The 72,089-nt window shown below is 40.3% G+C and overlaps 1 protein-coding gene across 1 annotated transcript; it reads right to left on the bottom strand.

Moving 5' to 3' along the window:
• Window positions 1-32,055: 32,055 nt before the first annotated feature.
• On the bottom strand, window positions 32,056-52,604 carry LOC132768944 (zinc-binding protein A33-like). Its single transcript, XM_060765421.2, has 7 exons — window positions 52,413-52,604; window positions 49,986-50,260; window positions 47,697-47,792; window positions 39,519-39,752; window positions 35,900-35,919; window positions 33,768-33,880; window positions 32,056-33,667 (listed from the first exon to the last, which is right to left on the bottom strand). Exons 2-7 carry the CDS (start codon window positions 50,256-50,258, stop codon window positions 33,123-33,125), a joined length of 1,281 nt encoding a protein of 426 aa, XP_060621404.2. The 5' UTR covers window positions 50,259-50,260; window positions 52,413-52,604; the 3' UTR covers window positions 32,056-33,122.
• Between the last annotated feature and the right edge of the window lie 19,485 nt (window positions 52,605-72,089).

Below are 72,089 nucleotides of genomic sequence, written 5' to 3'. Positions count from 1 at the left end.
TTTTTCATAATATAAGGTGACTGTGCCACTTGGGTCATTTTGGGAGAATGGCGGGGTAGAAATAAAATATTAATGAATTCAATAAATAGGTGGAAGGACTGGGAAGAGTGATTTGTGTTACTAAAAATATCAATTAAACAGCCTTGTAAACATCAAAAAGGTGGTCTGGAATGTGCTTAGTTTTTCCATGAACAGCATAGATACTCAATCCATTTTAAAATGTCCCATTCTCTGTTTCTAGTTTGAAACAAAGCTAGAAATATTACTAGAAATTCCCACTCTGTGCAATTATTGCAGCTTGATCCCGCTTTAACTATCATGTCTGCATTGTACAGAATCCAGGTGTTCATCATCTGGTGAGGCGTGTGGGTTCTTTGGCACAGAAGTCTCAGTGGCCTTTCCTCAACTGTAGGATGGAAGCATGGAATGGGCCTGGAAAACAATTCTGAACTTTTTTCAGTGCTAAAAGTATTTATGTATGACATAATTTAGTTTTGCAACATTTGGTAGATTAACAAATTCAGTTATCAAATTCAGATATTGTGCAATGAGAAGGGATGGGATGGATGCATAAGTAAATAAATAATATTAAAATATTAAAAGCTGTGGAAGTCATAGGGAGGAGGGAGCAAACTTCTTTTCTGCTGCCCTGGAGACTAGGATGTGGAACAATGGCTTTAAACTACAAGAAAGGACTTCCTGACTGTGAGAGTAGTTCAGCAGTGGAACTCTCTGCCCTGGAGTGTGGTGGAGGCTCCTTCTTTGGAGGCTTTTAAGCAGAGGCTGGATGGCCCTCTGTCAGGGGTGCTTTGAATGTGACTTTCCTGCTTCTTGTCAGGGGGTTGTACTGGATGGCCCATGAGGTCTCTTCCAACTCAGTGATTCTATGAAACTTTGAAATTGGATTAAAATAATAGTTTATCCCAATTAACTGTTTATTTATACATTTATGTAGTACTTCAGAAAAATTATTAGATGACACCATCTGAAGAACTACTCTTTATTCTAACTCAGAAAGGAAACAGAATTGCATTGCCTTGAAAGGAACGCAAATGCATTATCTCAACACAATACTAATGCTTTATGGTCATTTGGAACCATTTCTTTACTCCTACAAAATTATACATACTTTCCTTGATTAAAAAATATTAAAGATTAATCAATGAGTATTTTTTGAAGATGAGGATCAGTTCAAAACTAACCACTTACTGACATTTTAAAAAGAAAACAAGATAATGGTAGTTGCCAACCTTGCAGCACTTTGTTTAGGAATGAGCCCCATTGAACTCACTGTGACTTGGAGGATAGACACGTATAGGACTAAAATGTAATTTAGAGTTTCCTGTGTTTCCAGAATGCTTGCTTCAAGGATTGAACTTCTGTGAACTCTACTCTTCATATTTATACCTCTGTGTGTGCACGGACATGCATGTGTGTCTGTCCATACAGAGACATAGACACACATTTCTTCTTGTGTTTCCTTTCAGTTTGGAATCCCCCTATTTATGCAGTGACTTTGTACAGCTCTCCAGTCCAAAAGAAGCAGGCTAGGCTAATGAGTTCTGTTATTCTGAATTTATCACCTTTTTTACTGTAGTGATAGAGGATAGTGTAGTGAGAAGAGCAGATTTTAGCAGTGGAAGCAGTAACACACTGGTGTTTATGATCCCTGAGCCTCACCATAACTTGTTGTCTAGCTGAACCGCTAATTTAGCCATCTTTAGAGTTTGACTGAGTGCTCTGTCTTTTGGGGATAATTGAACGTAGGCAGTGATGGATAGGGATTGTGACTTATTTTATTTCTACCCAAATCTGGGAGTTTTGTCTACACCTTTCTGTATGATGGATGGCCAAAAGAAGACTCCCTGTTTTCCTCTGTGTAGGCAGTTTTCATAGAGATGAAGAATTCCCTTGAAGAATTTGTAAATGAAAAGCAGACAGCAGTAATGCAGTAATCAAGACATCCGATTTCTCTCCGTGTTTTTGCAATTCTTAAACTCTTTGACAAACAATTCAACTATTGGTTCACATTTGTTTTCAGGGATAGGGCTTACATTGTTCTTTAATTGGTCTTAAATGTGCATGTAAAGCTTGAACCTTTGAAATCACGGATTTCTCTTTTTCTATTCCACATGCATAGTTAGTGAGTCTCTTTTTTAGGTACAGGTTGAGCATCCCTTCTCTGGAGATCCACATTTTTCCAAAATCCAAAATTGTCCATATGGGTGACTAAGAGAGTGACACACTTTTGCTTTCTGATAGTTCAATGTACACATTTCCCCCCATATTTCAGACATTATGTAGAAAATTACCTGCAGACTATGTGGGCCCCATTGCCAAGGTATCTCATTATGCATATGCAAATATTTCAAACTCTGAAAACTCCAAAATAGTGCTAAGCCCAAACATTGCAGGTAAGGCAGCCATAGCCAAACTTCACCACTCCAGGTGTTTTGGACTTCAGATCCCACAACTCCTAACAGCTGGTAGGCCATTAGGAATTGTGGGAGTTGAAGGTGAAAGTTTGCCCATTCCTGCAATAAGGGATACTCAGTCTGTACCATTTTTACATATATAATATTGTTGAACCAGTGCACAACAAAGCAAGGCACAGAACTCCGAAGACAAAAGAAGTCCCATCCCACAACTTGTATTTTAAAATTCACATCTGGGACAAATTAAATAAGAGAGTCTGAAATGTTATAGAAGCAATAAGAGCAAACTGTACGATAACAAGCACTTTCCTATGTCCACAGCCCAGAAGGAGCAATGTCACATTTCAAAAGTCACACAACAGGGACAACACTAAAATTATTTGCTGATGCTTGGTAAACTGGAAGAAAATATGAAGGGATGGGGACTGTGCTGTAGGTGGATTTATCCAGTCACGGAAGCCGCATCCCTGGTTTGCAAGAACTGAAGAGCAGTTGATGGCCAGAGATGAAGACCTCCCATTCATAGGGTCACTGTGGGTGCACCTGCACTGTAGAATTAATGCAGTTTGGTACCAGTTTAATTTCAATGGCTCAATGCTATGGAAAAATGGGAGTTTTAATTTTGCAAGTAATTTTACTCTCTGTCAAGGAGTGCTGATATTTCACCAAACTGCTAGTACTGCAGCTGCAAAACCAACATTCGAAACCAAATTCCTTAATCTGGGCTCAGACTGGAATACATTTCTTCAGCAATTTGAAGAAATGTATTTGAATGTGCTTTGAATGTGATTTTCCTGCTTTATGGCAGGGGGTGGACTGGATAGCCCACGAGGTCTCTTCCAACTCTGTGATTCTATGTTTCTATGAATTTATACTTAATTCACTGTTCAACCATTAACCCAGTGAGTCCAGCCTACTTGGAACTGCCAGTAGCACTCAGAGGATGCTTTATGAAACCTTATCTGAACATGTGTACTCGCATGTATACTCTGGATGTGCATACTGATTGAATTTATTAGCAGCCAGTCATAAAACTAGATAAATAAGTAGATCTGCTTACAGGGCGTATCATGGTAAAGTCACTTGATATCAAGTAGTATAATCAAAACAACATATAAAATATTCAGATTAGATGTAGCTGTATTTACATGAAATTCCCCTCTGGAAAGTTGTGTCAGTTTCAGAAACAAATGTGGACACACCAATTAATTTTATTGTTGGCTTTTCCAAGTAAATGGGAAGTGATACAGAAGCATTGCAAAATCCCATCTTCTCACTAATGTTTCTCATCTTGGTGCCTGATTTATTTTCATGCACTGGAACATCTAGTGAGACACACCACACACATATTTTATGCCTGGTTATTAGGCCTGGGTAACAACGGAAAAATTTGTTTCTAAAATCGATTTGTATTTGGGGGGTTTTTTTGTTTCGATATTTAAAATAATTACAAAATTTTCCTTTTAAAAAGTTCGATATTTACGAAATTTCGTAAATGGTAAAAAATTAACGAATCGATTTCCGAAACAATAACGAATCGATTCGTTAATGGCGGACGCGACCGCGAAATACGCTAAAAAACCTCCAAAACCTTCTGAAGCTTCCCTCTCCCTCTGTTGTTGACTGTTGGTGTGATATTATAATTTTTTTTCACTAATTAAACCATAAAACTGGCCCAGACATGCGGAAATAATAACGAAACGACCTCAAAACAATAACGAAACGAATACAATATCGAAATACGAAGCATTTACAAAACGTTTTTGAAAATTCGTTTTTTTAAATAATTGATCCAGAATGGTTCGTTATCGTTTTGTAATTGAAAAAATTAACGAATTATTAACGAATTACGAATTAACGAAATGAAACCGCCCAGCCCTACTGGTTATCTTTTGGGTAGGAAGCAATTGTCCTCAGGGTTATCCCTTTTTTGTCCTCGGCATTCTTTATTCCGCATAAACTCCAGTTTCTACAGTATAATACTCAAATTTTGTATTATTTATTTTATTTACTCATTTTTACCTCTCCCTTCTCACCCCAGAGGGGACTCACGGTGGCCTTACAATAGGCAACAATTCGATGCCTTATCAAACAACAACAATAAAATAAACATATACATTAAAACATAAAATTAAAAACCATATAAACATAAAAACCAATTATTAAAACCACACCATTTGTAATTGTAGTCAAGGCCATTCCAGTCATGACTGCACATATTCCCTCTTCTCTTATTGCACTGCATTTGTACCCAAAGGCTTGGTCCCAGAACCATGTCTTCAATTTCTTTCTAAAGGTCAGTAAACAGAAATATGGTCTCAATTATTTTTTTAAAAAATCCTGTTCATAATTTAAAATTTGGTTCAAGTACATATCAATTTAATTGGGTGTCCTGTAGTGCTAGTACTTTCTGAAATAGTAAAGCATTTCCCTCTTTGTTGTTTTCAACTCTTTGAAATATTACACACCCCAACATGTCTGAGTTTAAAGCTCCAAGAGTTTTTATTGCATTTTATTGTACTTTACCAGTATCTGTCTTCCTGGCTTCTTTTCAGATGTTTGGAATACTGTATAGTATTTAAAATAGGCAAGATGTGGTGTAGTGGTTTGAATGTTGTATGTCAATCCCTGCTCAACCACAGAAACCTTCTGTGTGACCTTGATAACTCACATTCTCTTGGCCTCAGAGAAAGACAAAGTCAAACCCTTTCTGAAAAAAAAAACATGTCAAGAAAATACCAATATTGGTTCACCTCAAGATCTCCATAAACCACAAACAACTTGAAAGGCACACATCAACAAGAGTGTGGAATGTAAGGTTTTAACAATATAAGAGTGTGGAAAACTTAATTACATTATCACTGAATAACTTGGTATTTAAGATGGTAGTTTGAAGCCTGGCTGTGAGATGTACAGAGTAAGCCACGGAGGCTGTCAATTGTCCCAATGATCAATGATTTTTTTTCATTGTCTCTAACTAAAGAGAATATCTAGATTAGCCTTGGCTTCTACCTCAAGGTCATGGATTGCATAAGATGCTAGTTTGATGCAATTTGTCAAAAAGAGAGATAAATGGCTTTCTACAGTATATAGACCAAACAATATTAGAAATCTGTATTTAATCATTTATGCTCTTTGAAACCTTCAATCGCATAGTAAGTCTATGATGTTATGTTACAAATGGGCTTGAGAAAAGAGGGGTAGTAAAGGAATGGTGGCATAAAGCTACAATATTCTTTGTGGAATGTTTACATTGTTAGAGGAATAGTAAAAAGAAAGAATAATACGGAGGAAAGATCCACGTTGCTAGATGTGTTTAAAACAAACATGTGAACATTGGAAAGAGGAAATAGCCATAGACATACTGAACAATCACAAAGTCAAAAAACAAGCTGGTCTGAATATAAACTCATCAGACACAAAAGCTGTCACCTCATGAAAGCGTGAAAGCATAGTAATTTCCTGCCTTTGGTCCATGGCTTCAAAATACATTTGTTCACTTTTATTTTAATTTAACAATTCCCGGCTGTTTGCTTGATTCTTTTAGACATGTACCTGATGCCTTTCAAACAGAAATCTTCCTAAGTCTAGCATAATTAATGTAAACTCACTTTAAACCAATACCTAAAACTTAGGAGAGCCATGCAAAACATCCCAATCAGAACTATCAGGGAATATATTATAATTTAAAACAGAAAATGGTGAGAGTTTAAACTCTTCCAGAAAAATCACATTCAAAATATGCTCAAAAGCAAACAGAAAAGAAGTACAGGTTGGACATCCCTTATCCATAATTCCAAAATCCTTAATTATCCACATGGATGGCTGAGATAGGGACACCTTTGTTTTCTGGTGGCTAAATGTATACAAACCTTGTTTCATGCTCAAAATTATTAAATATATTGTGTATAACATTATCTTCAGGGAGTATATGAATGTGTATATGAAACATATATGAATGTGGAGTTTTTAATTTGGGTTCCATCTCCAAAATATATCATTATGTATATGCAAATGTACTAAAATAAAAAAAATAATCCAAAATCCAAAAATAATTTTGATCCCAAGCATTTTAGATAAGAGATGCTCAACCTATGCAACCCTTGAAAGTTTCATAAATTTGAGATCACCATTGAAAATACCTCCTCTCCCCCACCTTTCAACCTAACCCATCAGCATAGGCTATCACTCGTGGCTGAGTATGATGATCTTCCAAGGGTAAAATCTTGGTGGTGGATCCATAAGTGACTGTGGAGCTCTATTTTGGATCCTAATGTTCTTCCACAGTGAGGACATTGATTTCCAGGTAGAAAGTGGTCCTGACAGAGTTTGGCTTGATTTACCTTCATCCTTACATGTTTCTCCCTTTTACCCTCCATTCATGTCTCTTCAAAATCCACAGCACTGTTGGTAACAGCTGCCCTCCAGTTAGAACACTCGCGGACCAGGACATCCCAGTTCTCTGTGCTTATGCTACATTTTAAAGGTTAGACTTAAGTTCATCTTTAAATCTCTTTTGTTGTCCACTGACATTCCATTTTCAGTTTTTGAGCTGAGAGTAAAGTAACAAATGCCCAATGTCGTGATTGGGCATTTGGACAACATGGCCAGTCCAGCGAAGTTGATGGTGGAGAGTAATTGCTTCAGTGCTGGTGGTCTTTGCTTCTTACAGAACACTGACATTTATCTGCCTGTCTTCTCAAGTATTTTGAAAGATTTTTGAAGGCAACACTGATGGAATAGTTATAGGGGTCGAGAATGACATTTATAGATGGTCCATTGGTGTTTAGAGCAGCTGACACAACATAGATGTGATATGTTATAAATGTTTGAGATCTATAAGCACACAGAATTTTGAATTTGCATTATCCAAAAGCTTATGAAACCTCACTAAGTGCACTGGATCTGGATGTAACTAGGCTATCTTAAACTGTAGCAAGATCCATCACTTCTTAGTAGGGTTGTGGCTGACTTATGGCCATGCCCACATTGGAAGAAGAGGACCCTAAGCCTCAAACAAATTCAGCAGTCCTTTACAGAAACTGGTGGAGACTGGGAGCAGCTTATACCCACAGGAGCAATGTCTAGGGACTCCCCACTCCCACCTAATAAGTTCCTGAAATTCTTAGATTCCTATCATTCTTTTTGGTCTTCTGGCATTTGACACTTACCTGATTGGATCCCCCACAGTTGGTTTCCTCTTTGTTTATTGTGTTATTGGCTCTGCTACTGCCCAGGCTTTGGGTTCTCCTTGCTTGATATGCCTGCTGGCTGTAAAAGTTTGGACTGCTTTGATTTGGTCCTGAGATTTGTCTACCCAAAGTAAAGACACCTACCATGTTGGTGAAAGGCAATTTTAGCTAATAGCTGCCACTGTCCTCTGTGTTTCCATAGAGGACACTGACTAAAGGAGGAGATTATGCTACAAAGTTGGTATTTCAGAGGGAATGCCTATATAGAACTGCTAGTATCTTTTCATACGGTGGAGCCCCCGGTGGCGCAGTGGGTTAAAACCCTGTGCCGGCAGGACTGAAGACCGACAGGTCGCAGGTTCGAATCTGGTGAGAGGCGGATGAGCTCCCTCTATCAGCTCCAGCTCCTCATGCGGGGACATGAGAGAAGCCTCCCACAAGGATGATAAAAACATCAATTCATCCGGGCGTCCCCTAGGCAATGTCCTTGCAGACGGCCAATTCTCTCACACCAGAAGCGACTTGCAGTTTCACAAGTCGCTCCTGACACAACAAAAAATCTTTTCATACAGACTTGTTGATCTTACCACACATAGTTCTTCATCCATGTCTAGTTTTTTACACAAACTTCAGCTTCTTTAATTCCTTGGATGGCTCCAAACATCTATTGAACAGTTCTAAAGTATCTCTGGATTTGGTGGATAGACAATCTGCATAGCGGTGACACATTCATTCATATCTCTGGACGAGTGTCATTCAAGCCTGAGTAGCATCACCCCCTTTAGTATCTCAGACAAAAATGAAGCAGTGGTGAGTCATCACCCAGGATCAGAAGACTCAAGTCTGATTTATTGAATAGCGGTCTTGCAGTTGCCATCATAAGGCAGGAACAAATGAGGCCCAGTCAACCATATCTAGGCAGAAACCAATATCAAGTTGAGATGAAAGATAGATAAACTTAGGTAAATACCAGGAGCTCTCAAAGGGTTTATGATATTGTGGGGCAGAGTGATGTTGGGCCTCCGCTTGCACTCCCAAAATGTGGAAAGCTCAGATGGCCAGTTAGGACAGGAAATGATAAGGTAAATTGCTTCAGTTAGTCTACTCCTCTAGAAATCTTGTTAGGTCTCACTAGTGAATACCTATGGCTAGCTAATAAAAGACAATTTGAACACTCCTTCTAACAGGAATGGCAGAAAGAGCAGCACTGATGCCTCTGCATACCAGGTAAGCAAAGAACTGTCTTCAGTGGGCTGTGAATTTTATTATTTCTTTTAGGCCATAAAAATGATTGTAAGTGATACCTGTATGTCAACAGTGTAGATTGCAATAGGGAACAATGTGTTACCTACAAGTACCTACAGATAGAATTTTAAAATCATAGAGTTGGAAGAAACCACACAGGCCATCCAATCCAACCCCTTGTCATGCAGCAAAAGCACAATCAAAGCACCCCCAACAGATGGCCATCCAGCCTCTATTTAAAAGATTCCAAAGAAGAGGTCTCCACTAGACTCCGAGATAGTGTCAATAACTGAATTAATGTTCCCTATCCATCCCTTAGCCATTTCTTTGGTTTGGTGTTTATCACTATATCTATGCTTACCATGCTTACCAGCTTATTTCCACTCCTTAAAATGATAGCTGGTAATCTATATAAATAAAAATGTAATGTTAGTTTGTGGGATTAACATAAATCAAAAACCACTGGACAAATTGACATCAAATTTGGACACAATACACCTATCAGGCTAACAAGTGACCATCACTCATAAAAACACTGGAAAACACAGGAAGAGACTTAAAAAACAAAAAAAAATACATTACAATGCATGCGTAAAACCACATATTTACACACATATACACACAAAACACATATACACAGACTGGGCCACAGCAACACATGGCAGGGGATGGCTAGTATCTGTATATATATATATAGCCAGTATATGTAGTGGTTTGAAAAATGGACTATGACACTGGGGATCAGGGTTCAAATCTCCATTTAGGCTTGGACACTCATTAGACAACTTTGGGTAAATCACTCTCTCTCAGCTTCAGAGGAAGCCAAAGGCAAACCACCTCCAAACAACTATTGCCAAGAAAACCTTATGACAATCTTTGTTGTATGGTCATTGTAAGCCAGAAGTGACTTGAAGGCACATGACAAAAGCAATAAACAGACCCTTCCCGAGTTACAAACATATGACTTACAAATGACTCTTAGTTAAGAACAGGGGTGAGACAACAGGAAGCGAGATAAATCTCTCCCTTGGAAGGGAAATTACCTCCTGAAAGAGTTATCATGGGGAAAAGGTGTCCCCACTGAAGCTTTATCACTAATCCTTGTTTCCACAGCAAGACACATTTTTTTTAAAAAAATCCAGTTGTCATTGAGACAGCAAGTGAGGTAAAATCTTCTGAATGGGCACAGACAGCAAAACAACCATCACAGGGGTGTTAATCTTTCCTATGCTATTATATATATATAGTCTCAAAGTTATACAAATTCAACTTTAGAACTAACCTACAGAACATATCTTGTTCGTAACTTGGAGATGGCCTGTACTTGTACACCTGAATGGCAAATTTAACATAGAGTTAGCTAGTGATCAAGCTGGGTTTAGAAAAGGTAGAGGAACGAGAGACCAAATTGCCAATATCCGCTGGATAATGGAGAAAGGCAGGGAGTTTCAGAAAAACATCTACTTCTGCTTCATTGACTATTCTAAAGCCTTTGACTGTGTGGATCATAATAAATTGTGGCAAGTTCTTAGTGGGATGGGCATCCCAAGCCACCTTGTCTCTCTCCTGAGGAATCTGTACAAGGACCAAGTAGCAACAGTAAGAACTGACCACGGAACAACAGACTGGTTCAAGATTGGGAAAGGCGTACGGCAAGGCTGCATCCTCTCACCCAACCTTTTTAACTTGTATGCAGAACACATCATGCGATGTGCGGGGCTGGATGAATGCAAAGCTGGGGTGAAAATTGCTGGAAGAAACATTAGCAACCTCAGATATGCAGATGACACCACTCTGATGGCCGAAAGCGAGGAGGAGTTGAGGAGCCTTCTAATCAAGGTGAAAGAAGAAAGCGCAAAAGCCGGGTTGCAGCTAAACGTCAAAAAAACCAAGATTATGGCAACAAGAATGATTGACAACTGGAAAATAGAGGGAGAAACCGTGGAGGCCGTGACAGACTTTGTATTTCTAGGTGCAAAGATTACTGCAGATGCAGACTGTGGCCAGGAAATCAGAAGACGCTTACTTCTTGGGAGGAGAGCAATGTCCAGTCTCGATAAAATAGTAAAGAGTAGAGACATCAGACTGGCAACAAAGATCCGCCTAGTCAAAGCCATGGTCTTCCCTGTAGTAACCTACGGATGTGAGAGCTGGACCTTAGGGAAGGCTGAGCGAAGGAAGATCGATGCTTTTGAGCTGTGGTGTTGGAGGAAAGTTCTGAGAGTGCCTTGGACTGCAAGAAGATCCAACCAGTCCATCCTCCAGGAAATAAAGCCTGACTGCTCACTGGAGGGAAAGATACTAGAGACAAAGTTGAAGTACTTTGGCCACATCATGAGGAGACAGGAAAGCCTAGAGAAGACAATTATGCTGGGGAAAGTGGAAGGCAAAAGGAAGAGGGGCCGACCAAGGGCAAGATGGATGGATGGCATCCTTGAAGTGACTGGACTGACCTTGAGGGAGCTGGGGGTGGTAACAGCCGACAGGGAGCTCTGGCGTGGGCTGGTCCATGAGGTCACGAAGAGTCGGAGACGACTGAACGAATGAACAACAACAAGCTAGTGATCACAAACTGAGATACAAAGCATTACCTTCTGACTGAGAAGATGGGGCTTGGAAGAGCCAGCCAATCACATCCTTTTGAATGTTGTTGGGAACACCTGCGGAAGAAAGGATATTAATCTCCCTTTCTTTAAAAAAGCCAGATTGCCAGGAGGTGTTTGATGCCCTATCAACAATTAGTCTGATGCTACTGTGAAGATATGTTAATAGAGTGCTAAGTAAGACAGGGGCAGTCAAAGTATTGCTATGGGCATTTGTCTTTGCTAAGAGATGTAGCTGAAGTGTGGCAGAAAGATAGAATCATAGAATCATAGAATCATAGAATCAAAGAGTTGGAAGAGACCTCATGGGCCATCCAGTCCAACCCCCTGCCAAGAAGCAGGAATATTGCATTCAAATCACCCCTGACAAATGGCCATCCAGCCTCTGCTTAAAAGCTTCCAAAGAAGGAGCCTCCACCACACTCCGGGGCAGAGAGTTCCACTGCTGAACGCCTCTCACAGTCAGGAAGTTCTTCCTAATGTTCAGATGGAATCTCCTCTCTTGTAGTTTGAAGCCATTGTTCCGCGTCCTAGTCTCCAAGGAAGCAGAAAACAAGCTTGCTCCCTCCTCCCTGTGGCTTCCTCTCACATATTTATACATGGCTATCATATCTCCTCTCAGCCTTCTCTTCTTCAGGCTAAACATGCCCAGTTCCCTAAGCCGCTCCTCATAGGGCTTGTTCTCCAGACCCTTGATCATTCTGTATCTTTGCATTTCATTTTTTCTGCCAAAGTGGAGTATCTTGCATTTGTCACTGTTGAACTTCATTTTGTTAGTTTTGGCCCATCTCTCTAATCTGTCAAGATCGTTTTGAATTCTGCTCCTGTCCTCTGGACTATTGGCTATCCCTCCCAATTTGGTGTCATCTGCAAACTTGATGATCATGCCTTCTAGCCCTTCATCTAAGTCATTAATAAAGATGTTGAACAGGACGGAACCCTGCGGCACTCCGCTCGTCACTTCTTTCCAAGATGAAGAGGAAGCATTAGTGAGCACTCTCTGTGTTCGTCCACTTAACCAATTACAGATCCACCTCACCGTAGTTTTGCCTAGCCCACATTGGACTAGTTTCCTTGCCAGAAGGTCATGGGGGACCTTGTCGAAGGCCTTACTGAAATCCAGGTACGCTACATCCACGGCATTCCCCGCATCTACCCAGCTTGTAGCTCTATCGAAGAAAGAGATCAGATTAGTCTGGCATGACTTGTTTTTGATAAATCCATGTTGACTATTAGCGATGACTGCATTTGTTTCTAAGTGTTTGCAGACCGCTTCCTTAACAATCTTTTCCAGAATCTTGCCCGGTATCGACGTGAGGCTGACCGGACGGTAGTTGTTTGGGTCGTCCTTTTTTCCCTTCTTGAAGATTGGGACCACATTGGCCCTCCTCCAATCTGCTGGAACTTCTCCTGTTCTCCAAGAACTCTCAAAGATGGTTGCCAATGGTTCCGAAATGACTTCCGCTAGTTCCTTCAGTACTCTTGGGTGTAGTTGATCTGGCCCTGGGGACTTGAACTCATTAAGAGCGGCCAGGTATTCCTGGACGACTTCTTTCCCAGTTTGGGGTTGGATGTCCTCCAATCCCTCATCCACTCCATCTTGCTGAGGTTGAAGACTCTCTTTTTGTGAGAAGACCGAGGCAAAGAAGGCATTAAGTAGTTCTGCCTTTTCCCTGTCCCCTGTCAGCATTGCCCCATCTTCTCCTCGAAGAGGTCCTATCGCCTCCTTGTTTTTCCTTTTTCTACTGACATAAGAATAGAAGCCCTTTTTATTGTTTTTAATGTCCCTGGCAAGTCTGAGCTCGTTTTTTGCTTTAGCTTTGCGGACCTTTTCCCTACAGGTGTTGGCTATTTGTTTGAATTCTTCTTTGGTGATTTCTCCCTTTTTCCACTTCTTGTGCATGTCTCTTTTGTGTCTTAGCACAGTTAGAAGTTCTTTGGACATCCATTCTGGTTTCTTTGCACTTGTCCTATTTTTTCTCTTTGTTGGCACGGTTTGCAATTGCGCCTTGAGTATTTCACTCTTGAGAAATTCCCATCCATCTGTAGCTCCCTTGTCTTTTAGTATCTGTGTCCACGGAATGCTGCTCAGCGTTTCCTTCATTTTTTGGAAATCAGCTCTCCTAAAGTCCAAAATGCGGGTTTGACTTGTCTGAGTTTCGGCCTTCCTTTGTACCTCAAATTGCAGGAGCACATGGTCACTTGCCCCTAAGGATCCTACCACTTCGACCGCATCGATCAGGTCCTCCGCATTTGTTAGGATGAGATCAAGAGTAGCCAATCCCCTTGTTGCCTCTTCTACCTTCTGGACCATGAAATTGTCTGCAAGGCAAGCGAGGAATTTGTTGGACCTTGTACTCTTGGCCGAGTTTGTTTTCCAGCAAATATCGGGATAGTTGAAATCGCCCATGACTACTACATCTCTTTTCTGTGCCTGTTTGGTCAACTGTTGGCAGAAGACTTCATCAAGATCTTCCTCCTGGCTTGGGGGTCTGTAGTAGACGCCTACAACGACATCTTTTTGAGTCCCAGTTCCCTTGATTCTTATCCAGATGATTTCAAGCTGGTTTCCCAGATTGCTGTCTTGAATTTCTTCTGCAACATAAGAGTTTTTGACATATAAGGCTACTCCGCCTCCTCTCCCCTTTGTTCGGTTTCTGTGAAAGAGGTTATACCCCTCGATATCTGCATTCCAGCGATAGGAGTCATCCCACCAGGTTTCAGTGATGGCTATGATATCATATTTGTGGTGTAGTGCTAGAAGTTGGAGTTCATCTTGTTTATTTCCCATTATCTGTGCATTAGTGTAAAGACATGTGAGCCCCTGGGATCTTCCCTTGAGCTGTTTAATTGGGATTATTGTGCTTTTGGTCCTTGGTCCTTGTTGTGTTTGTGCAGCCCTCCGTTTAGCCTTCTGGCGATTCCCAGACATTATGGGTAAAGTAGTGTTCGCAAGGCTGTTGTCCCCCTCCCCTGGTGGACCTAGTTTAAAGTGCGTCTAATGAGGTTTGCGAGTCTGTGAGCAAAAAGGTGTTTTCCTACTTGTGTGAGATGCACCCCATCCCTTGCCAGTAGGCCATCCTCCTGGAATAGCAGGCCATGGTCGAGGAAGCCAAAGCGTTCCTCCTGACACCATTTTCTAAGCCAGTCATTGACCTGTACTATTTTTCTGGCTCTTGTGGGTCCGTGTCTTACAGCAGGGAGGAGGGATGAAAAGACCACCTGTACATTACATTCTTTTAGCATTGCTCCTAGAGCTCGAAAATCATTTGTGATCTTTTGAAACGTATGCCTTGCAGTATCATTGGTTCCTACATGAATCAACATGAGGGGAGGACGGTGATAGGGCTTGAGGAGCCTGGTGAGCCTCTGAGTGATATGGTGTATTTTTGCCCCCGGTAGGCAGCATATTTCTCGAGCCATCCCATCTGGTCTGGAAATGACAGCTTCCGTTCCTCTAAGGAGGGAGTCGCCTACTACCAAGATCTGTTTACTTTCAGGAATGACAGGGCCCCTTTTGTGCAATGTAGTGTGTAGGTCTCCAGAAAAGTGATCCTGTTGGTGTGAATTGTGTAGGTGAAAAATGTTGTCCTCCTCCTCGACATCCCCGGTGCATTCATCAAGGACAATCCATTGAGATTCGTCCAAGAGCCTATGGTTCTCCTGTATGTGTTCCTGTTGCTCCTGGTCTATGGTTGGGGATGGTACCCCTGCACGATTGTGCAAGTGTGAATGTTGTGAAGTGTTGTCCCAGTCAGGGCTATCCCCTGCACACTGATCAAGGATGAGCCACTGACCAGTATCTAAGCCATTCTGGTCTTCCCCAATATGTTGTGTTTCTTGGTCAGGTGCTAGTTGTGTGAGAATTTGGAATCTATTGTGTAACTGCAGCTGAGCGGAAGTATTCTGAGGAGGCTTCTGGGTCCTATGTGTCCTTCTAAGGGTGACATTTCTCCAAGCCTGAGGGTTGTCCACATCTGCGGTGCTGTTCTGTTGAGCCTCCCCGTAATGTTGGTGTGATATGGGCCGCGTGTCTAGGCCAGTGTGGTGTGTGGTGTCTAAGAACAGCTAATAATTGAGCAAAGAAGTGACATATATTCAACACAGGAGGAAATACAGTGTCATTCCATTTCAAAGAGCATTGATGACAGTGGAAAGCAGAGGGTGGGAATCATGAGACCTTGGCTTCAGTTTTACATATTTTTCTGCTCCCTTGGGGTGTGAGTAACATCTGATTCTCAACAGTGGAATGGCTTTGGGATGTGTGTGTGTGTACTACCTGGAAAACAGAGATAGTGAGAGTCACAACCCTGTTTGTCACCTGGCACCAGAATCCATTTGGTTGCTATATGGCTGAATCTCACGCCATGCAGACTGCACAACAAGGCTGCTCTGTCCAGCCTTTACCACACTACCATCTAATGGTGGGAAGTGAAATGTGCCTTTATTTACACAGATCAGCCTTCGCCAGAAAATGTTCCATCACAGATAAATGGGAATTCGTGAACAACAGGAACTGCGCATTGTTGTTGCAGTCTGGAGAAACCTAAAAATCCCACTTTAACTATTGTGATCCAGAAGGACATGCCCCTCCCCATCCACAAATAGCACAATGTGACCAGCTAATAGCTCTAGCAAAATGATTATTTTCCTGGTTATTTTCTCTGTGTTAAGTTTTAAACTTATGAGAGGTGAATATTAACCTCAATGAGTTATGGATTGCTTGATGCAGCTGACTAGAAAAACTGAGGAATCATAATACCAATGTACAGACTGCTGCTAGAACTGGGTTAGCAAAACAACTTGGAGAGAGAAGGAGAAAGCAGGGGCTGCACAAACAGATTGATTAAAAAGAAAATTGCACAAATGGCAACGCTGGCTAATTCGATTAGAAGAAAAGTAAACATTTTGTACGTTTTGGGCATACAAACTCTTTCTGAATTATCTGATTAAGGAGAAGCGTCAACTTTAATGTGCCAAAACATTTTTCTGTTTTATAATGCCTATGATAACCATGACTTTGAGACATGAAAGAACAAATTATTTAAAACAATATGTGTTGCTGCCATATCTAGAATCACAGAAACATATGGTTGGTTCCAAATATTCACTCTGCCTCTCCCACAAAACATTACAGAGGATCCAGACTCCACCACCTTCTTCTGCTTGTAATCTTCTCATGTGTTTCCACTGTTTCTTCTTAGCATAGCAAATGCATTAAGGAGAGGAAGCTGCACATTGTCTTCTGACTGGGAATGCAAGAACACATCCATCTGGAAAAAAAGGGGATAGGTTACTGTGACCATCCAAGAAAAAGAGGGTGTGAGTGAGAAACAAAATGTTGAAGAAGGGGGAAGCCAATGTAACCATGATTGGGGAGGGGGCAGAAGGGAAAAGAAAGGTCTGCATAAATAGGAGTCTAGTGTCTAGATCCAGGGAAGTCATGCTAACCCTCTATTTGGCCTTGGTCAGACCACATCTGGAATATTGTGTCCAATTCTGGCCACCGCAATTGAAGGGAGATGTTGACAAGCTGGAATGTGTCCTGAGGAGGGCGACTAAAATAATCAAGGGCCTGGAGAACAAGCCCTATGAGAAGCGGCTTAAAAAGCTGGGCATGTTTAGCCTGAAGAAGAGAAGACTGAGAGGAGACATGATGGCTAAGTATAAACATGTGAGTGGATGTCATAGAGAGGAGGGAGCAGGCTTGTTTTCTGCTAGGATGCAGAATAATGGCTTCAAACTACAAGAAAGGAGGTTCCATCTGAACATTAGGAAGAACGTTTTAACTGTGAGAATTGTTCAGCAGTGGAACTCTCTGCCCCAGAGTGTGGTGGAGGCTTCTTCTTTGGAGGCTTTTAAACAGAGGCTGGATGGCCATCTGTTGAGGGTGCAATTTTCCTACTTCTTGGCAGGGGGTTGGACTGGATGGGCCATGAGGTCTCTTCCAACTCTTTGATTCTATGATTCTATGGTTTTTTAATTGCCAGTTTGAAATAAAACATTTAAATTCAAACTATACACCTTATATTAAAACATAAAATATTTGGAAAGTAAAATTTCCAAAATTCAAATGCTGAAATCCCACTCTGAACATTTATTTAAGATTTTGGTCATATGATGAAACATGTAAATGAGGAGAAATTTCTTTGGCCAGGAATTAAGCGAAGGAAGAAGGAGAAACTAGGGAACAAGAAGGAAGGACTGGGGAATAAGAAGGGGGAAATGAGTATAAGTGTTGTGAAGAGGGCAAGAGCAGAAAGCAGCAGAGAAAGAAAAGGGAAGAAGGAAATCTTTTGCCAGAAACTATGGGGTTGGGAGAAAATTGATGAGGATGAAAGAAACACAGAGAAGTAAAATAAAAGGAGGGAGGAAGCAGCTCAAAGCAGGATACAACATACAATTAAAATACAACTAAAAGTACATGAAAGCATTCAAAATACAAACCATTACATATTAAAATCATCATCCATACTTATAAAATGTCAATTTAAAACCCATAGTTTAGAATCAAATACAGAGCCAAAGAAATACATCCATACTGTGCTTTTTGATAACTGTGATACCACCCACGAGTATCTGAGATCAAGAATGCAGCTTCAGGCATTTGGGGGTTAGGATGAGGATGGTAAGAACAGAACCGGAAACTCAGCTGTCAGCTTAGTAAGGCCAGAAAGCAAAAAGGCCTTGGTACCTGAGGCAGCAACTGCGAAGGCAGTGCAGTATTTCCCTGAACTGACTTCTCACTCCCACTGAGTCTTACTGCTGGCTGTCAATTGAGAAATTTTGCGGGGAGGAGAGGTAACTTGGCTGACCTCCTTGGAGAGTTTATAGCAGCTGTTCTGACTTAGTCTGAAGCAGCAGGGGTCAGCAATACATGCAGAAGAAGAAGAAAATATTGTTAAGACAGTGTTCTCACCCTGAGATTTCTTCCCCTTGACCTGATGAGGACTGGAGGAATGAACTAGATCCTGAGATTTGGAAACCCTGTCCTTTAGATCTAGCCAGAATAATCAATGAAGAAGGATGGAATTGCAGTCCAAAAGAGTCTGAAGAGCTATACTTATCTGTCCTTGGCTTCATCTCGGATTTTGTTGGTTTCAATATCTCCTCTGTTTTAGTGGGAACCACATTCAGTTAGTTGAGGACTTCATCAGACAGTTGGGGGGGGGGGGGAGTGGAGGTAACCATCTTACCCCATCTTTCCCTCTCTTTTGGGATAGCAAGCCATCTCACGTCTTTTCTGTGTCTTTCCCCGTCTTTTCCATGCTTTTCCCTACTTTTTCCGGGCTTGATTTCTATGCGCTTATGACATGGAATACCACTGAGTCCCACCAAAAGTTCCCTTATGTCATGTGATGGACTTCGTGGGACTCCTGTGGGGCTCTGTTTCCTAAGCGCATGGAAACCAGGCCCAAATACCATCTGATGAAGTCCTTAGTCTGGATGCATCCAGCATGGGAGAGATCAGTACCTCTAAGAACAAATATAATAAATGAGTTTCTTCTGATATTCATTTCAACTGTACCCTATAACTTAAGACCATTCAATTTGTCTTGCTGCCTGGAGCAGCAGATAGCATGCCTTTTATATGTGACAGGCCAATTCAGTATTGAAGGCTGGTGCTTCCTTCTGATCAGCGTTTCCCAAGAATCACACAATAAATTGGATTTGTCCTTGACCTTTATATAAAAAAAAATCTGCTTTTGAAGAATCACTCTGTGGACAATTCTGTTTTTTAAAGTGACCCAAGTATTTTATTTATTATCTCATTTAATTAATGGATTTTGATTTCACATATTATACTACTCACCCTTCCAATGCAGCCTGCAAAAATAAATAGCAAGGATATCTTTGCATACTAAGTAATGCTGTGTGAATAATTCTGTTGTTGTTGAACAGCAGAACAACATATTCAGTACTAAAGCTGATCTCCAGTAATAGCATCCACATAGCCCTTTGAGCTGCTTGCATTGTTTCTTTCTCCATTGTTGATTGCATTCCTTCTATATTTGCATATTTGACATAAATCATAATACCACCTCCCTTCAAGCAGCACAGTAGAATTCACTTTATCCATCATTTCATGTTTTCCATTGGAGTTTTGTCTTGGGCTTTATTCCAAACTGATAATTCAAGGATGCAGTATTTCAAATGTTCAGAAGTATATTAAAATATTTTTTAAAATTGTATTATTTACATTTTTTTAAGTTGGTCCACCAAATTTAGCATATCCTTGATTGCTTAAGGAAATGAACAATGCATATAGCTGCTCGGCCATCCTGTTTGTTTGCTGTTGGTTGCAGTAGGAGGGAGGGAGGGAGGGAGGGAAGAAAAACAGAAAGGATCCACGGGATGCCCATTGTGAAATATTCACATTGGGGTATTGACACTGATAATAACATCAAAACAGCAAATATGTAGTTTATTTATTATTGCATTTTAGTACATAGCTTGTTGTTCTTTGAAAGTTTTTCCTGAATGTTTGAAGAACTGTGCTCTTCTCTTGCCTATAATGTCATGCAGAGAAAAAAGTTGGGATTTTGACTACACATACAGTCTCTGTCTATCATATATACATATATAGGCAGACCATGTTCTGTTTATTGTACTCATAGTGCTGTCTTTGAAACAAAAATATATGGCCTGTATTTTTGGTATCAACTAGGGCCAACAAATTAATGTATGGTCATTTGGACATTTTAGGGTTTTCTTTGAAATGCTTGTCAGCAATTCGTTTCCTGATAATGACCCCAGCAGGGGCTTCAATGTGCTTCCTCCCCTCCTGACCCTGAGTGCATTTGCTGCCATTGCAATTCTCTTCCGCGAAGAGGAGGTAGAAGGGTCAAGGGCTTACGCTGTGAATCAAAGAAGCGCATGCTGGGAGCTGCAAGTCCAGTCCACTGCAATATCTGGGGGAAACTCTGGCCAATGACGTAGCTTTCTCCAAAACCTTTTTTAAAAAGTGTCTGCTTGCACCATAATTTGCCATCCTAGTCTAATAATAATAATAATAATAATAATAATAATAATAATTTATTTATATTCTGCCCTATCTCCCCGAGGAGACTCAGAGCGGATTTCAGCATATATACAAACTAGGCATGGGCAATCCATGGTTCTAAATGGTTCTAAAGTACTTACAAAACTAGGGGGCACTGATGCTTTGTTTCTAAAGTGTTGCTAAAGTTCTGGTAGTGAAAATTTCAGAACTCTAACAAAATTTCAAAATTTCTTTATAAATGGCAGTTCCTAATTGGTTCTGTCATAAAAATTGCCAATAACAAAATAATAATGTATGCCTAATACAAACACAAACCCAGGCAAACATTCAATGCCTTGATACAACGAAAAAGAAATTCACAGACAAAGAAAAAGGCAAAGGCTTCCCTTTCATCTCCGGCTTCTGGAGACGGCACTAAACTCCAGCTTTGGGGCAGGTATTCATCTCCACTTCCAAGCTGAGGAGCCTGCCTTGTCCTCAGACAGCTCCTGGTCATGTGGCCAGCATGACTTCATGGAGCGCCTGTTTTTCTTCCCACCGAGGAAGGAAAACCTATTGATTTACTCACATTTGCATGTTTTCGAACTGCTAGGTTGGCAGGAGCTGGAGCTAACAGTGGGAGCTCGAACTGCCAATCTTCAGTTCAGCGGCTCAACAGTTGAATCTGTTGTGCCATCACTGCCCCTCTAAAGCACCTTCCCAGATATAAGTTACGTTAAAATAATTAATAAGAATACTTTCCCAAGCTGGAATTAATTGTTGGATTCCATCTTTTAAAGGGTGCACATATGCATCCTTTTCTTTCATTTAATGAATTGATATATTGGTCATAATTGGAAATGTCCCTTCATTAGGTTACTGCTACATGGAAACAGATGTTAAGTTCATCAGCAACCAAGTGTTGAAAAGCTCTAGCCAGTATATTCTGGGTCCAAAAAGTATCGTTTCCAGGCCCTACTATAAAACAGCAGAATGGCCAATAGATCGAAGCAAAGGACATAGATGAAAGCGGAACATGGGAGAAAAATAGCCCATGTAAAAAGAAAAACAAGAAAATCGAAGTGGACCTTGATGGCTTCATTTTATTGCCTTTTCCAGTATAACTCAGAAGATGGGTACAAAGAGGCGCCCCACAGAAGGTCACTATCAAGACATTAGTTTCTCTCCATTCTTGTATCCAAGCCAACACTTGGCTTGACATTTATCAACTTGGAAATCAGTGTTCCTCACATCATTTTGTTAATGACGCTGACATACGTCTTGAGTGAGACAATGATATTGCCAACAGCTCAACTCCTCCTCTAACAATAACTGCGAGGCTCTAATTTAATGTACATTGTGTACAACTCTAGCTGGCTCCACACTGTAAAATTAATGCAGTTTGACACCACTTTAACTGTTGTGGCTCAAATCCTGGGATCTGTAGTTTGGTGAGGCAATGGCACTACTTGGCAGGGAAGGTTAAAGACCTTGTAAAACTACAATTCCCATGATTCCACAGCAGTTAAAGTGGTGTCAAACTGCATTAATCCTACAGTGTAGCTGTGCCCTATAAATCTAAACTCAGTGCTTTCTCCTTTCTTCTAGCTTCAGCTTCCGGAAAGGTGTAAATTTTCAATAGAGAGGGACAGAAGATACTCAACACTCAAACTCCCCTCTCCATCTGTGCATCCTCTTTTCTAAGCAGCTTTTTTCACAAGGCATTCTTACCCTTTAAAAATGATATTTGGTACCTTCTATAGCAATATGAAGGCATATATTTCACCCCCAAGCCAAGTTTCACATGCTGTGACAATGAAGTTTGGTAGAAGAATTGAAGTGTTGCCTTTTCCTTTTAAAACAAGGCTCACATTTATATGGTTTTGTACATTGTGACGTATGTGTATGTGCTGTTGACTTATGACAACCACATGCATTTCAGAGGGTTTTGCCAGTTTCTTCCTCTCAAATACAGAGACTGATATTCATAGAGGCCTCACACCCAAGTACAAAGTAGAACTGACCTACTTTGGAACCTGGTGCCTTTAGATTATTTAGGTGAAATTGTGACGTAGTAATCTTTAAATGTCTCCCTGATTCTCACAGTTAAATCTGTAGAAATATGATTGCTTAATATGGGTCTCTTTTTACAGAGGAAAAGGTAAGATGATGGTGACGACGACGACGACAATAATAATAATAATAACAACTTACTGTCTTCTTTTCCCATACTCTTCCACATGTGATAGAAACTTTTACAATGTAACTACATGTTTTGTTGCGTATTTTTACAGTTCATCATTGTATTGTAGCTTGTTAAAATGTTTACGTCAATAAAATAGTTTTTTAAGAAAAGAAAAGAAAAGAAAAAGAAGCCATTAATATGTGCATGAATGTGTGATTTAAGAATAGGATTGCAAGGTCAGGAGCATCTAAGGCTCCGAGATGTTGGGCCAATCTATACTGCCATATAATCCAATTTCTGAATCTAGATGATCTGTTTTGAAGTGTAGACTCGTATAATCCAGTTCAAAGCTGATAATCTGGATCCAGAAACTGGATTATATAGTAATGTAGATCCATCCTGTGTCCTCTTTGCCTCCAGTCTCACCTTGAGTTTGCTCCTTTTGCTCAGAGAAGTGGGCCCAGACCCTGAGACTGAGGAACCCTATTTAAGGATATACACACTCACACAAAAACTTTTAGTCCTTCACTGAATGACTTGCAGATGACTGTGTCAAATGTGCTTTTGTGATGCTTTTCAGTGCCCACTACTTCAAAGACAGGATACATTAAATGGATTTTAACTGCAGCCTGGAAACATTACTAGGGGAATGTGGAGTAGTCTGAAAAGTAGCTTTTCCCAAACATTGATCTTAACCAGCCTCCTAAAATTTAAAAAAAGAAGAGAGGGAGGGAGGACCAGACCTGTTTGCTTCTGTAGGATGGAATAAGAGGGTACAACCATTTAAAGATCCACCTTCTTGTAGCTGTTAGCCTTGCTTAGATCTACAATATTTCAATATGAGTTCAGTTCTGGTTAGAAACGGAGAAACCTTCCGTTGTCTTGGCCAATGGCTAATTGGGAACGGATCTCAGTTGGTTCTGCTGGACTTCTTTGCAGCTTTCAGTACTATTACTATGGTATCCTTTGGGGCCAGCTCACTTGAGGGGGTTTGTGTCCATGTTTTCCTTTCCTTCCTGGAGGGATGAATTCAGAAAGCCGTTTTGTGGAATTTTTGTTCAGCTATTTGGTTCACATGTGGGACCCTTTAGAACTTGGTTCTGCCCTCTGTGTTATTTGATACATACAGCAAACTCCCATGAAGACTGTCAATGTTATAAGGCTACCTACATCCCAATCATGCCCAAAGAGCCACAAATACTCCTTTCCTGGCTAAAGGCAGCAGCATGCACAAATATCTGCCATAAATGGCCTAAGTGGGGGTTAGGAGTCATTTGACCCTTAAGATGTTGTCAGAGAAGTCATCCGGTTTAAATGTTCTAGGCAAAATGCTCTAAAAAGGAAAAATTACACAAATGTGTGCTACTGCAATACTCTTGCTGATATATAGACCTAATATCTGGTGTACAAAATACTGTTTAGCTTTCTGCAGGAACCGCTAGAGGTACAGGTTCTGGATATAACCATTCAAGTGCAACTTCTAAACTGTTCCACTGTGTTGCAGATGCTGCGGTCAGGAAAACTTACAAAGTGAGAGGAAGAAAATGGAAGGCAAAAGCAGGGGAAACTGTTTCCTGTTTCAGGGAGAGTAGATTTTCACTTTAGTCCCAGTGCTGTAATCAAGTGGGCCAGCCAGCATCTATGTCAAATCAAACTGTCTTCACCTTTTCTTATGGTCTGGGCACGGACAAAGCATTCCTCAGGAACTTTGTTTTTTCCCCCCTCCCTGTAGGAGATCTCAAACAAACAACATTTTTGCTATTCTTTTTCCATTTCATCTCTAGCCAGCAGGCGCTAAGGGAGTTAATTTCTGTTCCAGGATATCTAGACAAAAAGTGGTTGAATAAACTCCCCGAGACTTTGCACAAGCAAGCTGTTATGAGTCTGGTTGGTGGATTGCTGAGGAGCAAAAGATGGCTCAAGGCCCTGGAAGGAAGGGACAGGTCTAGAGATTGATCAGAATGTGTCCGTCATGTAAAAGAAGGGATTCTTGGAGTGCAGACAAGTATTGCACAGAGCATGGAGATGAACAATCAAAACACTTAGCAAGGGCTCTTCTTCCCACACCAGCACACGCTTTTTTCTGAGAAGCTGCAGTAGCTGCCTTTGGGTTTATGCAGCACAGGCATCAACCTCATATTGGTGAAACAGATGTTCACCTAATCCATCCTCTGCAATTTAGTATCTTCTAGATGTGTCAATCTACATATTTCATTATGCCAGTCATTTGGACATTGCTTTGGAGAAGGAAGCCCTCTACATATGGCCACTTTGGCTGGCTTTGCCTTTATGGTTAGCCTAACGCTGGTGGTCTCTCGGGGGGGGGGGCATAGTGAAGGGGGAAGGGTCCTGCTGTTTAAGAAATATAAGAAGAGAGATCTTTTGGGCTCATTTGGACCCTGGCCAATGTAATTCACCCTTAGCAGGCACCTTAAAACGAGATGCAAGTGATAGCTACTTATGCCTTTTTATGACCTCAATGTACATCAAATACATTCTTTCATAAATAAGGTAACTCTCCTGGCCATTCCTTTTATTATTCATGCATACATCTCTGTCTGTTAAGAGACAAGAAATGAGATTTCCCTCAATACAAGCCAACTAGGTACAGTAAATCTATTAATTTGTCAAATTATATAACTCTGGTTTATAGGACTTCACACTGAAGGTAAGATATTGCATTAAATACAATGTTGAATAGAGTTAACCCCCAGAGATTTTATCCCTTTTGCTTCTTGATTCTCTTTCCTTATAAATTTCGTTAGGTTATAAGTCTAAGCATATATCCACAGGGCTTCTTTTTCTATAACACATACTACATGAATAGGCATCATCTAACACTGTCATGATGCTCCACCATCCTTTTAACGCTGAGGTTTTTATGTGTGTGTGTCAGGAGTGACTTGAGAAATGAAAGTCCCTTCTGGTGTGAGAGAATTGGCCATCTGCAAGGACGTTGTCCAGGAGATGCCCGGATGTTTTGATGTTTTACCATCCTTGTGTGAGGCTTCTCTCATGTTCCCACATGGGGAGCTGGAACTGGCAGAGGGAACTCATCCACACTCTCCCTGGATTCAAACCTCCAACCTGTTGGTCTTCAGTCCTGTTGGCACAAGGGTTTAACCCATTGCGTCACCAGGGGCTCTTAACTCTGAAGGTAAGGCATTGCATTCATTACTTGTTTTCTGTTTTTCGGAATTAATCCTAACATTCTTGTATGTTTAGTTGTTTTTATTCACTCTAGATTTTCCAAACCTGCTACTAATCAACTGCTCCAGACACTTTACCCTTGAAAGATTACAATTATTATAATTATGAAGATTAGTTACACTGTAAGTTAGAAGCCACCTTAGCTAAGTAGAAAATGTGGACCTAGACGATATTGTTGCAGTTTTCATTATAAGAGTTTTTCAGTCTGTGGTTGTCTCTACACTAGGCAATATAACTCAGTTGTATAAAATGACATAGGAAGAAGGGTGCTGTCCTTAGTATGGCTTTTCATCAAACAACTAAGAGTTAACTGTGATTTTTTTTCAATTGCTTTGCTATGGGAATAACTTGTGTGTGTGTGCTATTTATTTTAAAGTTAATATAGAGGATTGCCCAAATCTCATTTTGAAGAACTTCTTGATATTATATGTATGAAATCCTTGGCTAGAAGTTGTAGAATAGTTGTGTGCGCCATATCTTCCAACTGTCTCAGTTTGGCAAGGACAGTCTGAGTTAAATATCTGGCAGACCACTTTTTCCATTGCTTTTAAATATCCCAGTTCATCTTTCCTTCTCGTTTCTCCCCTTCACTCACTTCAGTCGCTTCCAACTGAGTCATTCAGTAGGAGGGGAAGAATAGTACCCTTCCCAGTAGACTCAAGGTAAAGCAAACTTGATAGAGCTTCTCCTAGCTTGTATGTTCTTTCTCATTAATCCATTTGCCATCTTGACTACACACACCCTAGTCTTTGTCTGAGAAATATTGTAGGTATGGTGTTGTTCTGGTTCAGAGATGAGATTTATTCCGTACCTTTAAAACATCATGAAGAGCAGCATGTATTTAAGGGCTGGGTTGGTTCTTGCTTGTTTTCCTGTAACTCAACAGGTGATACCTTTGAACACTTCTGTTAGTGCCTGATGCTGAAGGCAAAAGATACAAGGATTGAGCAGATCCTTGAGTTGCTGCAGAAATATCCAGAGCTCTCAGGGAAATATGTTTTTGATCTCCCTTCAATCCTGTGTATTCCACGTCACAACATAGCCATTCCAAATTATGCAAAGCTACATGCCAAGTGATAGGATTTATGCTATTCATGTACATATAATATGAGCCAAGCCAACCTTAAGTCAAAACAGGTACATTTCATAAGTTTAACTCCAGCCACATATATTTATATGCATTAGCTATGGATAGCATAGGGAAGGGTTAATACCCTTGTGGCATTTGTTTTGCTGTCTGTGCCCCTGTTCAAAAGATTTAACCTCATTTTCTGTCCCTGTGACAGTTGGATTTTGAAAAAAATGGCTTGTTGTGGAAACAAGAATTGGCAATAGAGCTTCAGTTGCACCACCTTTCCCCCATGGTTGCTCTTTCAAGAGGGAATTTCTCTGATGTGCTGGAGGAGTAGACATCATGTTACTATGTTGGGGGGGGGGGGGGCGGCGGCGGCGTAGTCTGCATTGGCTGTTGTGCATATAGATCACCCCCATTTCCACTTCCTGTTCTCACCCCCGTTCTAAACTATGAGTTATTTGTTAAGACGGATGTTTGTAACTCAGGGACTGCATTTTTAAATTAACTTTTGACTGATACTGGCACAAATTTGAGGTATGTGTTAAGTGCAAGTTAATTTCCATCCAGTCTCTCTATGTAATACTTTTCATGTACTAAGACAGTGGGAAAGAGACTGTTAAATCTGGAACATTTTAAAACCAGGGAGCACAACAGCTTCTGAGAAGGAAAAGATCTGCCTTGTTCAGTGCCAGGACAAGAAAGCTTCTGTAAGATATGATAACCATGACAAATTTCTCTCAAATCAAGTGTCTTCAACCATTTTCTCAGCCCTTAAAGCTGTTGGCCTCTGCCAATAAAGATGTTGGTCTTGCCAACTGGGCATGAATCCACCAGCTTTTTGAAAATTGTAAGCTGCAGAAAAGCTCCTTCTAATCTCGCCCTTCAGGAAGGTTGCTGACAGATGCGAAGGACTTAGCCAGTAGGTAATATAGCTAGTTTCCCCAAAGTGTGCAGCTAGCACTGACATGAGTCCAAACCTGTCACAACAATCTGCCTTAGGAATCTAAAAGAAATGGCATCTTCAGGCTTTTGAAGCAGTTTGTTACATTCTTCAGAATTATGCGCTTGATATTCATCTGTAATTGCTAAAACCGCCCTGAGTCACCTCGGGGAGACAGGGCAGGATAATAATAATAATAATAATAATAATAATAAACAACAAAAAGAAGTAAACAATTTGCTGGTTATAAAGTGGAAGAAAACATATGACATTTATGGAGAAACTGACAAAAGAGAAGCTGGAATCCACTTTTAAAATTAATTAATGTGTGTATTGGTAGTTAATAATAAAAATATTTATTTATACCCCACCACCTCTCCCCAAAGGGACTCATTCTAGAGTTATAAGTAGAGATGTATGTTTGTTAAGCAATCGTTGTCTAAGTATGTCTATGTTTGTTAGGGCTTGTGATGAGGACACAGATGAAGGGCTTCTTCACCCAGCATTTGAGCCAGGGGCAAGCTGAGAGCAGCAGCCTGACATGGAGGAATCTACTCCTGCAGAGCAGAACCAGGAGCCTCAGGGAAGTAGGGATGTGTAGTTAGAGCAGGATCAGGAGCTCCAGGAGGCAGACCAGGAGTTAAGCATTCCAGCTAGGCTGCAATTAAAAACTGATGCCATCCAACTGAAGAGAACTAACCAGTTGGCTCAGCCTGCAACCTTGAGAAATATGTTTTACTTATCTAGTGACACAATAAAGGAAAACTGTTGAATAATTAAGCAGGGTTATTCACATTTCAGTGCTAAAACAACTTTAAGCAAGATGAACACCCACTGGAAACCTATTTGCAAGGTTTATATAGAATACTGAATGCAGGATCTTGAAATTTATTTGTTCAGTGTTGGAGTCAGTGTGGTGCAGTGGTCTGACCAATAGACCGCACCTCTAAAGGCCAGGATTTAAGTCCCTGCTCAACTATGTATCAGCCTGGGGGACCTTGGGCAAATCAATCTTTCAGCCTCAGAAGGAGGCAATGGACAAATCTTACCAAGAAATCCCTTTGATAGGTTAAGGTTTGCCTTAGGGATGCCATGTCAGAATCAACTTCAATGCACACAACAACAACAATCAACAGGTGATGTTGGACCGTTTCTGAAAAGAAATCAAACAAAAAGAAAAGAAAAATAACATTTCCAATTATTAGCAAGGTGCTGTTTAGCCAAAATCAAATCCCATTTGTTAGCTGCTGTTAGTTCCTTTTGTTAGCAGATGGAGTCCTCTGCTGGCAAAATGAGGACATGCCTCAAGAAAAGGACCTTATACCCTCTAAGGTAGCAATGTCCTAAGAAAAAGGAATCCTGCCTCTCCTATAAACAAAGTATTTAGTAACAATAGGTAAAGGAATACTGTCCATGGCTACAAGCAAAGTAAACCAACATGGTAAAACTCAAAATTTGGCAAATGAGCAGAATTGAGCATTTTCATGTGGTGTCGTAAAAATAACAAAACTTCTCTAATGATAACAAATGGATGCACGCACATCCATGTATGGACTGATCCTGGCAGAGGCCTCTGAAGCAACTCTTGACACATGCACACCTGTTTCGAACTACTGAAGTTTGAGCCCCTGGACATCTTTACAACTGTATCTTTCACTATTTCTTTAGCAAAAATCTGTATTGGCACAAATATCTTTGACTCAGAAACAGCCTACCCAAGCCTCATCTTCTCCAACAGTTTGATGCCATAACTGAGTTGCATTCCAGGGAACTGAGAGATCTGTATTGGAAGTGAGCTTTATACGTGCTCAATTCTGTCTGCACTTCAGCTTTACCTTTTCTTAAAAGACCCATGCTCCCAACTATGGGTTTGTTCATCTACATAACACATAAGTTGTCTGGACCTCAAGTATGTGACATTTGGCACCTTTATGGGGAAATGGCACTCGACTCTTAAAAGCTATGCCAGAAGAATGCAAGCATGCAAGCTCTGACATGTTTTACAAGGCTGGCAGTTTTAAATATGCCCTTCTTTTGGCACCAGTTGCTCTAGCTAGGGATGCAGGGACTCATCTCCATATGGTTGGATAAATTAACTTACGGCAACAGTGAACATAATAAAGGTGATGAAAAGTTGTGATCACCATCGGTAAATGGATTATCCATGCCAAAGAAATCAGACCTTCAAGGTATAAAGGTCCTGCTTCACATATATTCCAATTGAAAAGATAAATTATCTCAACAACCGTATCCACATATTCTTTCACCTTCTCCTACAGATTATTTGCCTCAAAGGTATTTCAATGGATAAGTTAAATCCATTGTAATTTCCAGAATTAACAATAGTCTTTGTACTTACTGCCTATAGTTGGATAGATTTGTTTTATTTGTGGTCTGTGAGTTTGACACTTAAATAAAGGTTAGATGTATATCTCAGAAGTATTTTAGCTATGAATTGCTACAGAGGAGAAGGTCTAAATGGCTCTTACAATGCCTTCAGACTCTGAGATTCCTTCATAAATCTATTCCACTGGCATTTTATAGGAAAGAGACCCAAGGCAAGAAGAAATTGTTAACCTATCAAGATCTCCTAGAAAATGTGTAAGAATACAGAATTAAAACAAGGGAATAATTGATTGCAGAGGGGTTTGGGTTTTCAGTGGTTTTGTTATTTACAGTTAATGGAGAGATTCAGGCAAGACAAGTAATTGGTTTGGAACTGAGTAATTCAAAATTTGAGTTGCAATTTTGTGCTAATGATGAACATTAATTGCTGAAATGTAATTAAAAAGGGAAATCGCAGACGAGCAAGTTAAAGAATTCTCGGTGGTGGCCCCCCGGCTGTGGAACGCCCTCCCTGTAGACATCAGACAGGCGCCCTCCCTTGTCATTCCGCAAAGGACTAAAGACATGGTTATTTGAGAAGGCATTCGACTAAGTGCTACAACAATTGGCAATGATGACTGGAACGGAATATGGATAACGAGATTGGTTTATGATTCTACGATGAGACGGCGCAGATGATTTAGTGTAATTGTATTAATGATTGTTATGTTGATATTATTGTTGTGATATTCCCTTTTGTAAACTGTTTTTATATGTTGTACACCGCCGTGAGTCGCCCTAGGGCTGAGAACGGCGGTCAACAAATGCAGTAAATAAATAAATATTAAAGAATGTATGACAAAGTGGGCACTAAATGTTGGGCATCTTCTAATGTTGGACCAATGGAAGATAATGTGGAACAAGGGTTTAAAATTTATTGTTATAATTTGAAATATATTTTTATAAAATGAAGTATTGATGGTATAGGACTCCCTTAAAAACTTTCTAAGATGTCTAAAGAGGTTTCCAACACTTGTTGGAAATGTAAACAGTTCTGAGCTCTATCATATATGGTGGGCATGTCAACAGGCCAAGAAATACTGGATTCAAATACATAAGGTGATCCAGAAAGTTTTGAGGGAAAATATTCAGATAAAACCTGAGATTTTTCTACTTGGTCTGACTGATACAAATGAGTATGATAAACAGCTGCAATACAGGACCACAGCTGCCAGACTGCTCTATGCGCAAAAGTGGAAGAACTCAGCAGCACCAACAACAGAGGACTGGATGATAAAAATGACTTGGCTAAGATGGACAAATTATCCTGTTTACTAAAAGACTGGAGTTTGGAATTTTTCTTCACTTTTTGCTCAAGAGGACTTGCCAATTTTGAGTTTTGAAGACTAATTTGAGAAGGGGGAGGGGTGCTCGAGAAAGAAGTCAACACTTGAGGGTGAAGCTTAATTTTTCTTTTGGCTAAGTGAGGATAGATTGGAGGTAATCTACTTTTTCTTTTTTGGCATTTTTGTGTTTTTATTCTAAATTTCTTTACTTGATTCACTTTTTGATTTTTAATGTAACTTTTAAAACATAGTTTTTTTAAAAACAACAACCCTATTTCACTGAATTCCACATCAATCTGCTATTCTTTCCTTTGTCTCAAGTAGTCAAAATATGCATTCATGTATTTTTCAAAAGATATGAAAATTTAACTGAAAATGCTCATTATTCACATTTTATTGCAACATACGTATTTCTGTATGTCTTTTAAGCGAAGGTATAATGGTTTTTGAGCAGACATTTGTCCTGACAATTTCAGCAAATTGCTCCGTTTAAATGAATTTACATCTGTGTATTAGTTCAGGAAGAACAAATTAAATAAATTTATTTCAAAGTACAGCCTTTCAAAACACACTTTTAAAAGGATTTTTTTGGACAATGCAAATGTTCTCCATAGCCATAATATACTGTCATGGTTGGCAGAAGAAGACGAGGTTCTCTCCCATGTCTTTTTCCATTTTAGTTTGCTTCTATGTTTTCTGTCCATGTGTCCAGCTGATTCTCCTCTTAAGCAGATAGAAGAAATCACCAATATTTTAAAACAAGGAGGTTCTTGAGTATAACAATATATTGAACAGGTTGCATTGGGGGTGGGGAAAGAAAACAGTTACGCCAAAGTGAGGTTATGTATCATGTTTTTTTTTAATGTTTTGCCATTTTTTGGCCTTATATTCACTATGACTGGTTGTTTCATCTTCCTTGATCTAAGCTTACTGAAGATACACATATATACTGAAGATACATATATAGATGTATATTGTACATCTGGGGTGTACATAGAAATTCTTTTTTGCACCAAGATAGTACAGTTGGCCCTTCACATCTGCTGGTTTTACATTTGCATTTTTGACTATTTGTGAATTGGCCAGGCCCTATGGAACTTGGAGGCGGGAGGGCCACTAAGCATCCAAGGGGAAGTATAGGGAACATTCCCAAGTCACGCCCAGCATTGAGAGATCAGCAACGGGGAGAAATTGCTCTCCTCACATCTGTACCATCTCCTGAGGATGCGGGCATCTTGGGAACATTCTCTGGGCTCCCCATTCAAGAGAGGGATGTGTGTGTGTAATGGTATTTGTAGTTTAACAGTCATGGGGAAGATAAGCCCCTAACCCCCACAAATGTGGAAGGCTGATAGTAAATACACTCCAATTTGTTAGTAATCGTGTGGTTCATAGGATTCCAGAGCTTATACTACTTGTCAAGTACTGTACATACAGCTCACAAAAAGAACAGAAAGAAGACACTGAAGAAAGCTTTTCTCATTTCGGTAGTAGGTCAACTAGCTGTAAATGTAGAGAACTCAAGAAGAATCTGGCCCAATTGTTTTGCTGAATGCAGTTAAATGCAGCCTGCTGGTATCATGTTACAGATTCAGATGGCAGATTCTCATGGGCTCCTCATTCTTCTTGCCATCACTGAAACAAGTGCTGAAGAAAGGGTAGAATTTGCGTGCCCGGGCCTGATGGAAGGCAAAGAGAAAGGACATGTCCTCAGCATTGTAGAAGGTCACTTTGTTTGCGCTGCAATCCAGCAGGACACCCACTTTTTTCAGTGGACGGCGAAGCCTCAGGCGCACCCAGGGAGTGGTTGCAGCCCAATACTCAGCATTATCCCGTAGTCGTATAGCCCAGTAGCCATTCTCAGGGCACAGCCGGACTCTAGCTGCTCGGTCCACAGAGTCTGCTGCCACTCCCAGGTCCCACTTGGTCTTGCTGCCTACCCAGACCTCCCAGTAATGCCTCCCATTCTTAAAGGATGCTTTGCCCAGGACGTTCACACTCTGCAGGAAGCGCTTGGAGCTTCTCGGTACAGCTTGGAATGTCTCTTTCTCTGTTACTGCAGTCAAATCTTTGGAGAGGACGAGGTTTGGGTGGGCTGTTTCTGGGTCAAAGACCAGAGAGGCTGGAGCTGTTAAAAGAGAGCATATTAAAAAGGAGTATATGTTACAAAGTGTGCCTGGAGTGCATGAGTTCTGGTCCTCCCTTCTGGTCTTGCAATGAGAACTCACCTGGGCTGATTGACTTGAGCATCCTTCTCCAAAATGTATATTGCAGGGGCCCATCATACAGGTCCTTGTACTGCTCAATGCGAAAAGTAGTCAATGCTTTCACATCTGTTGGCCTGGAGCACAGAAAAGCCTGGTGACCAAGTGAAGGGTCAAGCAAGAACATGCCACAGTTGTGCAATCCAACGTGAAGAACAGAAAAAGCTTTTCAGCCAGCTTTTGCATTCTGCATTGCTATTCTAATTGCACACAAAATGCCTTACAGTTCTGTCCAATACATTACTTTTTTTTTTTTACAAAGGAAGCAAGTGAAGTTATGGCAATTAAGTTTAATTAAGGTACTTGATGTATGACTGGACAGTCAAAATCACAAACCCCACTTCCTGACACACATCAGCTGTAGTTAAATCATGTCCTTCCCTTCCAGCCTTTCAAAAACTTCATATGGAATAAAGTTATCATATTTGATAAAATTAAAGTTCACTTCAATCAGAAAATAACAGTAAATTTAACTGACTTTTTTTTCTTTTTGGTTACAAATGGAGCTGCAAGTTCTGGCCATTATAAAGAAACACCTGCACAATAAGGAGGAGCTTTAGTTTTGCCCATTTATGAAACCACCTCCCTCCCAACCAAATGAAAACTGAAGAAAACAAACAAAATAATTTGTCTTCTTTAGTTCTCCTGATGCCAAGCAGACACGAAGAATTCTATTGACATAAAACCAGATTTGAAGAAAGATAATTAAGACCAGGAATTGCAATGGTGGAAGATATTGTACATATTCTTCCATAAAATCCTAGGAAGTTTTAGAAAAAAAGGGTGCAATCCTATTCAATAGTTTTGAATGCATAACCACCATATTTACAGAGTTGTGCAGTGAATTCTGGTCAGACTCCTCTAATCTCAATCTACAGGGAAGCACTGTAAACAACAGGGGTCTATTCCTCTGTTGCTTGGGAAGCTACTGACTAATATTCTCACCACTTCCATGAACTATCTATGTTTTGGCAAATAGAAGCACGGTTCCTGTTGCAATTTCCTCTCATGGCAGAGAGTGCTCCAGGGAGGGAGTGGGAATGTACATCACCTGCTTCCTGAGAGGAATGGATCCCTACCAGTTACAATGGCTGCTGCCAGGTATGTGGAGATAAGTCCCCTCAACTAGGGACAATGTAGTTAATTATGAATACCTCACAACTTTTTTTTTCCTGTCAGGAGCAACTTGAGAAACTGCAAACCTCACAACTGCAAATGTTTAACTCCAGGTCATGCATGTGTAACTCCCCCAATAGGATCTTGAGTGGGTGGCAGGGAGAGTGGGATAGAATATACTTTGTCTTCAATATTGCATTCATCAATTTAAAGGAACATATTCCATAATCCAATTGCTTTCTATTTTTCTGAAACACTAAAATGCTTCAGAAGGAAAAAAAGATTTGCTCCTATTTTTCCTCCCCCATCCTCCAGATATTCACAACTCTACTGAATAGATAAGAATATTGACTCTCCTCTGTAATTGATCTGAGATGCGAGGTTCAAGAGCATAGACTATGCAGTTCACTATGTAGTGAACTGCCTTGTAGTCAGACAAAATAATTTGGTGCTTTCACAGCTGCAAAAATAAAGTAAGACAAGCCACCAAACTACTGCAACCCATTAGCCACGTATGGTGGCTTCCAACTGATTCTCAAATTCTCTGACCGAGAACAGAAAAGTGACAATATACAGCTGGTGAGTGGTACTCACATTGATGGCTTGAAAATCTGGGGGTCTGAGTTAAGTTCAATTGCATCACAATTCCCAACTCCGACTATGAACGTTTTCCTGAGATATGGGGCAACCCACACTTTGTACTTCATAATGTCAGTGTCTGCGGCCTTAGATTTCAACCAGCCATAAGCGTTGCACGTCTATGCCACGATGCCTGGTGTCCACAGATCTCCCCATATTCCCTACAATCAGTCTGCTTACCAGCTTCTCTCCAAATTGATTGTTTCAGTGTTCAAAGCTACAGAGTTGATACTCACTCTGCCTCTCATTTTTTTAAAAAAAACACACACAAACGCCCATTCCACTGCAGCAAAACAGGTAAGATAAGAGAGAAACAGCCTTTTCTCTTTCTATACACGTACTTAACTGTCACATTTTCCACCTGCAACAAGAAGCAGAGAAATTAACAAACACTTCACTTAATCCTTATACAGCTGCTCAAACAAACGTACTCTTTTTCTTGCTTATACACTAACATGTGTCTAATTAAAAATAAAATTATGGACACAATTTCAACAGGAAGCTAATTTTGCAATGATTTTGCAATGATGCTGCTATAAGAACACAGGCTTGTTCAAATCCAGGCTAGGTAAAGTTGTGGTGCTCCAGATGATGTTCTTCGCAGCCTGGCTAATGAGGGAAGTGGCAGGAGAATGGTAAGAGTAATAATAATAATAATAATAATAATAATAATAATACTTTATTTGTACCCCGCTACCATCTTCCCAAGGGACTCGGTGAGGCTTACATGAGGCCAAGCCCGCAGTACATCAAAAAACTAAGGCAATAACAAATAATACAAAACAGTTAAAATAAATCTCATAAACAAAAAATACACAATAAACAATAACAATAGCATACAGTCTAAGATGAGTCTTCCAGACCATTCCTTTAACATGGATGTACCCTCTTCTCTGACTAAAGGAAATGCATCAAAAAACCTTCTAACTTGTACTTTAGTTAAACAGTATTCTGCTTTTTTGGCCCTATCAAACTCCTGTGTAAACTGGCAAATCTATAGTAGCATTTTAATTATGGCTGATATTATATTATATTATGGCTTGTTACGCAATAATCTGATCACTATTGTCTGAAATCTTGGATCATGAAAAGGCATATTATGAAATGTCTTTTGAATTCTATCAATAGAGTCAGCACTGTATTTAGAGAAATGAAACTGCATAAAAGAACAATGAAGGCAGGTAATAGAGCCAACTTGTTGGAGGTATGCCAACCTGGCCTTAACCCATGGCTGGACTGGAGTCTGCTTCAAATGGTGCTCTAGTTCAGCAGAGGAAATAAATTACAGAAATGCACCAAGCATGCAAAGAATGCCACAGCTTTACACTCTGATGTTATGCTGCAAGTCAGTTATCTCCCTGCCTAGTCATATGTGGATTTCCCTTGAGCAGCATCACAGAACACAAAACTACTTGTGCCATGGTTCTGAAACTAGCATAATGCTCCAAGTGTTATCCTGGTCTTTTAGCTCTGAAGGAATTTGGATTCCAGAGTATGTGCTACATCCTGCAAGAAGAGATGCCCTCTTGTGCTCTCCTTGGTAAAGATTTCTTTCCAATAATTCACTGAACAAATATCCTAGAGTAACCATAGCAACCATATAAAAATACCACATTAAACAACTTAAATTTAAATGGAAGGAGCTAGCTCTTACCATGCTTGGGAGGGGGCGCGCAAAGGTGCAGTGCCAGGAGGGAGAAATAGAGGAAAACGGTAGTTGCAAATTGTCCCTTTTGCTGGAAAGGCTGTTTCGTGGTTGTTTTCCAGGTGTCTGTGTGTGTGTGGTGATATGATTGGAAGAGAAATTATTCCTCTCAAACCCAACATGCTGTATCTAAATGCCGCTGACTTGTCTAGAACTTCATTTCTACACTTTTTAAAAATTAAAAGCAGTGCTCACTTTCCCAACATATGTTTAGTGGTATGCTTCCTCAAGAGTGGCTTGCCACATTTGGTGGAATGCTCCCTTCCAGAGAACTTTTAGATATTCGTACTCATTTTTTTTGCTGTTGTTTTCATATATTGCAGTGTCTATTCTCTGATGCTTGTTTTATATTGATTTTTATTAATCAATAAAAATCTTCAATCACTGTTTTACTGTTGGTAGATATGTTTCTATTTCATAGTTTCTGAGTTTACCAGCCAGTGTAATAATGAAATCAGTTACTATTACTTGGAAATACACCAATACTCGGAATATACAAGATGAAACATTAGGAAGAACTTCCTAACTGTGAGAGCCGTTCAGCAGTGGAATTCTCTGCCCCGGAGTGTTGTGGAGGCTCCTTCTTTGGGGGCTTTTAAACAGAGGCCAGAAGGTCATCTGTCGGGGGTGCTTTGAATGCGATTTTCCTGCTTCTTGGCAGGGGGTTGGACTGGATGGCCCACGAGGTCTCTTTCAACTCTATGATTCTATGAAATTACAATAACTGAATTTAACTCACAATGTTCAGATTGTTTGCATTAATATTACTCATAGGTAGGTATTAATCTTACATATGTATATTTGTTTATATTTAGCAGCTGAAGCAACTAGTAGAAGTACATTTAACATGATGATAGATTTCTTGGATTGAGGGGAAGATAATCTATTGTGTTTCTAATATTTTTTATGTATTTTAAAAAATATCTTTATTTATTTATATCTCTTTTTTTTTAAAGGAAGGAATTCAGGGGTGAGGAAAGGATGTGAGAGGGACGACCTGGGAATTATTTTAGTATTGTTATGGTTGTTTTAATTTAGTGTTTGTATTTATTTATTTATCTCATTTATACCCCATCCTTCCAACCCCGAAGGAGACTCAAGGCGGCCTTACAGAAAGGCAACAATTCAATGCCATATAAAAACAGGCCTACAAGCTTCAGTATCTCTAGCTTTTTTTTCGTGTCAGGAATGACTTGAAACTGCAAGTTGCTTCTTGTGTGAGAGAATTGGTTGTCTGCAAAAACGTTGTTCAGGGGACGCCCGGATATTTTGATGTTTTACCATCCTTGTGGGAGGCTTCTCTCATGTCCCCGCATGGGGAGCTGGAGCTGACAGAGGGAGCTCATCTGCGCTCTCCCTGGATTCGAACTTCCAACCTGTTGGTCTTCATTCCTGCTGGCAGAATGGTTTAACCCACGGTGCCATCGGGGGCTCCTAGTATCCCTAGCTACTATGGCTATTGAAAGATGCAGTCCAAAATAGTACTTTTTCTTACCTCTCTCCCCTCTGTTTTTAATTGTGTGTTGTTTTATTGATAATATTGTTTATCTTATTGTCTAAGTTTTTTAATTGCTTTATTGTTGTTTTATTGCTTGTATTGTTGTTTTATTGCTTGTATTGTTGTGTTTGGGTTCGACCTCATGTAAGCCGCACCGAGTCCCTTGGGGAGATGGTAAAAAGGTAAAGGTAAAGGTAGTCCCCTGACATTAAGTCCAGTCATGTCTGACTCTGGGGTGTGGTGCTCATCTCCATTTCTAAGCCGAAGAGCCAGCGTTGTCCGTAGACACCTCCAAGGTCATCTGGCCAGCATGACTGCATGGAGCGCCGTTACCTTCCCGCCGGAGCGGTACCTATTGATCTACTCACATTTGCATTTTTTCGAACTGCTAGGTTGGCAGAAGCTAGGGTTGACAGCGGAAGCTCATGCCGCTCCCCGGAATCGAACCTGCAACCTTTCGATCAACAAGCTCAGCAGCTCAGTGCTTTAACCCACTGCGCCACCGGGGGCTCCCTGGGGAGATGGTAGTGGGGTACAAATAAAGTTAATAAATAAATAATAAATAAATAAATATAAAATACACATAAAAGCAAATGTAAGATGACACATTGGGACATAATCTCATCAGAAGCTATAGCATGACAACAATTACATACAGGAAAGCAGAGCCTATGACCAGCAAAGCAAGCTGTAAAATCCTAGTCTAGCTCTTGCATCCAACACCCAGGCTTCACCCTGCATCACATTTTATGCTCACCTCAAGAAGCAATGAGCTTCCCAGTGTGTCAAGCTGGTGCTGTATATGCTCCATGTTTTTCTTTAAATCAACCATCCTTCCTGCTAGTTGTGCAGAGTCTCTTTCCAGTCTCATCAACCACTCTCTCTCTTTCCGGGCAAGTTCCAACAGCACCGTTCTTTCCTCTTCTTCTAGGATACGATGAAGACGCTCAAACGCTGCACGGATCTTTGACTTCAGTTCACCAGAAGCCTTCTGATCAGATGTAAGAGCAGAAAAGGGTGTGAAGACAATACATTAAAGTGCATTCAAAGAATTGTCAAAACTTTCAAAACAGATTCAAAAGCCAGACTTTTATGGAAATAGAGTTTTAGTCAAGAGAAGTGCAGCTTATGATCCTTCTTACATAAAGCATTCCCATCCACATTCAGCTTCCTCCTTAGGAATGTGTCCTGCCACAGACCTGGGTTGACTCCACACTAGTTATTTATTATAGAATTTCTATCCTTCATTCCCAAAGTAGACATTTCTGGGAACTGATTACAACACAACATTTGTCAGTTTGGTCTGACCTACTTTCACACCTAATTTACGTTGACTTTTCTCACGAAAAACACAATGGTAAAGCCAGTCCTACAGAGTGGGCTAGTGAAGCCCTACTAAAGCCTTTCAGAACTTCTGCAACTTTAATTAGAAACTTTCCTCATGTGGCCTCTTTCTCATGGTTTCCTGTTTCTGGAAAGTCCATCTTACAGGCATGAAGGTTTTCAGCATTGTGAAACTTTTTGCTTTCTTGTGCATTTTAAATAAGCCAGTTATGTCTTACTGCTTTTTAAATTATTGTTATATTGCACCGCTTCTCAACCTGTGGGTCCCCAGATCTTTTGGCCTACAACTCCCAGAAATCCCAGCCAGTTTACCAGTTGTTAGGATTTCTGGGAGTTGAAGGCTAAAACATCTGGGGACCTACAGGTTGAGAACCACTGGCATATTGTTATATGTATTTATATTCCACTTCTTCTCTCCCAAAGGAGACCCAAAGCACAAACACTAAAAATATACAATATGTAAATTAAAACCCAAAGCATAAAAATATTTAAAAAGAATTAAACACGGAACTTTAAAAAAAACATAGTTAACACCAATAAAAACATTTTAAAAACCCACTAGACTACATAAAGCACAGCACCCTCTGGCTCAGGCATAGGCAAACTTCGGCTGTCTAGTAGGCTGTTAGGAATTGTGGGAGTTGAAGTCCAAAACACCTGGAAAGTCGAAGTTTGCCCATGCCTGCTCTAGCTCAAACTTAAAACCTTTCTTCTTAAAAGCCTTTCTGAGTAAAAAGGTTCAGCCTGCTGGACATCAGGAAGGGAGTCATTTTGGCTTCCTTGGGAAGAAGGGAGTTCCAGAGTGAGGTGAGGGGCAGACACCGAAAAGGAAGGCCAACTCTCTCGTTTCCATCAACTCAGATGACCAATTCTCTCACACCAGAAGTGATTTGCAATTTCGCAAGTCGCTCCTGACATGGGGAAAAACCCCAACTGAGTTTGCAATGGTGATGGAACTGAAAGAAGGTCCTCTCCTGAAGATCTCAGGGCTCGGGATGGTTCATACTGGGAGATATGATCTGCCAGATAGCCTGGACCTGACTGCATTGTTCTTGTTACACATTATACTTTCATGACCCTTCTGCTGCTATACTGTAGACAATAGCTGTAGCACTGTTTATAATTTAATCCTTGACTAGGTCTTAATAAACACTTGTTTCAGATAAAATGGAATTTTAATTAATAAACACTCCTCACTCATTTTGATATTCTCTATCTGCAAAATACTGTCTTCCTTTAGCTTTCTTGAGTCTTCTAGCAAACAAATAGTGTCTATCTCTCAATAATGCTCTATAATTAATAAACATTGCTCGCTTCTTCTCTCAGAACCTACTGGGGCCAGCTAGTCTTCCACAAAGAAAAAAATGCAGCTGGCCATTTTTGTACTGTCTCTCTTTCCAAAAATTTCGGCTCTCATTCCAGCCTTTGAGTAAGTATGGAGGGCTAGGGTTTTGCCTTGTGTCCGCAGATGCTTGGAAAAACACAGAAGCATCAGGAGAGATAACGGACATGTATTTTCTTATCCCAAATGCTTCTTTAATCATAGCTTGACAGAGATTAGGATGCAGTAAAACTCTCTCAATAGGAACCAAGGGAGACTAATGCCTGGTGAGTAGAACTGCTGAGAGTGTCTCTCTCCTGCTGTGGAGATGGTTAGGAGAATATCTCATAGTGAGCTCTGGAGATGGGTGACTTGTGGAGATCAGATGCCCTGCAGAATCTTATGCTAACTCTGAAAACATCCTCAGAGTGAGTAAGACAGTTGAGGTTGTGGAGCAGTTAATTCAGAAGAACAGTTCCCAAAATAAATAGGTATAAAAATGGAATGTTCTCATCTTATGCGCACCAGATTTTAAAGGGCTGCCTTTTCCATCTCATTTGCTGCTTTCACCTTATTGTTGAAATGAATAAATGGAAGCCTTCTTTTGTACTGATAGCTTCGGATTATTTTCTACATCTTCATTACAGTTCTTATTCCACTGCCTCTCTTTTACATCCAACCTATAAACATGGCAATTTGGCTTTTCTTGGGACTCACTACAGACATAAAGACACCCCAACAAAGAAGTAATCTTCCACATTATCTTTTTCTGCCCTCTTTTCACCATTCTCATTCTATTCCTTTTCGAACAAGGTTACCAGAATTAAATACAAAGATTCAGAATACTGATGTACAATGGCAAGAGGCGGCCTTGATATCAGCCTTTCTCTCATTATGTAGTTCTTCACTTTTTTAAAAAAAGGTCTCTACTACACGCTGAATGTGTAGTAGTCAGCACCAGCTACTATTAATCAGCACCAGCTACTATTATGAGTGATTATAGTTAATTGTGAATTCAAATTATTTTGACTGAAGTGTACATTATTTGCTACTCACCACAGTCAATAGTAACGACTGAGGCTTATTCAATGAACGAAGTCCTTTTGATGTTGCAAACCAACTATACTATTGCTTAAATTATGGGAAATTATGTTCCTCACAAGTTACATTAGCATACATCTCATCAATATTCCCACAATAGTGCTTGATCCACTTTGAAGTGAGAAATCTCCTTCCTTTGCTACACGTATTCCGGGACTGTAGATAAGAATGGAAATAAACTTTCTGACTTCTGTCATTAGGACCACTGAAAGGCTATATTCTTAGCCTCCCAGGAACACAGCTTGGAAAGTTACTTTTCAAAAACAATTGTATAAAATTGTTGCAAAGCCTCTTAAAATAATGCATTATCAATAACACTGAAAGAGCATTGAAGCAATGTTGTGCTTTAATCATTGCATTGGTGGTTTATTTGGTGACAGAAATGCAGGGTCAATTTTTAAAATTGTAATATATATTCATAATAAATATATTCTTATACCCCACCACCATCTCCCCGAAGGGACTCAGGGCAGCTTACGTATGGACAGTGTGTCCACAACACATAAAAGTGAAAACAATACATAAAAGTAAAAACGATCCACAGAACAAACATCTTAAAAATAAAAGCATAAAAAATACAAACCCAGATAAAACACACTAAAAATAAAAGTATAAAACCAATTACATCGAAGCTCCAGCAAGTATAGTTAAACAACAAACCAATGGCCAGGATGCATGTGACCATGCATGTGACCAAGCTAAAAAGGGCTGGGCAAGGGACAGTGCAAACAGCATAGCATATACAACTGGACAAAACAACAGTCCGCTGTCCTAAAAACATAAAACAAAATAACATTAGTACAGGTGGGTTGGTGTAGGTTTTTCAGGCTATATGGCCATGGTCTAGAGGCATTCTCTTCTGATGTTTCGCCTGCATCTATGGCAAGCATCCTCAGAGGTAGTGAGGACCTCACTACCTCTGAGGATGCTTGCCATAGATGCAGGCGAAACGTCAGGAGAGAATGCCTCTAGACCATGGCCATATAGTCCGAAAAATCCTACAACAACCCAGTGATTCCGGCCATGAAAGCCTTCGATAATTAGTACAGGTGGTCAACCATGGACAACTTTATCTTTCTACCCCCTCCCAATGGATGGGTTGACAAAAATTAACTTTTGTGTGGCCAGACAAATGGAGGCTTGGGGGGGACGCGGACGGGGACACTCAAGATTAAGGCATTTACAGAGATTTCCTTTTACAAAACAGTAAGTACCTACTTATTTCTTGTTTTGGAAAGGGGGAACCTGAATGAGTCTTCTGGTGTCTTGGGAAAATTTACTTTAATTAATTTAATTTAATTTACTTTTGAAAGGAAAATATTTCTAGTGTCATTTTTTTTAAAAAGGGAACTTGCATTATTTGAACATCAGGTTCTTATGCACTATACAGTCATGGTATTCGATTCCACTTCATCTGTCATGGCTAGGAAATCCTGGTGTTTGTAGTTTAGTCGGAGGCACCAGGAGATCTCTCTGGCAAGGAATCCTAAAAGCCACTCTAACTACAAACTTGAGGATTCCCTAGAACAGAGCAACAACTGCATTATGATCATGGCCAGTTAAACTCAAATCATAGTACTTTGTGTAGCATGAAAGAATCTCTGGTGCCTGAAAGCAATGACATGTGAAGAATGCTGTTATCTATAATAAACATTTCACTAATTTAAAAAGAGAAAATACCTCATCTCAGGTAAGTTTGCAAATCTTATATTCTCTGACAAATTCAGTGCTGGCTAATCTTCACTAATGCTTCCCTTTAAGATGTAATTTCACATGTCTCTATTCCCCTCTAGTGGTACTTCCTAATAAACTTGTTGAACTACCTTATGTGTAGAACTACTAACTTTCCCTAGTTCTCTGCCTAAATGCTACTTGTTAATCTTTCTAAAGAGAAGAAGGTAAGAGTAGCAGCTGAATCTAAGCTGGTGGTGTATGGTAGATTGGGTAGCATTACTTTCCTGTCTCAAGAATCCTGAGTTTTGAAGTGGCCCCTGCTTAGAGTTAGGTCAGAATAAAAACAGGCACTAGTAGTGGAAGTGTTGCTACAACATAAGCAATACAGAAAATGCTTCTCTGCCAGTTCTCTATGACAAGTGTGAATGCCCCTATATTCTACCATAGTAGCAAGAACCACATTCCATGATAGCAAATTCCAGTGATCAATCATCAAAAGCCATCTGCACACAGCTCGAGTCCTTTTTCTTTCACAGAAATGTGATGTCCCTCCCCCAGTGTTCTCAACTGGGGTTAAAAGTGCCTTGATGCCTATCTTCCACAGTTCTACCAGCAGAATAAAATGAAGTTGCAAGAGGAAAATGAGGGTGAAGATCTGTATGAAGTCTCTGAATTAATATATTCTCTTGCAACATTCCGGGTATCTGATGACAGGTTATGATTTTTTTTAAAAAAAAAAAAATCACAATTCTGTTGCACTGAATCTGCTTGAGTGTTGTTGAAATGGCACCAACTCAGAAAAGAGCATTAAAACCAAAACCCCAAAGAGCATGCATATCTGCTTTCTAAAATGCTGTTATCTTCAGAGGCATGACATTTTTCAATATGACAATTTTCCTAGCATGAAACAAGAAACAATGAGAAGCAGGACCCCAGGATGCTCTTTTAATCATGTGCTGGCAGCTCTCCAAAAGTTGCACCTGTTGAGGCTGTATATCAGCTGTTTTTAGCCATCCCTGAACCATCTGGCTCCTTTGTAGGGCTTACTTAACTAGCTTATTATGCTCCATTACGTGATTATATTGTCAAGTGCATAATACATCCCTTACTGACATCTTTCTCTTCTCTAAATGATAAAAAGATTATTGGGAGGGGGTGTGTGATTTGCATTAGCTTTTGCCAATACTATACATCTTTCTGACTCTTAAAGCTAAATGAAACAACATGAAAAAGCAACTTTAAAAATCCTTTGTGCCAGTGATCCTCAAAGTGCTATGATGACAGAACTGGCCAGATAATCCAAGCTGATCTTGGACAGTTAGTTGGTGTGGTTCAGACTTAACCAGTCAGCAAAATCACTGACTCATAGCAAACGATACCTGTTACCTCAGTGCATCTGTTCAGCCTTTCAGATTTCAAACAATCTGCTCATTGTTACAACTGTGGAATTGGCAAGGTAAGTACTGAGACTTTCTCCTCAAACCTGACAAGGTTGGGTACAAAAGTCTACCAGCTCTCCTTAAAGGACTTGCATCTACATTATTGGTTTGACCACAACAAAGCAATGAACCATATCCTGGCAGAAAAATTATCTGAATTGCATTGAGAAGGATTCCAATCTTAACTATGGCATTTCCAGTTATTTTTAAAGGATCAGACTATAAGCAATCTGAAGAAAAGAATGGACTACACTTATGCCTTGCATAAGACAAGTTCAATATTATTTTGTTGATTTACTTACATTGCCTTTTGCCTAAATAAGTCACCTATCTAACTCTTCTATTAGATACACACACACATAGAAAATGCACACTTTGTTTTTGTTTACAGTATATGTACATGGAGTAAAAGGAACACATAAGAAAGATCAAAAGGGAAAATGACATACAAGCTGTCAACTTTTTCTTTTAATACAAGCATGTGGGACAGATGTTACATTTGAAGCTGTTGTTAGATACTTTCTTATTCCTGAGGATGAGATCTTTAGATATAATGAACTACAAGGAACATAGTTGGAGTTCTTCTCTGGTAGTAAGAAAAAACAAAAATTACAATTCTGGAGTAATTTAATGAAGGAAAAAAGTTCCTAGACTCGTGTAATAAATAAAACCTTCTGGGGATTTTGAAAGTTACCTTTCAAAGGCATTTTGAAAAGAATGCTTCAAGTTGTGTTCTCTTATGAAATCTATGGTTTGTGTTTGGGTGAGAAAGAAAGCTACCTGAAAACCTAGAATATCACCGGCTGTAAAATATTGGGCTAGGTGATCCAATGGTCTGAAACAGAGTGTGGAAGTTGCTCATGTCCTTCAGTCTACAAGCAGCCATACTGACTGGCACTGATAAGAGCTGTGCTCTAAGGTATTTTGGAGACTGCCAGGTTTAGGAAGGCAGATTTAGATGTAAATCTAAAAATATTTTTTGTTGTTTTAAAACTCAAACATGAGTAAACAGTTGGGATACAATGTTCATATATATATTTTAAATTGCATTGTTTTAATTATATTGACTTGCGTTTTAATGTTATTGTTGGCTTTTAGCTTTGTGACTTGTCTTGTGTTCCATACTGGGAGAAGGATAGCATATAAATCAAATAAATAAATATTTAATGAGGCCTCCTCCTGAGTGTGAGTATCTCACTAAACTTCTCTTCTACTCTCAGAATTTCCACAAGAGGCTCACTCACCATTATTGACTGAGAATACTGCAGAACAGGTGATCAACTTTCCTTGTTTATTTCTCACCATCCAGTGGGGACACAGCTGTTCCTCTGGCTAGGATAAAACAACCTGTCCTCCCTAACTTTCTTTTTGTTTATTTAGGAGACCTTTTGCTGGCCTCCCATAGTGAGACGTGTTGTATTTCACCAACAAAAAATCTGACTTGTAAGCCTGGAATCCCTGTGTGTGTGCGTGTCTGTATGAGAGAGATGTAAGGTTCTGCCAAGGCTTAATAGCATTAATAGCTCCCCCATTCTGTCCCTGTACCCTGAGCACACTCTCCCCAGTAATTCTCCTGCTGCTCAGCCTCCTTTGTGCACGTTCTGTAATTAGAGGCATTAATCTTCCCTCTACTTAGGTGACGTAGTAGATCAATGATTATCTGGACAGATGATTACCTTGTTTTCTGCCAACCTTGAAGCAATGGTTATTTACTTGGCTGTTTTATCATTTGCCTGTGATTTAAGGAGACCATTAAAATGGAAACTCACAAAAAGCAAGACAATCTGGCTACAGCCCTGCTAACTGGATAAGATTCTGGAGGCTAAAGCATTGGCAATTTACTATTTCCCCCCTTTTGGTTCATTTTTAATTGCCCTCTTCCAATGCTTTCTTATAGGTAGCCAACGCAATGCCATATTATCCATCTATTAGCCTCTGGGGCATCTTCCATCTTGAGTGTCAACACTGTGCCTCATCTAAAGCAGGTTCTCCCAATCCAAAGCTTGGCATTGAAGAGAAATGGTGTGTCTCTAAGGAGGCAGGGAAGTGCCATTACCAGCAGGCTGGAGATCTTCTCCTCAGTCCCATGCTTCATTCTCATCAGTTTCTCATGGTCCACCTGGAAAGACTGAAGTGCCTCTTCGAGGTGCTTCTAAGCATTGAAAATAAATATACAGAAACAAAAGAAGTATTAATACATAAATATCCATTTAAGGACCCCTACAACCTAGTGGACAGAGTGTTCGAGGGTTATTGTAAACAGAATACCAATGTTGGGTAGTGGTTTGTGTGTTTGACTTAGGAATCTAGGAGACAATTGTTCAACTCTTCCCTCAACTATGGAAACCCAGTGGGAGAATTTTGGCAAGGCCCACTTTTCTTGGAACAGTGATTCCCAATCTTTGGTCATCCACATATTTTGGAGTCCAGCTCCCAGAAGCCCCACCCAGCTTGGCTAACAGGAAGTCTGGGTGCTAAGTAGAGATTGAAAGGCCTGGAAAAACCTTGAAAAATGGGGGATGGGTCCATTTTTTTCCAGGCCTTCCCATCTCTAGTGCCGAGTCAAACTTTGAGAAACACTGCCCTATTGAAGGTAATAGTATCCCCCTCCCCAGAATATGTCTTGCCAAGATAAGACTATGAGAGTATTGTCATAAATCAGAGTCAACCTGAGAACACATAACAAGAACAAAGTAAAATAGGATAGTTCACAATTGCCTCCCTAAGTTCTTTGGGAAAAAAGTAGAGAAATTGTTGTTTCGACTACTATGCCATTTCCCTCTCCTTTTTTGTTTTCAGCAAAACACCTACACTTTGACTTTCTTTCCAATACAACTTAACCGACTGCTATTTCCCTGCATTTTATGCACCTGCCAGGTACTCCTCATCCAACTTGTAGGAAAAGACCAAGAGAATGTGAGTCAACAAGGGCCACCAACAGACCTCTTTGAGCCTTTTCAGAGGTCAAAAAATGAGACTCCTAGATTGGCCCTAAACCAAGAAGTTCAGCATGCTTTAGATCCACCACAGGGAAGCTCTGCCTTTCTAGAAAGGGGTCGTGGCTGCAGGTGTGTGACAACATATAGCACCCACCACTACTTTGGAGTCCCCGGTGGCTCAGTGGGCTAAACCTCTGTGCCGGCAGGACTGAAGACCGACAGGCTGCAGTTTCAAATCCGGCGAGAGGCGGATGAGCTCCCTCTAACAACTCCAGCTCGTCATGCGGGGACATGAGAGAAGTCTCCCACAAGGATGATAAAAACATCAAATCATCCAGGTGTCCCCTGGGCAACATTCTTGCAGACGGCCAATTCTCTCACACCAGAAGCAACTTGCAGTTTCTCAAGTTGCTCCTGACACAACCAAAAACCACTACTTCAAAACTGTTTTTGCAGATCTGTCTTAAAACCGGAAGTAGAGTGCAACTACTTCCACGCTGGAGTGTGGCACTGTCTTTCTTTGGTATTTATGGCACTCCATACAGCCTTTGGAGGGTACTGGACAGAAAAGCTGGCACTGGGCTCACCACAGCTGTCTGCCTCTGTACTAATGGTTTTGGATGACACATAGTTTAGTCACTGGTCAACCATGGTAGGAGCAGTAATTCCCATGAAGGTAACAGGTTTCCTCCTGTTCCTGGCCTTAGTTTTCCTTTGTCTAGTATCAGTAGAACATGAATGACTGATCTTTGATACGATCCACAAATAGTGTGCTGGTTAAGACAAAAACAACTTATGGTGATGACAAGAAAAAGCAGTTTTTAAAAAGGAGGAAAGTATAGCTAGTCCAGAGATTAAAAGTGCAAAGAAGTTAAAATTAGGACAAAGTTAAAATTAGGACTTAGGGAAAGAAGAGATATCCACTGGGCTCTGCATAGCCCAATGACATTATTGAAAAAATGAACTAGCAACACGGAACTGAGACTTTTAAAAAGTACTTATCAAAGTCTGACTGAAAAGGTTATTTGTCTTCGTTACAGAAACTGAAGTGGAGATTGTATGATATGAGATCTTGACTGACAAAATAAAAAGAAACCTCCAGCTCCAGCTAAATGGCTTTCAAACATTCAAAGAAAACATTGTATGTTGTCTCTGTAGGATTTTCTATTTGTTTCTATTTGTTGATTGAAACATGCCCATCTCGTGCTTTAATTCCTTTGGTTGTACAGAACACTCTCCAGCAACATCTAGCTGCCTATCAGTCTGCAATACAGCCTTGATTCAAATCTGGTCATCAGTGGTCTAGTAGGAGAGAAATAATGAGGTTCAAAATCAATAGAGAAAAAGCAATACCTTCAACTACCAAGAAAAGAGATTCAATCACCACCAGTTGCAAGGCTGCTCACCTGTACTTTGCTCTTGTGCTCCTCTGAGGTGCATCTCCGAACCTTTTCCACTACTCCAGAAACGAGGTACTGGGGGCGGAAGGAGCGGGTGGGGAACTCCCGCCGACACTGAGGGCAGGTGGCAACGTCCGAGCAACTCTCCCAGTAGCTCTGGATGCACTCCTGGCAAAAATGGTGCATGCAGTCCAGCATGACTGGCTTCCGAAACAGGTCAAAACAGATGGCACAGGTGAGCTCTTCCCGAAGACTCTGCTCCTGGCTCCTGTGAGCCATTTCTGCACAGACACAAAGCATGTTTAACAGTAACCCTGTCCAAAAGCACTGTTCTATCCTGCATCATAACAAAAGTAACCCCAAAGAAGGAATGCAGTTAGACACTACTTTAGGTGCCATGGTTCAATGCCGTGGGATCTCTTTGTCCCCTGAGTAATATACCCTCCTCCTGGTGTTGTTAACTTCCTCACACTGGCTAGTTACTGTATACTTTCCTCCTTTTGAAAACTGCTTTTGTCGTATCACCACAGTAAGCTGGTCGTCTACAAACCAAGAAAATACAGCAAAGGACAAGAGGGATCCTCTCATCTCTGCAGGAGTCTTGTTTGTTCATTCGTTCAGACGTTTCTGACTCTTCGTGACCTCATGGACCAGCCCACACCAGAGCTCCCTGTCGGCCGTCACCACTCCCAGCTCCTTCAAGATCAATCCAGTCACTTCAAGGATACCATCCATCCATCTTGCCCTTGGTCGGCCCCTCTTCCTTTTCCCCCAGCATAATTGTCTTCTCCTGTCTTCTCATTATGTGGCCGTAGGTTACTACAGGGAATACCATGGCTTTGACTAGGCGGATCTTTGTTGCCAGTGTGATGTCTCTACTCTTTACTATTTTATCGAGACTGGACATTGCTCTCCTCCCAAGAAGGAAGCATCTTCTGATTTCCTGGCCACAGTCTGCATCTGCAGTAATCTTTGCACCTAGAAATACAAAGTCTGTCACGGCCTCCACATTTTCTCCCTCTATTTTCCAGTTATCAATCATTCTTGTTACCATAATCTTGGGTTTTTTTATGTTTAGCTGCAACCCAGCTTTTACGCTTTCTTCTTTCACCTTGATTAGAAGGCTCCTCAGCTCCTCCTCGCCACCTACCATACAGCTGTGGACATTAAGTCTACATAGGACATTAAGTCTACATAGGGACCACCAAACGCAGCATTGCCTGAACACGAACTAAGGCACATGAAAGGCGCTGCAGACTAACTCAACTAGAGAAGTCAGCCATAGCAGAGCACCTGATGAACCAACCTGGACACAGCACATTATTTGAGAACACAGAAATGTTGGATCACTCTAACAACCACCATGTCAGACTACACAGAGAAGCCACTGAAATCCACAAACATGTGGAAAATTTCAACAGAAAAGAGGGGTCCATGAAAATGAACAAAGTCTGGCTACCAGTATTAAAAAAAACCCTCAAAAATCAGGACAGTAAATAAAGAGCAACACTCAAAAAGCAGGAGAATTCTAGACAAGAATCAATCAGGGCCAGCGAACTCCCAACAATGGATTCTCCCAGACAGGAAGCAGACAGGCTTTGAAGCTGCAAAGCCATTTGATGCTAATTAGGGTGGCTAATTGCAACATTCACACTTGCCTCAAGCAGACAAGAGTTCTTTCTCCCACCCTGGACATCTAACAGATATATAAACCTCATTTGCCCAGTTTCCAACAGACTTCACAACCTCTGAGGATGTCTGCCACTGATGTAGGCGAAACTTCAGAAGAGAATGCTTCTGGAACATACAGCCTGGAAAACTCACAGCAACCCAGTGAATCCGGCCATAAAAGCCTTCAAAAACACAATTGTTAAGTTGTTTGTGTCTTATGATCCCACAGCATTGAGCCATGGCAGTGAGAGTGGTGCCAAACTGCATTAATTCTACAGTGTAGATGCCCTGAGAGTCCTCCAGTAATAACTCAATGAGAAAAGCAGGTAAAGGGCACTGGAGGGATAGGGATGGCTGGCTATTCATTAGAGCAGGCATGGGCAAACTTCGGCCTTCCCTCCAGGTGTTTTGGACTCCAACTCCCACAATTCCTAACAGCCTCAGGCCCTTTCCTTTTTCCCCTCAGCCGCTTAAGCCTGAGGCTGTTAGGAATTGTGGGAGTTGGAGTCCAAAACACCTGGAGGGAAGGCCGAAGTTTGCCCATGCCTGCACTAGAGAGACTTCCAGAGACCTTAATTACGAGCTGCCTTCAGTCAGTGCCTGTAAAAAAAGCAGAGCGACACCTCACGAACTTCTTCCCATGACGCAGCTGTGAAACTTGAGCCAGAAAACTGGCAAGGCCGGGCACACTCAGAGCAAGGGAGGCCCAGGTTGTTCCTCAGGCCCTCTTCCCTCTGAAGTTGTGGGGAAAGGGCTTAATACCTTCGCCGTCTTTCCTCCAATCTCCTTCTCCTCCGAAGGCCCCAGAGAAGGGAACAGGGGCACGCCGGGCCTAACCAAAGCCCACAACGTCTCACAGCCACACACCCTCTTTCTCCCCTCTCAAAAGTCCTCCTCAAACTTCCACCGCAGGGAGCCTCACTCCTCCGCTGAGAGACAAGCGCTTCCTCCAATCGGGGCAGACTCCTTAGCGCCTAGGCCGCCTCGGATTGGTCGCCGAGGGGCCGCCCCTTCTCTGGGGCCCCGAGCGCGAGGCCGTCACGAGAGCGGGATGAGGGGACTGCCTGCGAGCGCCCATTGGCTCTCTGCTCTCCCTCACTGCAATTCGCCTGTATTGAGGTGAAGTTGAAGTCTTCCTGGGCATGACTTTCTTTAGCAGAGAAATCTCTGCAGCAGAGCCAAGAATGAGAGAGTTTCCTGCCGTACACAACAATTATTAGTACTAGCCACCCCCTGCCACGTGTTGCTGTGGCCCAGTCTGTTTATGTGTATATATGTGTGTGTATATATGTGGTATATATATATGTGTGTGTGTGTGTATGTGCATACTCTCACCCAACCTTTTTAACTTGTATGCAGAACACATCATGCGATGTGCGGGGCTTGATGAATGCAAAGCTGGGGTTAAGATTGCTGGAAGAAACATTAACAACCTCAGGTATGCAGATGACACCACTCTGATGGCCGAAAGCAAGGAGGAGCTGAGGAGCCTTCTAATCAAGGTGAAAGAAGAAAGCGCAAAAGCTGGGTTGCAGCTAAACATTAAAAAAAACCAAGATTATGGCAACAAGAATGATTGACAACTGGGAAATAGAGGGAGAAAATGTGGAGGCCGTGACAGACTTTGTATTTCTAGGTGCAAAGATTACTGCAGATGCAGACTGTAGCCAGGAAATCAGAAGACGCTTACTTCTTGGGAGGAGAGCAATGTCCAGTCTCGATAAAATAGTAAAGAGTAGAGACATCAGACTGGCCACAAAGATCCGCCTAGTCAAAGCCATGGTATTCCCTGTAGTAACCTACGGATGTGAGAGCTGGACCTTAGGGAAGGCTGAGCGAAGGAAGATCGATGCTTTTGAGCTGTGGTGCTGGAGGAAAGTTCTGAGAGTGCCTTGGACTGCGAGAAGATCCAACCAGTCCATCCTCCAGGAAATAAAGCCCAATTGCTCATTGGAGGGAAGGATACTAGAGACAAAGTTGAAGTACTTTGGCCACATCATGAGGAGACAGGAAAGCCTAGAGAAGACAATTATGCTGGGGAAAGTAGAAGGTAAAAGGAAGAGGGGCCGACCAAGGGCAAGATGGATGGATGGCATCCTTGAAGTGACTGGACTGACCTTGAAGGAGCTGGGGGTGGTGACGGCCAACAGGGAGCTCTGGCGTGGGCTGGTCCATGAGGTCATGAAGAGTCGGAGATGACTGAACGAATGAACAACAACAACATGTGGTTTTGTGCATGAACTGTATTGTATTTTTTTACTTTTTGGCTTTCTAAGTCTTCTGTGTTTTTCAGTGTTTTTATGAATGATGGTCACTTGTTGGCCTGATAGGTGTATCGTGTCCAAATTTGGTGTAAATTCGTCCAGTGGTTTTTGAGTTATATTAATATATATACAGATACTAGCCATCCCCTGCCATGCATTGCTGTGGCGTCTGTGTATATGTGTTTTGTGTGTGTATGTGTGTAAATATGTGGTTTTACGCATGCGTTGTAATGTATTTTTATTTTTGGCTTTTAAAGTCTCTTCCTCTGTGTTTTTCAGTGTTTTTATGAGTGATGGTCACTTTTGGCCTGATAGGTGTATTGTGTTCAAATTTGGTGTCAATTCGTCCAGTGGTTTTTGAGTTATGTTAATCCCACAAACGAACATTACATTTTTATTTATTACTAGCTGTCCCCTGCCACATGTTGCTGTATATATGTGTTTTGTGTGTGTATATATTTGTGTATATATGTGTGTTTGTGTATATGTGGTTTTGTGCATGCGTTGTAATGCAGTTTAAAAAAAATTTTTTTTTTGCTTTTTAAGTTCCTTCAGCTGTGTTTTTCAGTGTTTTTATGAGTGATGGTCACTCGTTGGCCTGAGGTGTACTGTGTCCAAATTTTGTGTCAATTCGTCCAGTGGTTTTTGAGTTATGTTAATCCCACAAACGAACATTACATTGTATTGTCGAAGGCTTTCATGGCTGGAATCACTAAGTTCTTGTGGGTTTTTTCGGGCTACATTACATTTTTGTTTATATAGACTAGCTGTACCTGCCACACGTTTCTATGGCCAACCTCTCCCCCCCCCCTTTCTTTCTTTCTCTCTTTGCTTCCATCCCTCTTTCCTTCCTTCCCTTTTTTCTTTCCTGCTCTCTCCCCTTCCTTCCTTCTCTCTTTTCTTTCCCTTCCTCTTTCTCCCCTTTCTTCCTTCTCTACCTATTCTTGGACTGCAACTCCCAGCTGTCCTCCAGATCAGTCTATCTACCTACCTACCTACTTACCTACCTATCTCAATCTAATCTATCTATCTGGAGGATTGCTGGGAGTTGCAGTCCAGGAATAGGAAATTGGAAATATGCAGGAATTGGGATGCTCTCAAAGAAATCCAAGGAGAAGAAAGCTTGCATCTTTGAAGCCATGTATTTGGATCATCCTTCTAAAGGGCCTTGTCTAGGAGACACTGGGAGCTGTAGTCTGGAAGAGAGTGTGGATATGCTATTGTGTGTTTAGTTTGGCGAGGGAGTCTTTTTTGCACACATGCTGTAGCATCTTTTTGCTTTTTTGGCTTTTTAAGTCCCTTCCACTGTGTTTTTCAGTGTTTTTATTAGTGATAGTCACTCACTGGCCTGATATGTGTATTGTGTCCAAACTTGGTGTCAATTTGTCCAGTGGTTTTTGAGTTATGTTAATCCCACATATGAACATTACATTTTATTTATATAGATTATAATAATTATTATTATCCCGCTTTCCTTTCCTAAAGGAGACTCAAAGCGCCAAACAGTGCCAAAAATAATATACTTTAAAACTTGCAAGATACACACATAGAATCATAGAATCCTAGAATTGGAAGAGACCTCATGGGCCATCCAGTCCAACCCCCTGCCAAGAAGCAGGAAAATTGCATTCATAGCCATCCAGTCTCTGTTGAAAAGCTTCCAAAGAAGGAGCCTTCACCACAGAGAGTTCCACTGCTGAACGGCTCTCACAGTTAGGAAGTTCTTCCTAATGTTCAGATGGAATCTCCTTTCTTGTAAAGGAGATCCCCTCTGAACTAAAACAGAAATATAGAACGAATACAAACACATGAAGCCATTAAAATTATTAAAATACTTAAAACAATACACTCAGCACCTCCCCCCCCCCCCCCCCCCCCGAGTACTTCAAAACTTTCCTCTTTAAAAGCCTGCTAGGAAGAGCAGGAGAGAAGATTAAGCAACAATTTATAATCCATCACTTTACACCAGAGGCAAAAGACTTTCAAAGATTCCAGAAAGATGACTGCAACCAGCAAAATCTCCATTTTTAATGTATTGTTTTACGTTACCTTATGATAGTTCTGCTTGGAGTTAACAGTGGCACGCTGGGCCTAAGCAAACCCCACAACTTCTCACAGCCACACACCCTCTCTCTCCCCTCTCTTGTTTCAGTAAACTCATTTGGTTATCTTTTCACCTTGCCTTAATCTTAACAGAAAGTATCAGATAGCCCCCGAGTAAAGCCAGACAATATAGTTTCCCCAAAGACTCGGGCATGCCATCAGAACTCCCATTGTTTTTTGTAGTTCCCAATGTGTTTCCAAACTCATAGTTCCTTAAAACACTTGGCTTGGTTGGAATGATATTATTAAAAATACTATAAAGATCACTTTAACCATGGAAAAAATAAATAAAAATAAATACTAGATACAGAAATGCCTAATCAACATTTGGAGCATTAGTATGTGGCAAGGGGTTATTGCCCTTTCTGGTAACAACCTGAATCCTCTTCCCTGCTGCTGTTTGCCTTAGGAGGGAATATTTGATTTTCAGATTTTCTTTTCTGATATCTTGCCCATCTGGAATGGGATCAGTTATTGGTGCACAGGCCTTTTAGTGATAGTCTCATTGCCCCTGTGGAGTGTGCAGACATGCTTGCATTGTGCACACACTTTCTTTCAGCATCAGGCAAAATATTTTAATTTGGTAATTCTAGCATGTGCTTATTTTATCTGTTGCCCTTTGGACTTCATTGTTTCATTTTTATGTATTTGTATTCTTTGACTAGTACACTGTTCCTTAAATATTTACACTGAACATGGCTGTGTAGACTTTTAAACAATGAAAAGTAAATATACATGGATGTATTGGATATACATGTGTCCCCTCTGCAGTTTCAGCTTTAAAATTTGAAAATTTCCCTTACACACACACATTCACAAACACTAAAGGTATTGGGTAGAATGATTTACAAAGAGAAAAGTCAATGTAGTGTTAAATCCTCTCCCCTGCACCATTGTATTATTGGTGGTTTTATACTAGATAGTTGTCAGGGATGATTTTTGGTTCTACTAAGCTCTGTTGAGAATGCAAAGTCACCTGCACAAGTATGCCTTGATTTGCATATTCAAATGTAATTGTCTTAAATTATTGTCTCACTTTGCTTTCTGTAAACATTTGAAAGGCCATATTTTCCAAACAGAAATATTTACAGCAAACACAGTTATACAAATCATGAACATTCCCTTTAAAGGACCAAAGTATCTACTTACTCATCCTTGCAGGCAAATTAGTGGAAATAAAATATTTATCTTTCATTTTAAAAATAAAAAGTAGCAGTTTCTCTTAACATTGTCTCAGTACAGCTATTTTCCAATTAGAAATAAAATACAAATGAATGTAGAGACAGATTGAGGATTTAGGAAATCTGTGCTGAACTTTTAAAATATGAAAAGAAGGTTAAAATGTCTCTGGCGGCATTGAGAGTTTCTAGTTCTTTATGTTAATTTCCAGGTTTGCACATAGTTTCTTATCCAAAATTTTCCTTGCTCCTGCTCTTCTTTTCATTGCATGGATTAATATTATATTTAGAGTTAGGCAATGTTTGAGAAATTGGTTTTATATATTTCCAGTGATCATTATTATTGCTGTTATAATTATTATCCATGAGTTACAGTGTTTCCTTGCAACACATGGCACAGACATATCATGGAAGAAGGGAAGGGAAGGGAAGGGAAGGGAAGGGAAGGGAAGGACCTGGAAAGGCTATTTTTAAAAAAGAAATTGTTCTGGAAAAGTAAAAACTTAGTGAGCGAAAGGTACTTTTGGCTCCTCCCATAATTTCCCCTTCCACAAATTGGGGAAACATTTCATTTTAAACCTGAGAGCAATGAATGCCATCACATTACAGAATTGGCCAAACATTCAGATCATTACCAAAAATCCACTTCCCCACCACCTTCTGAAATGTTTGGAAAAAATGCTGTCCCCCACACTTAAAATATAGGAATATAGGATGAGTGACATCTAACAGTCTTAGGGGACCACAAGCTGAGCATGAGTCAATAGTATGATGTGGGAGCTAAAAAGTCAATGAGATTCTAAGCTGCAGCAATGGGAATATAATGTTTAGATCAAGGGAAGGCATAGCCCCACTCTATTCTGCTTGGGCTAGATCTCACCTGGAATACTGGGTCCAATTCTGGACATCACAATTCAAGAAGGAGATTGGCAAATTGGAACATGTTCAGAGAAGGCTGACCACATTGGTAAAAGGTCTAGAAGCCAAGATGTATAACAAATAGTTTAGGGAACTGGGTGTGTTTAGCTTGGAGAAAATAAGAGTACACGATAGCCATGTTTAAATATTCAAAGGGATGTTATGTTGAGGAGATGGCAACTTTGGTTTATTTTATTTATTTATTTATTTATTTATTTATTTATTTTGCTGCTCTGGAAACTAGGATATGAAGCAATGGATTCAAATTACAAGAAAAAAAGATCCCACCAAAACATTAGGAAGAACTTCCTGATGGCAAATGCTATTTGGGAGTGGACTATTCTGCCTAAGAGTGTGGTGGAGTCTAGATGGCCTCTGTTTAGTATGGGAGAACCAATAATGGTGAAATTAATGAAGCTGTGCTCATGTAAATCCTAGCTCTGACTCCTCTCAAACTAATGAGCTGTGCCCCAGATCAGACTTTGTTAAGTACATATATTAAAATTACATGATAATTGGGTTTGCAATCAATCATTTCCTAGAGTTATTGTGTAGTATAGTTTCACACTCCCATCCAAACTGAAGCTGTCATATTGGGATGCACAGCTTCATTCATTTCAGGATTATTGGTTCCCCTCGTATTATAGGGATGAGAAGTTAAAAGACATTAACTGCCAAGCAAAGTTATGTTTTTACCTCTTTCCTTCCTTCTTAATGATTGTGTGCAGAACTGTATTTCAAAGTTGGTTTTAATCTCTGTTTTCTTGGTCTCTGCAAAGCAGCAGCTTGCATAAATGCACCGGCAAAATGGAGCAAAAAGATGAGACAGTCATATGATTATTGTAATTGACTTTGCTCGTTGACAGCTGAAGAGAAACCATAATGACATTGGTATTCAAACAGTGTGACACTGTAAGTCTCCTTCACTTTGCCATTCTTCAAACAGATGAGAAATCAATCTCGATCAGGAAATTAATTTTAACAAATGAAAGAAATAATTAAAGCCAATGAATTTTCCCTCCTGCTGTGTAAAGCAATGTGGCAATCATAAAAAATAATTGTGACTCTGAAAATATAGGTTCAAATCTTTGCCTAACCATGAAAACTCCAGCACTGTTCAGACATATACGAAACAAGAGGTGGTCAACCTCCATCTGGAGCTTGTCAGATTTCATCTTCCATCAGCCATAGCCAAGGGTAAGGAATGATGGAAGTTGCAAGCTTGCAGGGTATACTGTTGTAACGAAGCCTCCCAGCTGCTGGCACCAAATTATGTAAAGAAGTACTATTTCCACTGAATGTGAGGAAGTACTAATTTTCCTTGATGCCAACAATATTTGTAAGGAAACTTCTTTTAGATATCAATTAAGCTGCCACCAATATGTTTAGAGACGCTGGTTTATGTCTCTGTTTATCCTTAGTTGTGTTGTGAGGTGACGTTGGTAGTGTGGAATGCACCAAGCATAAAAGCAATGGAGGAGGCAGGTTTGAAATACAAAGAGAACAAGTTTTATTGTTAACAGAACGTAATTGTTGCAGTTTTGAGAATTTGAACTTGGCACAAGGCTTGATGTTACAAAATGGCTGGTTTGAGATACATTCAAGTTTCTGATGTTACAATTCTATAAACTCCTTCTTTAGTGAAGTGCTTTTATTACTTCAGAGTTCCCTATTGTGAATATTCCACACTGTTTGTCCTATACTCGGATCAAACCACTGATCACCAGTCTTTCCTTACTGGCGATCCTTAAAACCCCTTCTGTTAGATTCTTTTAACCTAAGCAATCTAACAAGGTAACACCTTCAGCTCTCTTGCTGAAGAAATATTCACAAATCCTAAGAACTAACTGAATTCTCACAGCTTCACAACCCAGAGCCCTAACTGACTCTGATCCTCTTCCCCGGGTCTCATCCACCGGACTGAATATTAACTGTCGCTTTCAAACCTTTTATTCCTTAAACTCCGCCCACCTCCTCTGAGGCCTTGTTACCATGGCAACCTATCTCTTACAGTTAGGCCATAGCAACTAATGTAAACCCTAAATACAGTTTAAACACAGTACATTAAACACTCTATAATAAACATTTCTCTACAACTGTAGTTTGAAGTTACACGATTAAGCCTGAGTTTGAGATTCAGACGTTATCTGAAGTGCACCAAAGGCTGCATCTACACTGCAGAATTAACGCAATTTGACACCACTTGAACTGCCATGACTCAATGCTATAGTCATCAGAACATAGTTTGATAAGGCACCAGGACTCTTTGGCAGAGAAGGTTACAGATCTTGTAAAACTACAGCTCCCAGGATTCCTCAGCATTAAGCCATGGCAGTTAAAGTGGTGTCAAACTACATCAATTTCACAGTGTAGATGCACCCAAAGGCAGAGAGAATTCATATACAATGAATTAAAATCAAGGCAAATCATAGCAATATAACACCCACCAAGTCGATGAATAAAATAAGGATGTTTCTCCCCCATTTCACTTATAATGGTCACTACTTTTTATAAAGTTGTGCAACCCCAAAGGAGTTTTATTTGTGGGGATTTGTAAAAAGACACCATGATGTAATGGGTTGACTGGAAAGACATGTGTGAGCAGCTGATTGGCTGAGCATGCCAGGAGCCAGAATTCTGATTGGCTACTGTCTCTGGCTTGCTGCTGAGAGAAACTGTTTTAACTGCCACTTTCACAAGAGTGAAGAGAGCACTGACTGGAAACAGCCAGGAAGGAAATGGCTCTGAAGCCTGATCATTTCTAAGGCATGAAGCATATTTTAAAGACTGTTTAAAAGGACTGTTTATTCTCTCTGTTCTCTGTAAGAGCCGTCGCAAACTAGCCTCCTGCGGGAGCAAACTGTGCCAACACGTCCATGACGTCATGAGACTGCGCCTCTCTCTCCGCCCCTTTCTCCGCCTCTTTCTCCGTGCCAGCGTGGTTTTTCCTTTGCTAGGGCAGCATTGCCAGCGTACTCTCATTGTTGACAGAATTCAACAACGAGAGTACGCTGGCAATACTGCCCTAGCAAAGGAAAAACCACTCTGGCATGGAGAAAGGGGCGGAGAAAGGGGCGGAGAGAGAGGCGGAGTCTCATGACATCATGGACGTGCTGGCACAGTTTGCTCCCGCAGGAGGCTAGTTTGCGGCGGCTCTAAGAATTCAGAAAGACTGCTGTATATATTGTTGCTCTGTTTGATCTTTTGAATGGAAGTAAATATACTGTTACTTGTTAGACAAGCCCGAGTGATACTTTGTTATACTGCAGGGTATATTTTGGTTCAGAAACTGAACCAACATTATTTCCCCTCCCTCTTGTCTTCCCAGTAAACTCGCTGTTCATAACCAGATCGCCTCAATGAAACCATACAATAAATGAACACCCACTAGTCCTAAACTAAAATCTTTCTAGTGGCATCCCTGGTCTTCTCCTCTCCTAATTCTCTCTAAATATGAACCCTCAATAAAAGTCAGCATTATAAAACAAGATTTTGAAAGTGACAGGCCCTGGTCTGTATGTATATGTGACTTGAAATCACCTCTCTACTTATGGCAACCTATGAATTTCATAGGGTTTTCTTACATAAGAAATATTCAAAGATGGTTTTGCCAGTTCTTTCCTCTGAAACATAACCTGTAGCACCTGCTATTCATTGGTGATCTCCCATTCAAATACTGACCCTGCTTACCTTCCAAGACCAGAGAAGATCTGGAGCCTTTAGGGTATTTTGGAGGCAAAGGGGAAAATACTCAAAGTATGAAATGAAATGTTGTCATGATATTTACATCAGCCATTTTCAGATTTGTTCAACCCCTTCCTGTCACCATGAAAGCTAACCCTACAAGGCGGTTATTTGATCTATGAGGCTTGCTCAAAAGTAAGATTTTATTGAACTGCAGGCTTTCAAATGACTTGTTTGTTTTCCTTTTCATACATCATTTAAGCTTCCAGAAATCAACAAGGCTGTTTTTCTATTTGCCGTGGTCTTGGAACAAACTATCAACTGCATCCAAATTACACAATACATTTTAGTAAATACATTAAGGACGGTAGGGAGAGGTGCTATTATTTTGACAGAGGAGATGGCAGAGGAGAGTGAGCTCAGTATGACAAACTTTAGGGATGCTGTGAATAGAAAAATCCTAATTATTTTGTTGGCCAATGCAGTGTTTATGCCCCACATTAAACATGGCTTGTCTCCCCTTGCACTTATTTGCATTATAATATATGCAGTACCTGCTGATAATCTTGTGTAACTCATGAGTGGGTTGAATGAGTGTACTTATCCTATTTTATTTATTTCTGCTCCCTATCTGTAGGCTGCACCCGTGCAGTTCGCTTATGTAGCTTTGCTGTGGTTATGCTTCAGGGTTTCAATTAGGAGTTAATCCCTGTTTGTTATTCTACTATTATTGCACAAGGTGGTGTGGCAGTGGGATACGACATTAAAAGAAATCCCAAATTTCAGATAGTATAATTTGGAGAAAAAGAAGAAAGCCAAAGGCAAAGTGGACATTCAAAGTTTCAGCATCTGCATTTCAAAGACAAAATATAGCTACATAAGAACTCTACACAGATCAATGTAATTGTGATTAATATCATCCAATTGATTTTGCATGCTTTCATACAACAAAACAGAAATACAGTTGGCTCCCCACATTTGCGGGTTTAACTGATTTGATTTTTCATGGATAGGATAAATATGGTCTTTCAATGAATCTTTAGATTCTTCAGTGTGCAACTCTCTCACTGGAGGACCTAGAGGTTCCTGGAAAGGTGCCATCTCAAGTAAAAAAAGAGGTTTTTATAAAATTGTGGTTTTTTTCACTCTTGTGTGGGCTTGTGCCCCTAAACCAAATACGTTACTTTTAATGAAGTCTACTTTACTTTTGTCTCTTGAGAGCATGATATAAAAACAATATTTTTATGGGAGAGTAGATATATTTTTGGGCGCAGAAAAGAACACTTCTGAAGAACTGCTATATTTTGTGCATTGGCAAAATCCGTGTTCCTAACATTTCAGAGACAACTAGGTTTTCAGTCTAACAACTGAAAGCCAAATTCCTTTACATAAGTGCATGTGAATATATACCCCTGAAGATAGGATTTTATTCAAATGAGTTTTTTGGCTCTTCTCTGAAAGATCATACTTTTACAAAAGGTTATAATTTTCAAATGATTGTGAATATCATTTTTTTCAAAAAGGTTATGGAGATTCTGGTTTCTCAAAAGGTAATGATCTCTGCAATGGACTGGACCTTTGGTCAGGTCTAGTCCATTGCGGAGATGCCTGTGTGGAGGGCATGAAACTGAAAAGGTTTATGATGTAGGTATGCAGATGATTCCTTGATTGATTTAAGTGTCTGGTTCCATGAAAGCAAAGGTGCAGGATCCGAAAAATAAAAGATGATAATTCTGGATGACCAGAGGCTTGGCTGCCCTTTCAGATGGCTAATATAGTCATATTTGTTTAGCTTCCATGAGGGCTTTGAGCCTCCAGTCATATTTAAACAAATAAACAGTGTGGACATGGACCTGGTGATAAAGGGAATATCTGTTACACATCTATATACAAAGGAACCGACTTTATCTGATCTGGGAGACTGCTGGAGGGACCTCCTCAATTGTTTAGCCATCTCTGTTCACAGAAGCTAATGTAAATAGGGGGCACTGGGAAAACAGATGCCTTCATAATATAGTTGATATAATTTTATACATTTAGGAATTGATACAGTACACAGTCAATACAAGTTACACAAGAAATATCCTTTTATACAGTTATTAAAGAGTTTTGGTTTAATATAGAGTACAATTGCTGCTGGGTCCTTTCCAGAGTCTCCATATTGCAAAACTTCAAAAAAGTGGAAAATGTTTAGAAAATAAAAGAAAACCATATAATTTGATTGAAGTCTCATTAATGTCTACAAATAATTAGGGGGTGGGGGTGGTTGCTGTGGCTTGACAACAATCTGCCTAAGGAGCCATGCATCCTCCAGCAGCCACAACACATGCTTTTGAAAATGTTCCAGATGTTGTCATTTTCAAATTGCAAAAAATAAAAAGGGATATTATGCCATGTAGTAGGGAGGAGTTGCATCTTGTCTTATTCCATTTCCAACCCCCCCCCCTCCACTTTTTTTAAAAAAAATTGCAATCCACCTTTCTTCCAATATGAAACTCAAAGTGGCTTATATAAGTGTTAACAAAATATCGTACAGTTAAAATACTAGAAAATACATTATGACCACCATATCCATGGGGGATATATTTCAAGACCCCCAAGAATAATAGTGAATGCTATATCTTGACTAAGCTTAGGCCGAAGTCCCTAGAGATGCCCACAAACAGTTCCAGGGGGGATATTTTTAGAGTAGGGTAAGTGAAACCATGGATAAGGTTGAATCCATGGATAAAGGAGTTGTACTGTACAGAAATTAAAAAAGGGATATACTCAGATATTAAAATATTAATAGAGTTTTAAAAGGCAGTTTAAATATAGTAATTATGGGAAGAATATAGTATACTCAATTAAAAGACCTTACTGCTACAGATTAAGAACCTAAATAAAAAGTATTTGACAAGAGAACAGAGAATGTGCCAATCATATTTCCCATGGCAGGTGATTCCACAAATGGGTTGGGATTGAAATATTGGGACTGAGAGTAAGCCTTCTCCAATTATTTTAAAACTCATGTAGGATCATATCAGCAAATACAGTCTTTCAGATAGTCTGGACCCAAGCTGTTTAAGGCTTTATATGTCATTAACACCACTTTGATTTGTGTCCAGAAATGAACTAGTAGACAGAGCTGTGGTTTTAGCACTGAAGTTATATGTTCCCTGTTACCTGCTCTATCAGTAGTGATATTCACTTGATTTTCTAAACAGCACAACCCCTTTGCACCTAGTTGTCCCTATCTACACAGCACACCCACATTTTATGTAAAGCTTCAGAAGAATTCAATCTCCTAAACACCTCTTTAAAAATTCTGGCAGCAAAACCTGGTATCTCAGAGTCAGTGATGAATCTTAATCTGTCAAGCCCAGAATGAATTTAGAAACAGCATCAACAAAACAACAGATAAATGGTTCAATAAGTTCTCTACTAGCAGTGGTTTTGTCATGACAGTTTGCGGCTCACTCTGAGATGTCTGGGATGATAAAACTTCTGCAGCAAGGAACCAATGAACATCTTGGTATAATCCACAGATATTGTGTCATTGATTTTAGCCTTTTAGACTTGCTAGCATTCTGTTCTGTTCACAATATGGATGAAAGTGATCTTCCAAGAAAGGCAAGGACATCCACACCTTTGCCATTTCCCAGTTGCTGCTTGCTGAATGGGGAAGCATTGCTGTCTGGACAGCGTGACCAGGTAGAGGCTGGAACACCTCTGCCACAATACCTTATTTTTAAAAGTCCCTTATAAGGAAGCATTTGGGCCCTAGAAGCTCTTTGGAACTAGCATACTCCCCATCAGAGACCCCATTCATTGGATCTCTCCCTCTGTGGGAGAACCTGCTCAGAGCGTGGGAGTAGGTGGATGACTGTTTTGTACTCTCATTTTGGGGTTTCTTCAGAGTTAAGAGGTCCTCCACAAAAACCACTTTGGTGTTTTTCTGGGACCATGCTCTCCCAGTTGGGAGGTGCCACAGTTCCCCATCCTTCCCTTCCTGCAACTTGATATGACACACGGAATAGCTGCCCCTTCTTTTTCAACAAAATCCTCTGCAGAGAGAGAAAAACAGCAGCTCCAAGAAATCTCCTTGGAATTGCTATGCTAGCATATGCTTCCCTAATGCCTATCAATGAAATCCCCTCTGTCACAACCTTGTAGAATCTGAATGGGATAGAGGCAGCCAGATGTGCTGGGAGACATGTGTACACTGTGTCTTATCGTGGGACTGCAGCAAATGTTATCTTCTCTACTACAACACATTTTCCAGCTTCCTGTCATGGGAAATATACTAAGAATAAACAATTGTAGTGCTGGCTAATTTTGTTAAATTCTCTTTACAGACAGAGAAACAGCTATAGCACACACCTCTATCTACACACTACAATATTTCAGAGTAATGTAAAGAGAGATCCCTACCTCAGGAGCTTTTAGTTTAGATGTCAAAAGATTTGGGGGGAAATTTGGGTGGCATGGGAAGGTTTCTCTCTCTCTTTTTTTACTGCGGCTCCCAGAATCCCCTAGTAAGTATGGCCACTGACCATGATGGCTAAGGGATTCTGGGAGCTTTAGTCCAAAAGAGTAACATTTCTAACTTTTGATCAGGGGTACTAGAGAGCAAATAAGCACAAATACATTACAATCCCTGCAGCTATGCTGGCTTACTGTGGAAACAGATAACTGTGGATAATAGTAAACTCTATTGAAATGAATGACTTCTGCTGGAAGGTCCAAAGAGTCTTTGTGGAGGATCTAGAAAGTTCCTAGAGAGGCATACCATAAAAATCACCTGAAGTTGCTGATACGGCTAGGTGGAGATTGTCTTCCACATGGTGCAACTATTCATGTCTCCTAGGCATTTCAAAAATGTTTAGCTTCCTGCAGTGGACATATTGTGTCAATAGCGATGCATCCTTTGGCTTCTGTTGTAATTGTCCTTTGTAAGTACTAATTTCCCACAGGGTTTCTTGTGTTTACATAGAGTTTTTGCTCTACTTAGAAGTGCAGACACCTGCTTCTTCATTTTTCATGCACTTGCCTACAATAACTTCCATTGCAACAAAGTCCTGTTACTTTCCCTAGGATATTTTTTGCTCTCTTAAATTATACCTGCTGAAACTTAGAGCACAATGGCCATTCTGTCACTCTCTTACATAGACATGAAAATATGTCATATGTGAAATAAAGGGGAGAACACGCATAAGCCAAATGCTGGGCTTGTTCACACATAGAAAAAAAGTGGACAACCTATAAGGACAACCAGGTGGAAATAGTTGTTTCCTGTACTGGCAACCAAGAGTGTAAGCTTCATGGGAGTTGCACAAGCTCAAGGAAACTCTGAATTATATACGGTATTATTTATTTTATCAATATTCCATGTATTTAAGTACACTATGCTATTTACTGATAGGATGAAGATTTTTTATCCCCTTTCCTAGAACTACTGCTTTTCAGCCTTGGATGTGACTCAGCAGCTCAACCTCAATGAACAGCTTTGTTTTTATTAGATCCCCTGATTATGGTAGCCCTCACCTTAGTATTTCAAGTCCAGATAGCTGAGTAGCTTGTAACTGAGAGGAATCTCTGAATGTGGCCTAATTGCATATATACTCAACCTTTCTTCAAACAAACAAACAAACAAAAAACAACAATCACCTCATGCCTACAGGGGGGAATTTTTATATTTAAGGAAAAAATTATTTTATTTATGGAAAATGTTTTTATATTGTCTCCCAGTTCATAAGAGCTCATAAAGCAATGAACAAATAAAAGCCAAGGAAAAGAATATGATAATGACTAAAAAAACACATTAAAACACTCCTAAACGCTGGGTAAAAGTAATCCAGTTTTGAACCCATAAGGAAGATCAGTTTGTCTGCTTGCCACATGCTTATAAAGGGCCAGAGTCAGCCAAACTTTGTGAGGTGTTAGGACATATAACAGGGCCTACTCTGATGATTTCAAATTTCTAACGGACTGTCATCATCATCACCACCACCACCAGCAGCAATCACCACCATCACCATGATTTGTTTATATAGTGCAATCTGAGTACATGCCAATTTACAAGTAAAACTACTAAAGCACAGGGCCCTTCCAGAAAAAAATACAATCTAAAAAATATGTGTATACATGTATTTTTTAAAAACAAGCAAGTTTTAAATTGAGATTTAAAAAGAATGTTATGATTGAGTGGTTTTGGGGGGTATGGATGTGGGTAGTTCTTCCCCATAGACAATTCTCTTCTCTCTTTACTGCTTTCGTGTTCCTGGTACTTTCTATGGATATATTTAAATAAGACTTGGTTCATTGTTTTGTTTGGGAATTCCCATGATTGGCTTCACATACACTGAACGAATGTACAAAAAGAGTCACAAGATGTTAATGTTGCTGCCAGGATGCCCAGCAGATGTATCTCGCACCAGCAGCTCTGTGTGTAGGGTACGTTAGAAACCCATAGGAGGAATGTGAAGCATGTAGCCCTTCCTACACATTTCAAGTGCGCAGGTGGTATGGCTGCTATACATACCCAGAAGGAGCGAGGGGAGGCAGAGTTGGCAGGTGCAATCTCATAATCCTCATCCCACGTAGGGAAGGATTTCTGATGGAAAAGAAAAAGCTCCCAATGTTGTTATGCTGTACAAAAAGAGGAACAAAAGATCACTGTAAATGAAGAGATTTAATTTTTTAAATAGAGTGAACCCATATGCAAGAGAGAAAAGGTGGATTCTACAATCACTTCATACTTGAATAAGAGAAGAGGGAGAAAGGTTTTATTTTTACTGTAATATGTTATCCGGGCTTGGCCCCATGTAAGCCGCTGCGAGTCCTCGTCGGGGAGATGGTGATGAGGTATAAATAAAGTTTATTATTATATTATTAAGAGGTATGTGGGAGGAAGAAGCCAAGTGTATCAGTTTATATGCAAGGAAGCAACTGAGTAGGGAAGACAAAGAGGCACATGGTTGTTTACACAAGTGTGGTTGGGAAATTCTTCATGTACAAGAAATGTTACAGTAACTTGGAGTTTAGTTACAGTGACTTTCATGATCTTTGGGGTATGCCTCAGGCCACACCTGCTCACAATTCTTTATTACATATTACCCCTACCCAGACTATTACTGACAAAACAAATGGGGCACACCACATCACATGGCAAACAATTATCAATCATATGTAGCATGTCACTATATGCCCCTAGCTCACTGTTTGTAATTTAGGATTTTAGGCACCTTTCTTTGCATATATAGGGCTCTATTCTAAAATACCACTGTGGCAGTGAGAAATATGGTATAGTCAGCCCTCCATATCCACAAATTCTGCATTCTCAAATTCAGCCATCCACAACTTGAAAATATTTCAAAATCTCCTAAAAGCATTTGTCATTTTATATATGGAACACCATTTTATTTTGCCATTTTATATAAATATTCATTGATTTTGATATCTACAGAGGGTTCTGGAACCAAATCCCAGTGAATACCAAGGGCCCACTGTATTTCCATTTAAATTACAGGAACAATTTGCATCTATACCTATAAAATAATGCAGATGTAAATTAGTGTCCTCTTTTGTGGCACCATTTGGCTCATTTTTGTAGAAGAGGCATGTCCAAGGTATATACAGTCCTAATATCCAGATTATGATCAAGCTGAATTTATGTCTACCATTTATTATAATTAATACTGTTTATTACACTTCATTGCCGACCAGATGTACCATAACCTATATAAAGCAGAATTTAGAAATAGAATAAAAACAATTGCTGGCATTCTGTTCAGAATTTATGGGATCATAAATCAGATTTATAGTCCCATAACTTTTAGGATTCACATTCATGGTTGTGAATAACTGAACAAGACCTCCAAAAACTGTGAAGCTAGGCAGCAGCCCAACCGAATACAGCTGTTTTTATGCATTACAGTATGCCCCCTTATCTATGGATTTGATTAACCAGTTAAAATTCATGAGTAAACTGGGTTTTTAAAAAAAATCTGAAACATTTCGGGGGGGGGGGGGTTGAACCCCTAAAACCACCCCCTCGCTACAGGCCTGCATGTACTATACTAGCTTTTCTCCACTTTGGCAGAAAAAATGAAATGCAAAGATACAGAATGGGGGACGCCTGGCTCGAGAGCAGTACGTGTGAAAAAGATCTTGGAGTCCTCGTGGACAACAAGTTAAACATGAGCCAACAATGTGATGTGGCGGCAAAAAAAGCCAATGGGATTTTGGCCTGCATCAATAGAAGCATAGTGTCTAGATCTAAGGAAGTAATGCTACCCCTCTATTCTGCTTTGGTTAGACCACATCTGGAATATTGTGTCCAATTCTGGGCACCACAATTCAAGAGAGATGTTGACAAGCTGGAAAGTGTCCAGAGGAGGGCGACTAAAATGATCAAGGGTCTGGAGAACAAGCCCTATGAGGAGCGGCTTAGGGAACTGGGCATGTTTAGCCTGAAGAAGAGAAGGCTGAGAGGAGATATGATAGCCATGTATAAATATGTGAGAGGAAGCCACAGGGAGGAGGGAGCAAGCTTGTTTTCTGCTTCCTTGGAGACTAGGACACGGAACAATGGCTTCAAACTACAAGAGAGGAGATTCCATCTGAACATTAGGAAGAACTTCCTGACTGTGAGAGCCGTTCAGCAGTGGAACTCTCTGCCCCGGAGTGTGGTGGAGGCTCCTTCTTTGGAAGCTTTTAAGCAGAGGCCGGATGGCCATTTGTCAGGGGTGATTTGAATGCGATATTCCTGCTTCTTGGCAGGGGGTTGGACTGGATGGCCCATGAGGTCTCTTCCAACTCTATGATTCTATGATTCTATGATTCTATGATTCTATGATTCATTTCAACTGTGTGATTTATCCCTGTGAAATCCGTTCTCCTGAATTACAACTGGAGCCACACTGTGGACAGATACTTTAGAAATCCTACCCCATCCCAGACTATAATTCTGCAATTACTTCCAGTTTTTTTCTCAACATTCCAAAACCTTACTGCATTTCAAAAGAAATCACATCTGATGCAGCTCATTAGACACAGAGTATATCACTTTGCTAGTGCCAGCCTAGCAGCATGCTGTCGGACTGAAGAGCACAGACTGGAACACCAATTCTAATGAGCTTTCTCTCATTCCTCTTTGTTCTCGTGGCTAACTATTCCACCGCTAGGTGTGTGCAACAGCTATTTATGTCTCTTTCTGGCCATATTTCTTGCATCCAGAGCTAGCAAACCTAACAGGCCATTTAGCTTATTTAGGAATGAGTCCAAATTTCATAACAGTCCTTCATGAAGAACCACCATAGATCTTCCCACCTGCCATTTCAAGGGCATCTCTTTGGTCACATATTTGCTGAGAGTATAAATAAAACTGAACTTCGTGAACAACTTGGTTGCAAACTTTCAAACGTAAACAAGTCTCATTATAATACTCCAGTACACTGAAGGCATAAAACATGTATTGGGTCTAATATTTCATTGATTAGATGCCAGTTTATTGCATTAAATAACATGCTGTGATCAGAAAAGTAATAAGTATTTTACATGTATTAATTAACAGTTACCTTGAATTGGCAGATATTTTATGCACATTGTATCTCACTAAAAGGTCATTAAATGGAAAAGGAGATTTCTATGCAAAAGCAAAACATAAAAAAGAAAAAATAGCACAAAGAAAATAAGAAGAGGGGTGATATAGCAGATAAAAATCATACATTTGGAAGATACCGCAAGGGCTACTTTTTATAAAAACCTCCAGAAAAGATGACTCCACCATACTCCAAGGCAGCATATCCCACTGATGAACAGCTCTTAACTTCAGGTCATTCTTTCTCATGTTTAGGCGGAATCTCTTTTCCTGTAGTTTGAAATCATTGCTCTGTGTTTTAATTTCTGGAATGCCAGAAAACAAGCTTGCTACATCTTCAATATGACATCCTTTCATATATTTAAACATGGCTATTATGTCACCACTTAAAAATCTCCAGACTGAACATTCCCAGCTCTTTCATAGGGCATGGTTTCCAGAATTTTTATCATTTGGTTCTCCCTCCTCTGGACATATTCCAGGTTGTCAATATCCTTATTAAATTGTGGTGTCCAGAAATAAGCACTGTATTCTGACCAGAGGTTTGTCTGACCAAAGCAAAATGGAGTGAGACGATTACTTCCTTCAGTCTAGATACGTACTATGATACATCACATTCGACCTCTTCAAACGGGGTGAATTTAGCATCCTATGATGCTTTCACACCGTCTAATAGACAGAGCCCCATGACGGACATCACACAATGTTG

This window comes from Anolis sagrei, chromosome 2 (genome assembly GCF_037176765.1).
Source record: "Anolis sagrei isolate rAnoSag1 chromosome 2, rAnoSag1.mat, whole genome shotgun sequence".
In the NCBI taxonomy this organism is placed as follows: domain Eukaryota; kingdom Metazoa; phylum Chordata; class Lepidosauria; order Squamata; family Dactyloidae; genus Anolis; species Anolis sagrei.
The sequence above is the reverse complement of the archived record's forward strand: the minus strand, read 5'-3'. Positions and strand labels throughout refer to the sequence as shown.

Excerpts from the sequence above, each read along its gene's own strand:
- LOC132768944 (XM_060765421.2), bottom strand. The coding sequence starts at position 50,258 with ATGGCTCACAGGAGCCAGGAGCAGAGTCTTCGGGAAGAGCTCACCTGT. Across the intron at positions 39,753-47,696 it reads AGAAGATCTCCAGCCTGCTG|AAGGCTTCTGGTGAACTGAA; the intron begins GTAATGGCACTT and ends ACATCTGATCAG. Across the intron at positions 35,920-39,518 it reads GAAGCTCATTGCTTCTTGAG|GTGGAAAATGTGACAGTTAA; the intron begins GTGAGCATAAAA and ends TTCTTGTTGCAG.